This window comes from Loxodonta africana, chromosome 4 (genome assembly GCF_030014295.1).
Source record: "Loxodonta africana isolate mLoxAfr1 chromosome 4, mLoxAfr1.hap2, whole genome shotgun sequence".
Classification (NCBI taxonomy): domain Eukaryota; kingdom Metazoa; phylum Chordata; class Mammalia; order Proboscidea; family Elephantidae; genus Loxodonta; species Loxodonta africana.
Window position 1 is genome coordinate 16351152 of NC_087345.1, and position 72089 is coordinate 16423240.

Sequence of the window (72089 nt, forward strand, 5' to 3'; positions counted from 1 at the left end):
TCCCCTAAATCCCTGAACTTTGGCCCAGCTTCACATCTCTTTAAGGGCCCCTCCTGGACATAGGGTGGCCTCAGTGTAAAACATTCTGATTTACTATTGGATGATGTCACCCTTTGATCCCACTTCCCCACACCTGGGTTTTTTCTAACCTTGTTGATGCTCAGTCTCTGTAGAAGAAAATGCTTTTTCCCTCTTTGAAACGCTTGCATATCTTACGGTCAGAGTGTTCTCCCTATTATAGCAGTGCCCGCCCCCCTCCACTATCATAGTCGTTTCTTTCCTTTTCTCCCTTTTCTTTCTGAATAAAACTTTTCTCTATCACAGTCTGGATTTGTTTTTTATTTGGTGGTTAACGGTGCTGTGACTCGGATGGAGCGCTGAATGCCCCTTGCATCTCATTGCCTTTGCCCAGGTAATCACGCCAGCTTCTCGGACCCTTTGTGTCCTTTCTTGGATGGGGAAACTGGGATCCATAGTGGTGAGTCACAACTCCTAATCCAGTGCTCCAGTCATTGGTCTGTAGAAGCCCAACAGGGGGTTACTTTAAGTCTATTCAGCGGGGCTCTGCCAAGTTCATTTTTGTCTTAGCAGGGCCCTTTTCTGTTTGAGCAGGACTTGCTCTGGGTCTTTTCTTGTGAGGCCACATGGTCTTTCCTGCCTCATTGTCCAGGACTTGCACAGAGTCCTTCACTCCTCAAAGAGAATTGCATGAGGAACTCTTTTGGTTCCCAGGCTGGGATTGTGCATGAGCGGACTTTTTTAAATATCTGCTCCTTTTTCTATTTGATTCTGCTCTTCCCATCTCATGAGTTACTCTCAATCTTCTGGGTGTCCACTTCCTCCTCCTTTTCTCTTATTGACTATATGCCGTATCAATATGGCACTCACTCTGCCCAGTATCTCAAAACATGGAAACATTTTACTAAAGGTAATTTAGAATTTCAATAGCCTCTTTGGGAAACTTGAGATCTCCCCAACTGGCTCATCTAAGACCTCTCTCTGCCATCACTCTCCCCCTACTTCTTCCTTTTTGCCACCATAGACTTTCCTTCAGCTTCCTCAAAACATTTCCTCTGCCCCCTTTTAATCTCCTGACCTCCTTTACTCCTCTACTTTACTCCTCCTTTACTGCCAGATCTTTGCCTTTGTATCCCAAATCCTCAACTCCCTAGAGTCGCCAAAGCTTTAGGACCCTTGCCCCCATTGAGGGGCTTGGAAGAGTGTCAGAAACCCCAAGAAGAACCAAATGAGGCTGAAAAAGCTAATTAGAAACAGGCTAGATGTTTTACCCACTCAGAATGGCTTTGGAGACACCAAGGTGGCCACTTGGTTTCTTCTCAAGGTCTTGCTCAAAATTTAGTCCATAGTCTCCGTAAGATTATACGTGGTGGCAAGGCAATCTTAATGGTCTCCTCCACAAATGCTGATGGGGGACATTTCAGACCTCATATTGAACAGGTAACATCAACTTCAGGGTTGTATCCTGTCTTAGGCTGTATTCTCTAGAGAAACAAAACCAGTAAAGTGTATAAAAAAATATATATAGATATTTATATCAAGGAAATGGCTCACATGATTGTGGAGGCTGGAACATCCCAAGTCCGTGGGCCAGGATAGAGGCTTCTTCTGATGCACGTAGCCACAGGGGCTGGCGAACCCACAATCAGCAGGTTGGAGAGCAGGGCTCTTGCTCACAGACTGTGAAGATCAATGAATCACAAAGATAGGCAGACAAGATTGCAGGTAAACTGGTAGCTCAAGTTTCAAGTACAGGAGGTCAGCTAAATAGGAGTCAGCTTCAAGATCCAGAACAAGCAAAAGCCCACAAGCCTTGCCAGAATATCCATTTATATTCAATGTAAGCCACAAGCCCAAGGAAACCCTTTTCAACTGATGGGCTACTCACAGCTGATCCCATCATGGAGGTGATCGCATAATATCAAATCTCGTCGTGGAAGTGATCACACTATCATATAACTGTCAAACCACTGAGAATCATGTCCCAGCCAAGTTGACACACAACCTTAACCATCCCATATCCTTTCACCATACTTATTCAATTTGTATGGTGAGCAAATAATCAGAGAAACTGGACTATATGGAGAAGAACATGGATCAGGATTGGAGGAAGACTCATTAACAACCCGCAACATGCAGATGACACAACCTTGCTTGCTGAAAGCGAAGAGGACTTGAAGCTCTTATTGAAGAAGATCAAAGGCTACAGCCTTCAGTATGGATTACACCTCAACATAAAGAAAACAAAAAATTCTCACAACTGGACCAATAAGCAACATCATGGTAAACAGAGAAAACTACTGAAGTTGTCAAGGATATCATTTTACTTGGATCCACAATCAATGCCCATGGAAACAGCAGTCAAGAAATCAAACAATGTATTATATTGGGCAAATCTGCTGCAAAAGACTTCTTTAAAGCGTTAAAAAGCAAAGATGTCACTTTAAGGACTAAGGCATACCTGACCCAAGTCATGGTGTTTTGCATAGTCTCATAACATGCAAAATCTGGACAATGAAAAAAGACCATAGAAGAATTGGTGCCTTTGCATTATGGTGTTGGTGTAGAATAGTGAATATACCATGGACTGCCAAAAGAACAAACACATCTGTCTTGGAAGAAGTACAGCCAGAATGCTCTTTAGAAGCAAGGATGGCAAGACTTCGTCTCACATACTTTGGACACGTTATCAGGAGGGATCAGTCCTTGGAGAAGGACATCATGCCTGGTAAAGGGTCAGCAAAAAAGAGGAAGACCTTCAACTAGATGGATTGATACTATGTCAATCTTCTTTTTTTTACTGACCCTCTACTTTACCAAGCATGATGTCTTTCTCCGTGGACTGATCCCTCCTGATAAGGTGTCCATAGCGTGTGAGACAAGTCTCACCATCCTCGTTTCTAAGGCACATTCTGGCTATACTTTTTCCAAGAGAGATTTATTGGTTTGAGAGATAGATAAGTACTTGTATAAGTTGAATAGTCTTAATATTTCCCAAAATTAATGAACATGAATTTGTTCTGACAAAATTTTATTTCAACAGTAATTATGTTTTGTGGTATGTCAGCTTGAAGACAGTTTTCAAGATCTTTTTGGTCATTCAAAATCTTGGACTTAGGCTGGATTGTATATGCAAGGTATGCAGGATGTATGTCTTAAGGAAAAAAGAGAGTAATTTGTCCTAACATAAAATGACTGGTTGTTTCAAAAAGAGAGAGAGGAAAGTGTAGGACAATACCTAAATGAATATGGAAAGGTGTAGAATGTTTGTGGAAAAGTAATTTTATTTGCCCTGGTTAAAACTGGCTAAGATTTGATAAAGAGTTTTAATACCAAATAGTATACTGGTCAAAGACTAAAATTTGGTTTTCCCTCTGTTAAGATGACATTTTTTTTATTTACTGGGTTGCTCTTAGTAAGAGGTTGTAAAAAATTATCTTTGCCTTCTGAGTAATCTGCCTAAAAGGCAAAGATTCTGTATTTTATCAAAATAACTTCCCTGCCCTTTAGACTGACTTTACAGTCATGTCCTTCATCGTTTAAGAGAACCAAGTCTTCTTACTTTTAAAAGAGCTGTTTTTTTTTTTTAAACAATTATGTTACTTCTAGAATATTTTATTGTTTCTTTGGCTAAGCAGATGGTGAAGTATAGTTTCTCAGTGACCTATGATCCTTCTTAACCAAGTACTCAACCCCCCTGACAACTTTTGATTTTTTTGCCTTCCAAAAATCTAATCCTAAATATATTGGTCACACCTAAAACTGTCTTTTGAGATTTCCCAGAAGGCCTCTGGAAGATCACAAAGAGTTTGTACTTTCACCTTGTGAAAAGAAAGATAATTAAGCTTATAATTAGAAATAATTAGGCTTCTTTGATATGTTATGAGTTGCATGGGAAATATTGTCAGATAAGAAGACATGCTTAGCTCTCCTTAAGTTAAGTATAGGTAAGCTGATATAGGGAACTTTGGTGGTGGAGTGGCTAAAGCACTCGGCTGCTAACTGGAAGCCAGTGGTTCAAACCTGTCAGCTGCTCTGTGGGAGAAAAATGTGGCAGTCTGCTTCTGTAAAGATTACAGCCTTGGAAAACCTACGGGGCAGTTCTACTCTGTCCTATAGCGTCGCTATGAGTCAGAATTGACCTGCCAGCAATGGGTTTGGATGAAGGATGCTTTAATGTTCTATTTTCTAGATATAAGCAGCCCCTTTTCCTTGTCTCTTCAGCTGTGTATAACTGGACAATTTAGTAGAGTACGCTTTTGTAAACAGAAGTGAAACGTTTATCTTTTCCTCCCTGCCTGTTCCTCCAGAATTTGAAACTCTGATTGAGTATTTTTGTTTTTATGGTGATATAATCATTTGCATGAGTGATTGTCATGGATTGAACTGTGTCCTCCCTAAATATCTGTCAACTTGGCTAGGTCATGATTCTCAGTATTGTATGATTGTCTACCATTTTGTCATCTGATGTGATTTCCCTATGTGTTGTAAATTCTATCACCACGATGTTAACGAGATGGATTAAAAAAAATAATAATAACCAATTGCCATCAAGTCAGTTCTGACTAATAGTGACCCTATAGGACAGAGTAGAACTGCCCCATTGAGTTTCCAAGGAGCACCTGGTAGATTCCAACTGCCAACCATTTGGTTAGCAGCTGTAGCTCTAAACCACTACACCACCAGGATTTCCAAATTCTATTATTCTGATGATTAGTGGAAACCCTGGTGGTGTAGTGGTTAAGTGCTACAGCTGCTAACCAAAAGGTTGGCAGTTCGAATCCACCAGGCTCTCCTTGGAAACTCTATGGGGCAGTTCTACTCTGTCGTATTGGGTGGCTATGAGTCGGAATCGACTTGATGGCACTGGGTTTGGTTTTTAGTGATTAGTAGCAGCTATATTGGTGAGAGCTACAAGATTAAATAGTGTATCAAGCCAACATCTTTTGAGATATAAAAGAGAGAAGATATCAGAGGAACATGGGGACCTCATACCACCAAGAAAGCAGTGCTGGAAGCAGAGTGCATCCTTTGGACCTGGGGGTCCTGCGTGGAGAAGCTCCTAGTCCAGGAGAAGATTGATGAGAAGGACCTTCCTCCAGAGCCAACAGAGAGAGAAAGACCTCCCCTAGAGCTGACACCCTGAATTTGGACTCGTAGCCTACTAGACTGTGAGAAAATAAAATTCTCTTTGTTAAAGCCATCCGTTTTTGGTATTTCTCTCATAGCAGCTCTAGATGGCCAAGACAGTGACACTGCTGCTATGTGAAATACCAGTTGTATAACTTCTAGCATCACAGCAACACACAAGCTACCACCTTCCAAAGAACTGACAGACCTCCAGACTATGACAGACTAGGAAAAAAGGCCTGGTGACCTAACCCCCAAAATTGACCACTGAAAATCTTGTGGATCACAACACAGCATTGTCTGAATTGCTTGCTTTGGACATGTCATCAGGAGGGATTTATCGCTGGGGGAGGACATCATATTTGGTAGAGTAGAGGGCCAGCAAGGGTGAGGGAGACCCTTGGTGGGATGGATTGGCGTGATTGTTGAAACAATGGACTCAGACACGCTGGTGATTGTGAGGGCGATGTAGGAATGGGCAAGCTTTCATTCTGTTGTACGTTAGGTCACCATGAGTGGGAGTCATCTCGATGGAAGCTATCTATCTGTCTATCTAATTATTCCCATGGGTTAAATAAAAATCTGTCCTCCTTGTTAACAGGACGTGTTTGGAAATATCAGTTATATAACCAAGGCTTTGACTGGAACGTCATGTTTGAAAACGATGCTTATAGGATCATATATGACCAGACATTTAAAAAAAAAAAACAACTCAGGTGGAATTTACGGAGCCAGTGTTTACAAAGCTGTCCCAGGAAGACTGATCTGGTACCTTGCTTACAGTATTCCCAGACTTACAGGTAAGAAAAGTAACTTCCTAGCACGTCCAGGAAAATTATATTTTGAGGACCTCAAAAAGAGAGGAATTTATCCAAATTTATAGGTGCCGGAGGTGAAAGTGCACGGCAAGTTCTTGACTTGGCTTCCTAGACTTGAAGGGTTTTTAAAAGTCCAATCTGAGATACCTTATGAAAACTTCCAGCAAAGCAAACTTAAAAAGGCCTACACCCACTCCTTACTTATCAACATGGTCAGGTTCCAAAGACCAGATCGTTATGTGAAAATCAGCATCATGAGAAAATGGAGGATGGCTACATCATTATAAAACTGCCAAACTACGTCATTATATAATTGCCAAATTACATCATTACGTAACTGCCAAAGCACTGAGAATCATGGCCCAGCCAAGGTGACACATAACCTTAACTATCACAACCAGCATTATTCTCACCTCACACATCGGTATTTGTTACTGCCAGATGTACATTGTTAACGCACAAAATAGTCAGACAGTAGATTTTTCACTATTGTCATAAATGTAAAATGTCAGAAAATGAGATAGTCAATAAGTGAGGAGTGGGCATATATGGTAAATTACCATTCTTTCTGCAGCTGTGGAAATAATAAAGGCCGGTCTTATTTTGTGGTCAAGGATCATCTTGCTTGACCAAAAGGGGGTGACTGTAGAGACAAAATTTTGTTTCAATAGAAAACTATAGCACTTCTGTGGGCTAATGAATTCCTTTACTTCAAGTAATTTGGCCTTTGTCCTTGGTTCCTAAGAGATAACTCTAAACTCTTGGAATTTCCTGAGGATTTAAAGTGTCTTTGTTATCTAGACCTGTAGACCACAGCTGGAGGATTGTGATAATGGATGGAGGCTGGTCTGGCCAGAAAGATCACCGCATAGCCAACATTAGCTAACCCAGGGAAGGGAGGGGGGCCGATCCGATCAGTTATGATTATGTAATGAAACCAGTAAAGGCTCAGAACATCAAAGCTCCATGGGCTTCTTGGTTGGTGAAAGACACAAATGGATGTGGGAGGGTAACATGTCCTTTGAGACATGGAAGCTTCACACTGGGAAGCCCTCCCAGACCTTGTCCTGTACAACTCTTTGTTTACGTCCTTTTTACTATAATAAAGCTGTAATTGTACATATAGCACTTCCAGTGAGTTCTACAAGTTGTTACAACAAACTATTGAACCTGAAACAGTAGCGGAAGCTATAGGTCGAAGCGAGGGAGCCCAGGAAGGACTCCCGAGTTTGTGGCTGACATCCTGAAGGGGTACAGGGAAACTCTAAAATTGTAGCTAGCAAGTCAGAAGTGACAGTATTGTGTTGACTCCCAAACTTGCGACTGGCATCTGCCTATTTGGCAGTCTGATGGATGGTGTCTTTTTAACTTGTGGGATCTGACCTACCTCTGGGTGGCTAGGGTCAGAGAGGTGCTGCATGGGGCAGCTGGTGTCAGAACTGAAGAGAGAAGTAAAAAGTAGGGATTTGATTGATCTTCACATTTTGAGAATTTTCACACTATGACACAGTACCCTTGTGGGTTATCAGATTCTGGTCCTGTTCATTGTCTTTGAGCTATTCTGCCTGTCTTTGTAAACTGCAGGCAACTGGTGATTTTGTTATCCACCTGTAAATGGACTGGATCCTGTCATTTAACACACATTGCCAACCCTTAACCACATTTGCAATTCTTGCAGTTCCCTTCGATAACTGGCTCCAACACTTTACACTAATGTTTTTAATTTTTCTCCCTCCCTTCTGACTTGGCACCCCTGAGAACTAAAACTTCACTGCCCAGATTATTATCAAGACTCTAGATTATCTTGCAGCTGGATTTCGCCTGCAGCCAGGATCTTTAAGTCCAATGACTTGAGATATGCCTCATAGGGGCTCATCACTGCATCAGACCATGCATAGGCTGGATTTCTCCCTGGACAAGCTGCTGTCTGATCACTAAGGGAGTCTAATAAAATACTCAGGTGATGATGCCCTTAGGAGCAGTAACCAGAACAGGACAACCTCACCAAGAACATCTGAGTTTCAAGACACTGGACAAAGAGCGCTGAATCATTGAAAGATTTTTATCTGTTGACCTCTTGGACTTGAATACAACCTTTTATGTTAATATTTTTCTGCTTCATTTTAGATATCCCTCTTCAAGATTCCTGATCCTCAAACAACTGACCCTTGCCACCACGTCTCAACAGATGGTTTAACTGATTTTGTGGACACCATGCCAACAAGAGTCCACAGCTGACACCTTGATTGCAGCCTCTATGACCCTGAAACAGAGAACCCATCTATGTTGTGCCCAGACTCCTGACCCACAGAAACTGTGAGATAATAAATGTGTGTTAAGTTGCTAAGTTTGTGGTACTATTGTTATGCAGCAATTGACACTTAGTAAGTACAGTGAAGAAGGGCAAAAACGAGGAGACCAGGAGAAGGCAACTGTGATAACCCAGGCAAGAGGTGGTGGTAACTTGGACAGAGGGGTAAGGGTAGGGGAGGTGTAGAAGTGGAAGAAGGGATCCGAGTCTGGTACACTTTGAAGGACTTGCTGACGTGTGGCTTATGGGGTTAGCTTAGAGTTATACATGACATTTCTCTCTGTGCCAGACAATGCACTAAAAATTTCACAGAAATGATCTCATTTAACCCTTACCCACTGAGGTGGGTTATATATTTCATGCACAAACTTCCAGCATTATGTATTGCATTGGGCATATCTGCTGCAAAAGACCTCTTCAAAGTGTTAAAAAGTAAAGATGTCACTTTGATGACTAAGGTGAGCCTGATCCAAGCCATGGTGTTTTCAATCACCTCATATGGATGTGAAAGCTGGTCAATGAATAAGGAAGACCGAAGAAGAATTGATACCTTTGAATTATGATGTTAGCAAAGAATATCGAATATACCATGGACTGCCAGAAGAATGAACAAGTCTGTCTTGGAAGCAAGGATAGTGAGACTTCTTGTCACATACTTTGGACATGTTATCAGGAGGGACCACTCCCTGGAGAAGAACATCATGCTTGGTAAAGTAGAGAGTCATTAAGAAGAGGAAGACCTTCAATGAGATGGATTGACACAGTGGCTGCAACAATGAGTTCAACCATAATAATGACTGTGAGGAGGGTGGAGGACCGGGCAGTGTTTCGTTATGTGGTACACAGGGCCGCTACAACTTGAAACGACTCTAAGACATCTAACAACAACCACTACATATATTTCACATACAAGGGAAGTTCAGCTAAAGAACTCGGCCGAAGTCACTCATCTAATAAGTGGCAGGCCCAGACTCTGGAGCCCCCAGGTTTAACCATCATGCTCTCTGCATCCTGCGGAGGCCCTGAAAGGCTGACCAAGCAAGTGACAATCCCTATCAAGACCTGCCCCCATCCCTGGCCAGCTCCTGTTGAGAGCAGCCAGAACAGACAGAGTCAGTGTTGGCGCCAATGTCTTCTGCCTCTTCACTGTGAAGAAAAGAAACCACATAACTGCTAATCTCCTTCTGTAACAGTGGACCTTCACTGTCTCAACTCTGCTCTAAGTTACTCCCTGGTCCCTGATCCCTTTGTCTCCAACTCAAACAGCTCCAAGTGCATCTTTCCTTTCCCTCTTCTATCTGCCATGACTTACATTCATGCTTTTAAACCCATCCATGTCTTTAATATTCTAGTCCCTTCTAAACCGTGAAAGTCCTACGCATCCTTCAAGCTCCAGCTAAAACCGCCCCTTTGTGAGACCTGCCTCCTTTTCCCTGGATAGAGTTTGTCACTGTCTCTACTTATTCCTCTGTACTCCCAAGAACTTCCTTTGTGCTTGGTTGAACCTGAGCCCTCTCCTCATCCTCAGTGCCTGGCACACAACTTGACACCTGGTGGGTGCTCATTTTGAGTGAATGAAATAGTAGACAAGCAGGAATGCTCCTCCTGACCTCTCAGTACTGGTTTACTCCTGACCTCTGTCCCTGGGGGTGGTCCTACCAGCCTTCTGAGGTAACAGAGCCCTGAGAATAGTGGTCGCCAAGGCAACTCCCATAAACAGCTGGGGGAGGGGTGCTGCCTGGCAACCATCCATTGCTCTTAACAGTAGTTCTACAGTGCAGATCTGCACTCCTGGGCTTCAGCACACACCAGAGTGGTTCACACATTTTGTGATGTTATGAAAGAGATTGGGAAGGTGAGTTGGGGACTTGGGAGGTGGGCCAGGGGTCTGCCAGGACACAGGATCCAATCTTTCTTCTCCCCATTCAGAGCTGCTTGTGAGTGAAGTGTGCTCAGACTGCCACTGGACCTACCTTCCCCCTCTCCTTGGTGAACGTCTCTTGGGACCTTTCTCTCCAGGTCAGAAATTGGCAGTGAGTCTACACTCTCACAAACTGATCCAGGTGGCACTGGGCTGGTAGTGCCATTGGGGCAGACAGGGAGCTGCTGTGGGCTCATTGGGTGGCTAGGGACAGGGTAGTATCTGGGCCCACATCTGTGGAACAAAAACAGGAGCAGAAAGCTAGCTTGAAGGAGACGGAGGATGTGGGGCCTGGTTTCAGCTACATTTAGTGAGGTCCTATTTCTTTTCTGAGCCTCAGTTTTTCCATCTGTGAAAGGAGGTGAGTTAATACTTTCCCTCAGCCCCTCACTGGGTACTTGTAAAGACAGACTAATTTCCTAGATGTGAGAGTACTTGACACATGAGGTGTATTTTTTATCTGTTGCTGCATAACAAATCACCCCAAAACATAGTGGCTTAAAACAACATTTATCATCTCATACCAAAGCAACTTAGATAGGTTCTCTGTGTCAGGGTCTTTCCCAAGGCTGTCATTAAGGTGTTGGCTGGGCTGTTGTCTCATCTCAAAACCACTTCCAGCGTTGCTCAAAGTGGCAGGCTTCAGTTTCTCATGGGTTGTTGGACTGTGGGTCTCAGTTCTTTATGAGTTGTTGGCCAGAGGCCACCCTCATTTATTTGCCATGTGGGTCTCTCCATAGGATGACTCACAGCCTGGAAGCTGGCTCCCATAAGAGTGGGTGAGCTTAGAAGTGTCAGAGAGAGTGTGGACAAGACATAAGTCAAGTTCTTTATAATTTAATCTTGGAAGTGACATTCTAGTACTTTTGCAATATTCTAGTAACTAGGTCCATCTCACACTCAGGGTAGGAAATTACACACGTGTGTGAACATTAAGAAGCAGCAGTCATTGGGAACCATGTCAGATTGCCTATCACATCTGCCCCCTGGCCCCCAATGGTACACATCCCTTTCACATGCAAAAGACATTCATTCCCTGCCAAGACCTCCAAAAGTCTCATCCTGTTACAGAATTAGCTTAAAATCTAGAATTTTATTAAATAAATCAGGTCCAAGTATGGATGAGGGTCCTCTGGTGTCATTTCTTGAGTACAGCTTCTCTTGTACAGTTCTTTTCCAAGTTGTTTTTTGTTGTTGTTAGGTGTCTTTGAGTCAGTTCTGACTCACAGTGACCCTATATACAACAGAACAAAACACTGTCTGGTCCTGTGCCATCCTCACTATCCTTGTTATGCTTCAGCCCATTCTTGCAGCCACGGTGTCAATCCATCTCATTGAGGATTTTCCTCTTTTTTCGCTGACTCTCAACTTTACTGAGCATGATATCCTTCTCCAGGGACTGATTTCTCCTGATATCATGTCCAAATTATGTCAGACATAGTCTCGCCATCTTTGCACCTAAAGAGCATTCTGGTTGTACTTCTTCCAAGACAGACTTGTTTGTTCTTTTGGCAGTCCATGGTATATTCAATACTTTTTGCCAACACCACAATTCAAAGGTGTCAATTCTTCTTTGGTCTTCCTTATTCATTGTCCAGCTTTCACATATATGAGGTGGTTGAAAGCACCATGGCTTGGGTCAGGCGCACCTTAGTTTTCAAGGCGAAATCTTTGCTTTTCAACACTTGAAAGAGGACTTTTGCAGCACATTTTCCCAATGCAAAGCGTCATTTGATTTCTTGACTACTTCCCCCTGTGTTGATTGTGGATCCAAGTAAAATGAAATCCTTGACAACTTCAATCTTTTCCCTTTACCATGATGTTGTTTGTTGGTCCAGTTGTGAGGGTTTTTGTTTTCTTTATGTTGAGGTATAATCCATCCTGAAGGTTGTGGTCTTTAATCTTCATCAGTGTTTCAGGCCCTCTTCACTTTCAGCAAGGAAGGTTGTGTCATCTGCATATTGCAGGTTGTTATTGAGTCTTCCTCCAATCCTGATGCTGTCTGTGTTCTTCTTCATGTAATCCAGCTTCTCGGATTATTTGCTCGGCATACAGTTTGAATAGGTACAGTGAAAAGATACAACCCTGACGCACACCTTTCCTGACTTTAAACCATGTAGTATCCCCTTGTTCTTTTCGAACGACTGTCTCTTGATCTATGTACAGCTTCTTCATGAGTACAATTAAGTGTTCTGGAATTCCCATTCTTTGCGATGCTATTCATAATTTGTTATGATCCACGTAGTTGAATGCCTTTGTGTGGTCAATAAATCACAAGTAAACATCTTTCTGGTATTCTCTGCTTTCAGCCAGGATCCATCTGACAGCAGCTATGATATCCCTTGTTCCATGTTCTCTTCTGAATATGGCTTGAATTTCTGGTAGTTCCCTATCTATGAACTTTGCAGCTGCTTTTGAATGATCTTCAGCAAAATTTTACTTCTGTGTGATATTAATGAAATTGCTTGATGATTTTTGTATTTGGTCGGATCACCTTTCTTGGGAATAGGCATAAATATGGATCTCTTCCAGTTGGTCAGCAGGGTAGCTATCTTCCAGATTTCTTGGCAAACATGAGTGAGCACTTCCAGTGCTTCATCCTTTTGATGAAACATCGCAACTGGTATTCCATCAATTCCTGGAATCTTGTTTTTTGCCAATACCTTCAGTGCAGCTTGGGCCTATTCTATCGGTACCATCCGTTCCTGCTCATATGGTACCTCCTGAAATGGTTGAAAGTTGACCAAGTCTTTTTGGTATAGTGTGGCTCTGTGTATTCCTTCCAACCTCTTTTAATGCTTCCTGTGTCATTTACTATTTTCCCTGAAGAATCCTTCAATATTACAAGGCTTGAACTTTTTCTTCATTTCTTTCAGCTGGAGAAATACCGGGTGCGTTCTCTTTTGGTTTTCTATCTCCAGGGCTTTACACCTGTAATTATGATACTTTACTTTGTCTTCTCAAGCATTGAAATCTTCTATTTAACTCTGTTACTCCATTTCTTCCATTTGCTTTAGCTACTTGATATTCAAGAGCAAGTTTCAGAGTCTCTTCGGACATCTCGCTTGTCTTTTTAATGACCTCTTGCTTTCTTCATGAATGATGTCCTTGATGTCATTCCACAACTAGTCTGAAACTAAGTTATATGCTCCTAACACCTAACATACAGTAGTGTGACAACATAGGCTAACACCTACAGACATTTCTATTCATAAACGCGTAGAATGGAGATACAAAGGAATCACTGGTCCATAGTAATTTTGAAATCAAGTCAGGCAAATGTTGGAAGTTCCTTGATTAGGTTTCAAGTCTGGGGAATAACTCTCCATGGCTCTCAGTTCTGCCTTCTGGACTCTTAAGTTCTCTCTGAGTCTTATTTATTTTTATTTTATGAAAGATAACATAAGTTTGCCACTGAGTAGTTTTCTTGGCTTGCTTTCTGCCAGAAGTTTGGAAGTCCAATGGTCTCCTTCATTTTGCACTGTTTTGTCACTTTTATTCCAAACTAGTAGTACTTCTTCTGGTATAGTTTTCTCAAAACTATGAAAACTATGAAACTTGGAGGGGTTCACTCCGCTGAACAAAAACTACCTCTTCTCTACCTGGGTCTTCTGTTGAGGGACAATACCCTGAAGCTTCCCAAAAGTACCGTTGTTCCATAAAGGTATGTGAGGCATACCCTTAATCTCTTTAAAGGTTCCTTTGTGTGACTGAATAATTCTTTAATCTTTGATCTTCCTAAGGTTTTATCAAAAGATTATAGAGTCACACCCTTGGATTTATCTCTGTACCACATTTTCCTGATAGCGTTAAGAATCTATTTCTTAATTTTAACATCTTTTGTCATCTGGGGATGAGAAATTTTCAAAAACCATTAAGTCTTGGCTCCTTATTCTTAACAGTCATTCCCTCAACTTCTCTCTTTCCTCTCAGGTTTTACATAAGCCACAAGATGAAACCAGGTGGCATCCTCAATATTTTGCTTGTAAGTCTCCCTAGCTAGATCACTCAGTTTGTTAATCACATGCTCTTCTTTCCACATAACTGCAGTTGATAGTGTTGTTAAGTTTCTGCTACTAAATAACAAGGACCTTTCTTCCTCCAGGTTCTGAATAACATGTCCCTCATGTCCTTTTGAGCCATCAATGACAATGTTCTTCAAGTCCAGATTTCTACTAATAATTTGTTCAAGGCTATTTAAGCTTTCTGTGACATGTTTCTCAAAATCCTTCAAATCTGTGCCCACTGCTTGGGTCCAAAGCCACTCCAACATTTTTAGGTATTTGTTACAGCAGCACCCCACTGTTGGTAGGAAAATGTATGTATTAGTTATCCACTGCTACATAACAAATTACTACAAAGCTTAGTGGCTTAAAACGATATACATTTATTATCTCACAGTTTCTATGAGTCAGGATCCTGGGTGTGGGTTATATGTGCCCTCTGGCCCAGAGTCTCTCACAAAGAAGTAATCACAGTGTTAACCAGGCTGCATTCTCATATCAAGACTCAAATGGGGAAGGATCCACTTCTAAGCACACTAAGGTGGCAGATTCAGTCAGTTCTTCACAGACTGTTGGACTAAGGGCCTCAGTTCCTCATGAGCAGGAGGCCTCCCTTAGTTCTTTGCAACATGGGTCTCTCTACAGTGTAGGATAAAACATGGCAGGTGGCTTCCATCAGAGAGAACAACCCAAGAAGACCCAGAGAAAGAGTGCAAACAAAACAGAAGTCACTTATCTAATCTTGGAAGTGATATCCCATCACTTTTGTCATATTCTAGAGATAGAGGCAAGTCACTAAGTGCAACCCACACTCAAGGGGAGGGGATTGCACAAGTGTGTGACTATCAGGGGTAGGATCATTGAGGGTCACATCAGAAGCTGCCCACCACAATCATCTAACAATTATTAAGTGCCAAATTGCCTTTGCTTGGCAATATTTCAAGAGGATAAAATTGACGTCATTCTTACCTGCTCTGAGCCTACCAGCACAACGACTTGCTGAGTGACCCTAGACAAGTCACTCCCCTTCTCTGGGCCTCAGCTTCTTCACCTGTAAAACGAAGATCTCAAAGATGTATTTCAGCTTACCATTTAGGTCCAGTTGCTAAACATCTATTATCATAAACCAGTCAAACCAAACCCATTGGCGTCGAGTGGATTCCGACTCATAGTGACCCTATAGGACAGAATAGAACTGCCCCATAGAGCTTCCAAGGAGCTCTTGGTGGTTTTGAACTGCCAACATTTTTTTGGTTAGCAGCCATAACTCTTAACCACTTCGTTACCAGGGTTATCTAATAGTTTATTTGATTTAGATGAAAACACTTGCAAAAACTTAAAAAAAAAAAAAATATGATAAGAGAACATGAATAAGAAGATCACCTGGGAAAGAGTAACACCAACACGCCAACTACAGGGGCTTCAGAAGATGCCAGAACTGCCCCTCAAATCTGAGACAAAGGCCTGTTCATCAGAGGACGGCTGAGATTATACCATACCGACTTCCCGCTCTTGGCTGGTTTCTTTCCTGTGACCTTGACCAACCAGCTGGTAAAATGAACACGATTCTATTTGCAGGAGGGCAAATCATCCAGAATAAGGGGCTGGGGCAAAGTACCCACAGCCAGGGGCTTGCTGGGGACTCCTAGGGGAGCACTGGGTGTGTAGGGAACGGGGTCAAGAGGAGGAAGAGGAGATGAAAGAAAAAGATCACTGTCTTAGTTTCCTAGTGCTGCTGTAACAGAAATGTCACAATTGGGTAGCTTTAACAAACAGAAATTTATTCTCAGAGTTTAGGAGGCTAGAAGTCTGAAGTCAGGGTATCAGCTCCAGGGGAAGGCTCTCTCCCTGTCCACTCTGGGGGAAGACCCTTGTTTCAACATTTCTAACCTTGGTGTTCCCCAGTTTCTTGGGGATCTCTATGTGGCATCTATCTTCTCCCCCTCCCCGTGCTTGCTTGTCTCTGTGTCTATGCAAACCAAAAAATCCAAACCCCCAAAAATCCAAACCTGTTCCTGTGGAGTTTATTCCAACTCACGACCACCCCCTGTGTGACAGAGTAGAACTGTGCTCCGTGGAGTTTTCCTGGCTGGGGTGCCACCGTTGTGGGTTCGAACCACCAACCTTACAGTTGCCAGCTGAGGACAAACCGTTTGCACCACACAGGGACAGTTTTCCTAGTGCAGTGGTTAAGAGCTCAGCTGCTAACCAAAAGGCTGATGATTTGAATCTACTTGGAAACCCTATAGGGAAGTTCTACCCTGTTCTGTATGGTTGCTACACGTCAGAATTGACTCAACGGCAACAGGTTTGGTTTTGGTTTTGGTTTTTATGTTTCTCTTTAAGAAGCCCTGGTGGTGCAATGGTTAAGCACTCGGCTGATAACTATAAGGTCAGTGGTTTGAGCCCTCTAGCCACTCTTTGAGAGACAAGGCTCCCATAGAGATTATAGCCTCGGGAACCCTATGGGGCAGTTCTGCTCAGTCCTATAGGGTCACTATGAGTTGGAATCCACTCAATGGCACACTACAACAACATGCTGCTCTTTACATAACTCAGAAGGGATTAGGTTTAGGACATACCTTATGCTGGTATGGCCTCATTAACATAATAAAGAAAACTTTACTCCCAAACAGGATTATAGCCACAGGTATAGGGGTTAGGATATGAACACATATTTTACGGGGACACAACACAGCACAAACCTAAACAGTTATGAAGGAGGAAGAGGAGCCCAGGGTCCCAAGATTGTTTGGGAAAGGCCGTTGAGGTCCTGGTCGTGGGGGTGACCAGCGCTTTCAAGAGATGACAGGGTCCAGGAGGCAGGGCCCAGAGCTGGGAGCAGATGGGGCAGGAGGCTCTGTGGGTCCAGGCAGGGACAGAAAGCACCAGGAGCAGCATAGAGGGACCTCAGTCAGGGCTGGGCAGACGGCTACAGGCCTCCCTATTCAGTTCTCAGTCCATGCTCAGTCACCGGAACTCTGTCATCTGAGACGATGAGTGGGTTTCTTTGTCTATAGGACTAAGCTTGGAATTACCTGCCCCAGAACCAGAGACCATGGAGCTGAGCCACAGAGCAGGTAGGCCTGAGGAACCAGGGATCAGGGACATGGTGAATCCACATCCAGGCCCTCCGGAGAGGGGACCCCTGGGGGCATCAGGAAGCAGCTCCTCTCTTCTTCCTCACTCTTGCTTTGGTCCCCAGGCTCACCATCTGGCCCTGACTTCCTTGGAGCCTTCTAGAAGAAGAAGAGAGGAGAAGGAATACTTGCAAGCGCCTCCCCTACATCTCCCATCTTACCAGGCCTGGGGATTATGACCCCAGTACAGTCCCCACTCTGAGCCCTGGTGGCACAGTGGTTAAGAGCTTTGGCTGCTAACCAAAAGGTTGGCAGTTCGAATCCACCAGCTGCTCCTTGGAAACACTGTGGGGGCAGTTGTACTCTGTCCTCTAGGGTCACTATGAATCAGAATTGACTCCACGGCAGCAGCCCCCACTTAGGGGGCTCAGAACTATGAGGGGAAACAATGACTCAGTGCACCAGGACAGGGCTGTGGGAGAACATGGCCGCGGGTGAGGGTGGGGTACATGTAAGCCATGAGTGAGACAAGCCTGGGGGTGACTTGGGCCCCAGGAGGGGAGGAGAGAGTGTTCCAGGCAGGGTAACAGTGAGGGCAAGGCCTAGAAATGAGAGGAGCCAGCCGTGGAAAGAGAAAGAATAGAGTTCGCGGGTTTGGGGGAGGTGAGAGAGGAGCACAGGCCAGGTTCTGGGTCTAGTCAGAGGGCAGGGCTCCTCCCTGAGAATGAGCAAAGGGTTTCAATGCAGCGGTGACTGGGAAGAGTTAGCTCTGGGAAGGCTCCCTACAAGCAAGTGAAGGGTGGCTGTGCCAGCAGGTGGGGGCGGGGCTTTGGGACTGGGAGCCCAGTGAGTTTGGGTGGGATTCCCACTGGAATCTTTCTCCAGCGAGCCCTTGTTAAACCCTCAGATTCCTGACCTCTCCCACAGACTCTGGTGTATCTGCTCTGGGAGGGGCTGTATGTTTAAGGAGTGCCCTGGGTAATTCTGATAAACAGCTAAGGTTGCAAAACTCTGATCATTGCTCTTTTGATCCTTGTGATAACCACGTGAAGTAGGATTTGTTGTTAGCTGCCTATGGAGCCCTAGTGGCGCCCTGGTTAAGAGCTCAACTCTAATCGATGAAGGTTTGTTTGAACCTAGCAGCCGCTCCACAGAGGAAGACGGGGCAGTCTGCTTCCATAGAGGTTGTTGTTGTTAGGTGCTGTCAAGTTGGTTCCGACTCATAGCCACCCTACGAAGCACTGCTCGGTCCTGCGCCACCTGCACAATCGTTGTGATGCTTGAGCCCATTGTTGCAATCAGTGTTATCAATCCATCTCACTGAGGGTTTTCCTCTTTTTCACTGACCCTCTACTTTACCAAGCATGATGTCCTTCTCCAGGAATTGGTCCCTTCTGATAATGTGTCCAAAGTATGTGAGATGAAGTCTCTCTATCCTTACGTCTAAGGAGCATTCTGGTTGTACTTGAACAGACATACTTGTTCATTCTTCTGGCAGTCCATGGTATATTCAATATTCTTCTCCAACACCGTAATTCAAAGGCATCATTTCTTATTTGGTCTTCCTTATTCATTGTCCAGCTTTCGCATGCATGAGGTGATTGAAAACACCATGACTTGGGTCAGGCACATCTTTGTCCTCACAGTGACCACTTTGCTTTTTAACAGTTTAAAGAGATCTTTTGCAGCAGATTTGCCCAATGCAATGTTTTGTTTGATTTCTTGACTGCTGCTTCCATGGATGTTGATTGTGAATTCAAGTAAAATGGAATCCTTGACAAATTTAATCTTTTCTCTGTTTATCATGATGTTGCTTATTGATCCAGCTGTGAGGATTTTTGTTTTCTTTATGTTGAGGCGCAATCCATACTGAAGGCTCTGGTCTTTGATCTACATCAGTAAGGGTTTCAAGTCCTCTTCACTTCCAGCAAGTGAAATTCTGTCACCTGCATAACACAGGTTGTTAATGAGTCTTCCTCCAGTCCAGTTGCTGTGTTCTTCTTCATATAGTCCAGCTTCTCGGATTATTTGCTCAGCATACAGATTGAAAAAATATAGTGAAAGGATACAACCCTGGCACACATCTTTCCTGACTTTAAAAAACCACACAGTAACTCCTTGTTCTGTTCGAATGACTGTCTCTTGGTCTATGTACAGGTTCCTCAAGAATACAATTAAGTGTTCTGGAATTTCCATTTTTTACAACGTTATTCATGATTTGTTATGATCCACACAGTTGAATGCCTTTGCATAGTCAATAAAACACAAGTAAACACCTTTCTGAATACTGGCAGCATAGCTTCCAGCATCACAGCAACACACAAGCCCCCACAGTACAACAAACTGACAGACACGTGCGGGACTGACAAGCTGAAACTGAAGAAAATCAGAACAAGCCCACGAGAGCCACAGTATGACCTTGAGTACATCCCATCTGAGTTTAGAGACCATTCCAAGAATAGATTTGACCCATTGAACACTAGCGACCGAAGACCAGATGAGTTGTGGAATGACATCAAGAACATCATACATGAAGAAAGCAAGAGGTTATTGAAAAGACAGGAAAGAGAAAAGACCAAGGTGGATGTCGGAGGAGACTCTGACACTTTCTCATGAACGTCAGTTAGCTACAGCAAAAGGAAGAAATGATGAAGTAAAAGAACTGAACGGAAGATTTCAAAGAGTGGCTTGAGAAGACAAAGTGAAGTATTATAATGACACGTACAAAGAGCTGGAGATAGAAAACCAAAAGGGAAGACCACGCTTGGCATTTCTCAAGTTGAAAGAACTAAAGAAAAAATTCAAGCCTCGAGTTGCAATAGTGAAGGATTCTATGGGGAAAATATTAAATGACCCAGGAAGCATCAAAAGAAGTTGGAGGGAATACACAGAGTCATTATACCAAAAAGAATTAGTCGATGTTCAACCATTTCAAGAGGTGGCATATGATCAGGAACCGATGGTACTGAAGGAAGAAGTCCATGCTGCTCTGAAGACACTGGCAAAAAACAAGGCTCCAGGAATTGATGGAGCCCTGGAGGTGCTCACTCGTCTATGCCAAGAAATAAGGAAGACAGCTTCCTGGGCAACTGACTGGAAGAGATCCATATTTATGCCTATTCTCAAGAAAGGTGATCCAACTGAATGTGGAAATTATAGAACAATATCATTGATACCACACTCAAGCAACATTTTGCTGAAGATCATTCAAAAATGGCTGCAGCAGTATATTGACTGGGAACTGCCAGAAATTCAGGCTGGTTACAGAAGAGGACGTGGAACCAGGGATATAATTGCTGATGTCAGATGGATCCTGGCTGAAAGTAGAGAATACCAGAAGGATGTTTTCCTGTGTTTTATTGACTATGCAAAGGCATTCGACTGTGTGGATCATAACAAATTACAGATAACATTGCGAAGAATGGGAATTCCAGAACACTTAATTGTGCTCATGAGGAATCTTTACATAGATCAAGAGGCAGTTGTTCAGACAGAACAAGGGGATACTATGTGGTTCGAAGTCAGGAAAGGTGTGCGTCAGGGTTGTATCCTTACTCCATACCTATTCAATCTGTATGATAAGCAAATAATCTGAGAAGCTGGACTATATGAAGAATGGGGTATCAGGATTGAAGAACGACTCATTAACAACCTGTATTATGTAGATGACTCAACTTTGCTTGCTGAAAAGTGAAGAGGACTTAAAGCACTTACTGATGAAGATCAAAGATCACAGTATTCACTATGATTATACCTCAAAGAAAACAAAAATCCTCACAACTGGACCAATGAGCAACATCATGATAAACAGAGATAAGATTGAAGTTGTCCAAGGTTTCATTTTACCTGTATCCACAATCAACAGCCATGGAAGCAGCAACCAAGGAATGAAAAGACGCATCACATTGGGTAAATCTGCTGCAAAGGACCTCTTTAACAACGACAACAAACATCTTTCTAGTATTCTCTGCTTTTAGCCAAGATCCATCTGACATCAGTAACGATATCCCTTGCTCCATGTCCTTTTCTGAATATGGCTTGAACTTCTGACAGTTCCCTGTTGATGTACTGCTGCAACTGCTTTTGAACGAACTTCAGCAAAATTTTACTTGCATGTGATAGTAATAATATTATTTGATAATTACCACATGCTTTTGAATCACCTTTCTTTGGAATGGGCACAAATATAGATCTCTTCGCCTGGCCAGGTAACTGTCTTCCAAATTTCTTGATATAGAGGAGTGAACACCTCCAGCGCTGCATCCATTTGTTGAAACATCTCAGTTGGTATATTCAATTCCTGAAACCTTGTTTTTCACCAATGCCTTCAGTGCTGCTTGGACTTCTTCTTTCAGTACCATCGGTTCTTGATCTACATGCTTCTTCCTGAAGTTGTTGAAAGTCAACCAGTTCTTTTTGATATAGTGACTCTGCGTATTCCTTACATTGTCTTTGCTTCCTGCGTTGTTTAATAAAAATCACAGCCTTGGAAAACCCTATGGGGCAGTTCTACTCTGTCTGTAGGATCACTATGAGACAGAATCCACTAGAAGGCAATGGGTTTGGTTTTGGGTTGGTTAGTTGCCTTGGGAAAACCTGGTGGTGTAGTGGTTAAGTGTTACGGCTGCTAACCAAAGCGTCGGCAGTTTGAATCCACCAGGCGCTCCTTGGAAACTGTATGGGGCAGTTTTACTCTGCCCTATAGGGTCGCTATGAGTCGGAATTGACTTGATGGCACTGGATTTGCTTTTGGGTTTTTTTAGTTGCCTAAAAAAAAAAAAAAATTTTTTTTTAAATTTTTGAGTCTGCTGGGACTTCTGGTGACCACATGTATAACAGAAGGAAATGTTGCCTGGTCTCACACCATCTTCATGACCATTGATATGTCTGAGTCCATTCTGGTGGTTATTATTGTGCCAGCCATCTCATCGAGGGTTTTTCTCCTTGGGATTTACCATCCCCATTGTATAGCTGGAAGAACGGAGTGGAGAAAATGTGAAGTTGCAATGAGATTCCAGAAATGACAGATGCAGACCTTCATTCATTCATGCCTTCATTCATTCCACATACATTTAGCTCTAAGAGGATGGGGGTTGACCTCTTTAGATCACTGTTGTAACCCCAGTGTCTGGCACAGCACATGGCACACAGTAGAATGAGTAGATGAATGCATTAGTTCTTTGAGGAAGGGGATTCAAGATGAGGTCCCCACCATTAAAATACTCATAACCTCAAGGGACAGGCAGAAGGCGAGCAGGCAATTACATTACATGATGTGGATGATGTGGTAACAGTGTGATTAGGCTGTGAGAGGAGATAGCCAGGAGCGCAGCCTGGAGAGATGGAGGAGTCTGAGTCCTGAGCTCTGTGGGGCGAGGGAGGACCTCATCCCTGTGCTGAGTCTCAGTCTACCCAAGTGTAGGACAAGGGGCTGTGATTGACTCCCTGGGTGCCGAGTGCCTTTCCTGCTCTCTGCTTGCCTCTTCTGAGAAGGTACCCTCCCCACCATCCCTAACCCTCAGCTTGGCTCCCTGCTTGCTGGGGCAGAGCTCTGGGTAAGGACTGAAGGCAGGGTCACCTGGGGGAACAGGTTTCACCTCTGCCTTTTGTGTAAGGGACTGGAGACCAGAAGTCTGAATTCAGGGTGACAGCTTTAGGGGAAGGCTTTCTATCTCTATCAGCTCTGGGGGAAGGCCCTTCCTTGTCTCCTTGCAACATCTGTGGGCCTGAGTTTCCTTGAAAATCTCCATGTGTCTTGGTATCAATCTTCTCCTGGGTCTAGGAGGTTCTCAGCACAGGGATCCTAGGTCCAAAGGATATGCTCCAATCCTGGCTTTTCTTTATTGGTGGTAGTGAGGGTTCTCTTCTCTCTGCTCACTTTTCTTTCCTTTTTATCTCTTGTAAAAGCAAGGATGTGACTTGAGTCACATCCCCTTGTAAGGCTGTGACTCAAGATTCACCCCACACTGATCTTGCCTCATTAACGTCTACATGTCTTAACATGCCTTATAACATTAACAACACATCACAAAATGGAGGATAATTAGATCAGACCACAAAATGGAGGACAACCATACAATACAGGGAATCATGGCCTAGACAAGTTGACACATATTTTGGGGGCACAATTCAATCCATGACAGGGACAAAGGGTCGAGAACAGAATAAGGCTATCTGATTTCAGCTCACAGGCAGGCCTGGGCCTCAGCTTTCTCTGTCTCCCACTGCCCTGGGGAGGAGTCTGCAGCCTCCCATGTGGTGGACTAGGGGCTCTGTCCCAGAGCACCAGCACTTGGCCACAGCAAAGCAAGATCCAGTGGGAGTTAAATGAAAACCCTAAAGCCTGATGCTTAAGGCAGCTGAATGTGGGGCAGGGGGTAAATCCTGAGCTGTTTGAAAGGGAATCTCAGTCTGTAGTCACAGCCCCAAATAGACCTCCAACGAATAATGATAAGTGCTTAGTAGCAAGTTACAAAACAATGCATAGAATCTAATCTCATTGATAAACAAAAGCAAAACAAAACTATGTATCTTTGGAGAGTGATAGAGGATCCTTCCAGAAAGCTTTGGAGGGAAGCTACCAAACATCTTCACAGCAGTAACCCAGGTTTGAGGATGAGGCAGGCAGTGGAGGTGATTCGAACTCTGTCCTGGGCTTTTCCCAGTAAGAAAAAAAGTTCCTACTCCTCTGTGTTTTAATGGTGTACTCCAAGTCTCTAAGGGCTGTGTGATACATCATTACGTATGTTCGCTAAGAAAAAACACTGCCAGATGAGCCACGAATCAGGGCTTTCTTAGCCTGTAGATGGTCAGAGGGGGCTGTTGTGGGTTTATTTGTGTCCCCCCAAAATGTATGTCAGTTTGGCTAGGCTGCGATTCCCAATATTATGTGATTTTCCACCATTTTGTCATAAGATGTGATTTTCCTGTGCGTTGTAAATCCTACCTCTACGATGTTAATAAGGCAGGGTTACAGGCAGTTATGTTAATGAGCTAGGACTCAAGCTACAAGATTAGGTTGTGTCTTAAGTCTGTCTCTTTTGAGATATAAAAGAGACAAGCAAGCAGAAAGACAAGGGGACCTCATACCACCAAGAAATCAGTGCCAGGAGCAGAACACATCCTTTGGACTTGGGGTTCCTGCATGGAGAAGCTCCTAGACCAGGGGAAGATTGATGAAAAGGACCTTCCACCAGGGTCAACACAGAGAGAAAACCTTCCCCTGGAGTTGATGCCCTGAATTCAGACTTCAAGCCTACTGGAATGTGAGAGAATAAACTGTTGAAGCCATCCCCTTGTGGTATTTCTCTTACAGTGGCACTAGATTACCAAGACACAGGCTGATGTCAGAGATGTTAGAATGAGAAGAAATGAGTGTCTTGAATCTACGAGGTGGTGTTCCTAAGGGCCTGACACCCTGCAGGCACCCCTTACTCCCTCCCTCACCGAGTCACTCCACCATCATCTCATGCACGCAGAGTCTCCAGTGGGTGCTGTGATGGCCCAGAGCTGACTCATTCCACACGGACCCCACCTCAACACCCCTCCCTTCTCCACCTAGGAGGGGAAATGAGGTGGTCTGTAGCTCACAAACTGAGGGTCTTGAGAGATGTAGTTAATGTTTGGGAGTTGAGAGGAGGAAGCTGACCCTGCTGGGGGCGGTGTCAGGGGACGTCTTGGTGGGGCTGCATTTGAAGGCAAATGTACTAGCTTCCTAGATCTGCTGTAACAAACTACCACAAACCTGATGACTTAAAACAACAGAAATTTATTCTCTCACAGTTGTGGAGGCCAAAAGTCCGAAATCAAGGTGTCTGCAGGGCTAGGTTGTAGTTAATTGCTGTCAATTCTGACTCATGGTAACCCTGTTGTGCAGAGTAGAAAAGCTTCTTGGGTTTTAAAGTCTCAAGGCTGGACAGGCTTGGGTTGCAGCCCCTATTGTCAAAGCGACATGGGTTAAGAAAGTGACTGTGACTCTGTGAGTGGAGGGCTTGGTGGCTGAGACATCTTCTTTCTTTGTCTCTCTCCTTCCTTCTCACCATGCTGCTGACTCTGTGACTTCTCTCTGTCCCTGTCTCTCTTTCTGTCTCTGGGTCTCTGTGTCTGTCTGTTCCCCCCACCCCATCTCTGTGTCTCCTTCCTTCACTGAGTTTGTCTGTCTGTCTGTCTCTCTCCCCCCATTCAGGTACAACCACTTTGACCAGGGCCCACCTGAATAGCAAGGAGCCCCAGCAGAACACGGACTCGTGGAGAACTACCTGCAGCCCCTTGGACACCTCACAGTTCAAGGACCAGACCCTGCTCTCCCCTCATTCACCCCCAAACCGGGCAGGCAGCACTGGAAGCAGCCAGCTAAGGCTGGCCCACCTGGAGAGGGTGCCACCTCCACCTTCAGCGACCATCCACAGGGACTCTCTGGGGATGGACCCACAGCCCAAGCCCCTGCAGAAGGGGAGCTCTGGATCTACTTCAAAGGAGAGCAGCGGCACCTTCCGAGAGGTGGCTCCTCTGGGCCAGGGGCCTGAAGGAGGTACCGGCTTGGAGACCCAGGACAGAAGGGGCTCAGCTGTGTGCCAGGAGAAGAGCATCATTCCTGACAACATTCGCCACAAGTTTGGGAGCAACGTGGTAGACCAGCTGGTCACCGAGGAGCAGGTGTCAGACCAGGCGGAGAGGAGGCTAAGGGGGGCAGCAAGAGGGTTTCCCAGAGAGACTTACGCCGAGGACCCAAAAGAAACCTGCTCTTATTAGGGTCCCTGTAATAATATCATCTCAAAAAAACGAACCCGTTGTCATTGAGTAGAACTGCCCCATAGGGTTTCCAAGGGGGCAGCTGGTGGATTTGAACTGCCAGCTTTTTGGTTAGCAGGTGAGCTGTTAACCACTGCGCCACCAGGGCTCCAGTGTCATTAGAAAGCTAATGCTTACTGAGCACCTGCTGTGCAGGCTCTGTACTCTGTTTAAACCCTTCACATATAACAATCCATTTAACCTTCCCAAAAACCCTATGAGGAAAGTACTCTCATTATCCCCATTTTATGGATAAGAAACATGAGACACACAGGGGTTCGATAACTTCACCAAATCACCCAGTTGTGGATGGGGTCTGAAGATTCTGGAGCCCTGGTCCTTAGTGTCTTTGCAGTTATAAGCCCTGTGTTTGAATTGGATGTTTTCAATTTGAACAAATCTCCTAAGGAGACAGCATTGAGTGAGCGGACAGCATTGGTTAGAAATCAGATGACCTGGGTTTAAATCCCGGCTCTGCCCCTGAAAGCTGAGTGACTTTGCATAAATTACTTCCCCTCTCTGAGCTTTAGTAACTACATTTGTAAAGCACGGCAGTTGGACTAGACCCTGCTGGCAAATACACGGCACACATATCATAGCTCTCCTCATCTGTATTCATGACAGACATGACTAATCAATGCTAGCACTCTTTCCCACCTGATATACACCATTCTAGGCAATCACTACTAATCAACTGAAACTTGACATAAAATTCAATTACCTTTCATAATCAAATGTTAAGGCTTTCTCAGACATATTTTCAAGGCCGCCATGTCAATCCTCCTTGGTAACTACATTGTGCAATAGGCCAAGGAGATGGGAAAACTGAAGCTCAGAGAGGCGATATGTCTGCCCAGGTTCACACTGTGCACAAGTGGGAGATCCAGGGTCATAAAGGCTGCCCCCAGGGTCCCCTTCCACTTTGTCATCTTAAGGTGTGGTGACCCCACCTGCCAGCAAGTCTAGGAGGCTGCAATCCCTAAACGCCCTTCACCACCAAAGGCTCTTGTTCCAATTTGAGGTTTCTTTGTACCGTCATGACCTCTCACTGCCTCTCTTTGTCTTGGGGAGATGACATTTCTCTCCTGATCACTGTCCTATTCTTGAATCAAGAGATCTGGCTTTTCTGCCCAGCTGTCAGTCACAGCTGTCATCAAGCCAGCAAAGGTCAGAGCTGGAAGCTATTTCAAAGACCATTCAGTTCTCTCCTCCCCGCATTCTACAAGTAGGAAAACTGAGGCCTAGAGAAGTACAGACTTACCCAAAGTCAGCAGCTGGTATATAGCAGAGTAGGGACTCAAACTCAGATTTCCTGGCTGATAGGCCTGGGCTCAACCTCTCTGGGCCTCAGTTTCCCCATTGGTACAAGAAATGAGTAGGCCTCTGTGAAGTCTAAGGGCCCACCTTGAGCTGACATTGCGTGATGCTTTCGTTCTAAGAGGCTAGCCAGGGCTCTGTACTTTACCCACTGGGTGAGCTGGGTGAGGCTCTATCCTCTCTGAGGCTCAGCTTCCTCATTTATAACAGGCAGGAATAATGTCCCCTACAAGGACCTCTCCTAATTCTGCCCAGGGCAGCTGGTCAATGTGTGGAGGAGGTTTTATGATTGTTCCTATCCTTGTTGCCCCCAGCCCATGGTCTGTGTGTCTGTGCATGTGTGTGTATGTGTGTCTGTGTGTGGCTTCCCAGCTCCCTAAGCCCCAGGGATTTGTGGAGCACTACAGGCTAAGGGGGGGTTAGGGGGTGGTGAGGAAAGGGTCAGAGGGAGGAGGAGCTAGAGAGGAGATGTGGGGGTTGGCCCTGTTTTCCCATCCCTTGTCTCTTCTCCTTCCCTCCTTGCTCAGGCTCGAAGGGCCATTGATGAAGTCGTAGAGTGCCAGAAGAGGTCAAACTCATGGCCCAGCAGGATCCAGAGCCCCATGGAAATCTCCTCCATCTTCTCAGACTACTATGATCTGGGCTACAATATGCGGTCAAACTTGTTTCAAGGTCAGGCTTGAGGGCAAGGGTAGAGGTTGTGAAGGCCCATGGTCCTGACAACATTGGCCAAGGAAGACCTTTGGGGTGTCCACTCTTCCTGAACCTCATATGGGGTCTAGTGACCCTGGGGTATACCACCAGAGCCACTCATTTCACCATCACCAAGGGCCTTCTCTATGCTGGGCCCTGGGCTCAGTATTGGGAATGGCCAGTCCCCTTGGCAAGTGGGTCACACTGTGCACAAAGCCCAGCTGACAGTCAGCTCCTCACTCCCTGGACACCTCTGGCTTCTTAATCTGCCAGTAGGAGGCCTAGGCACTGCTGGCCTGGGCACCTTTGGTCACATTGACAATATCAGGTTTCCTGGGTTCCAAGTGCAGGTCTGCCACTCACTAGCTGGTGAACTTGGGCCAGATCCTTCACCTCTCTGAGCCTCAGTGCCCCCTCAGCACGATGGGGCTAATGCTAGCATGGCCCTTCTTGGGTTGCTGGCAGGATTCTATGGAACCCTGAGCATGAAAGCTCTTGGCCCACAGAATATAAAGTATGCCCAGTAGCTGTCAGGTGGTTCTTTTTGTTTCAGAGTCCAGCGGTGGTGCCTCCTGGGAAAAAGAAGGGTGGGCTGGAGACTCCAACATTTCCAGTGTTTGCTGTGGGTCAGCGTGGTCCTGTTTGATTGGGGGGAGTACTGTTAGCTCCATTCACAGGCAAATTGAGACACCTTGTCAAGACCATTCAGTCAAATGAAGGGGACCTGAGATTCTAATTCAGGTTTTTCTTCTGCTTTCAAACTCTACAGTCTTTCTCTGGCAATAGGTCACCTCCCTGGTGATGACCTTATTCCCAAAGGTTTTCTGAAATGTTCCGATGGGGGTCTATGGTCAGCATGCAGGGACTTCTCTCTGCCCCCACATTCCAGTTCAGCCTCATTGCAGTGGGTCAGCTCCTTCTGGCCCTCTTCCTTGCTCCCTCCCCGGCAAACCTCCTCCACCTGGCACAGATCCCTGTCACCCGAGGAACCAGACACCCAGTGGAAGCCTTTCTGGGTTTTCTTTTAAACTTGTAGCAGGGGTGGTGTGGGGTGGTGGAGGGGAAGGGAAATACAGCTCAGATTCTCCTCTGGCCTGGGTCTCAGGAACCCTGCTTTCCACTTCTCTCTTTAACAGTTCTCACAAAATTGTTCTCACCTACAACCTTATGTGACAATGCACACATACATACGTGTAAAGAATAATATGAAAACATCTGTGGGTCCACCATCCAGCCTAAGAAACAGAACTGTGCCAAGGAGGTTCCGGAGCCAGCTTGCACCAGCTCACAAGGGTCCATTGTTAAGTTTTCTGAGGTGATTGGCACCGTCATACTACCTTTCTCAAATCTCTCTTTTTAAAAAATAATTTATCAATTTTTGTTGTTGGTGGTGTTGAGAATATACATACACCAATTCAACTGTTTCAACGTGTATAATTCAGTGACATTGGTTATATTCTTCAAGCTGTGCATCCATTCTCACCCTCCTTTTCCTAGTTGTTCCTCCCCCATGAACATAAACTCACTGCCCCCTAAGGTTTCTATCTAATCATCGGAGTTGCTGTTGTCAGTTTGGTCCCATATAGACAGATCTTATAAGAGCATAATGCTCAAGGCAGACATTCTTTACTAGTTGAGCTAATCTATTGTTTGGTTTTAAGAAGAGTTCAGGGGATATTTTTGGTTTAAGGTTTAAAGGTGATCTCAGGGCAATAGTTTCAGAGGGCATCATCACAGTATCTTAACATCAGCCCTGGTAGTAGTATTTACACTCCAGAAATTGGCAAGGCTACAAAATAGGGCTTTACCACCCCTAGAACACCACTGTCAGTGTGCCCCTCCTGTGCGCCCCTGTCTGCCTCCACCCACCCAGGTAAGCCTGTGTGCTTGCTGTTGGAGGTTGGTGAGGTTCACGTGGCTGAACAGCAGTGAGGGAGAACATGTCAGTAGATGAAATCAGAGAGAAAATGGGCTAGGTCATGAAGGAGTTGTAGGCCACTGTGAGGTCTTTTCTGGGAGTGACAGGGGAAGCTGATGGAGGGTTTTAACCAGGAGAGTTGCATTGTCTGACCTAGGTTCAAGGCCCACTCCAGCTGCTGTGTGGAGAACAGAGTGTAGGGCAGCTGGGGCAGAAACAGAAGATAGTGAGGAGGCAACTGCAAAAACCCAGGTGGGACAGATGATGGTGGCTTGGACTAGGGAGCCAGGCTAGTGAATGGCACAACTCCAGAGGGCACCGTTGTGCGCTATGGCCACCCAGAGTGGCTGTGGTGAAGGCGTCCTGATGTAATAGGATTCTGACTATTTGCGTAAGGTGGAGGAGTCCCTGGGAAGTACAAGTGGTTAAGGTACTTGGGTGCTAATTCAAAGGTTGGAGGTTTGAGTTCACTCAGTGGCCCCTCGGAAGAAAGGCCTGAAGATCTACTTCCGAAGAATCAGCCACCGAAAACCCTATGAAATTGGTGTATGTTCTGCTGTGTATATTCTTGACAACAACAACCAAAATAAAATAAATTATTTTTTTAAAAAACCAACTGTATGGGAGCACAGTTCTACTCTGACACACATGGGGTCAACACACATCAATCAACTTGGCTTGATGGCAACTGGTTTACTAGCATGAGGAAGAGTGAACAATACGCCAATGAATGGATTTGGGGTGTGAAAGGAGCTGAGGTTGATTTCAGGGTTTTTGGCATGAAGAAATGGAAGGATGGGGTTGCTGTTTACTGAGGTAGAGAAGGTTTCAGGAGGAGCAATTTGAAGAAATCTTATCCCATGCTGAGTCATAGGGATAATCTTTTACAGTCTTTTAAAACATTTAGTTTTGCTTTTCAAATTTAAGTCTTTAATCCACATGGAGTTGATTTCAGCTTTTGGTGTGAAGTAGGGATTCATTTTTAATCCCTTCTTTAGGTGGATTACCAATGGTCTCAGCACCATTTATTGAATAATTCCATCCTTTCCCCAGTGACCTACAGTGGCACCTCTGCCACCCTTTAAGTTTCCACATGTGCATAATATTTATGACGCACATCTGGAAACTTAACATATTTTAAAATGAAATTAAAGAACTATTTGTTGGGTTAAGGAAGTTCTCCTTTATTCCTAATTTGCATTTTAATTTAAAAAAAGTTATGAATAGGTGTTGAGTTTTGACTATTTATACCACAATTATTGAGATCATCATATATTTTTTCATTTCATCCGTTATGTGGTGAGTCATATGAGTTGATTTTCTAATATCAAACCAAACTTGCATTCCTGTGTTTAAACCAACGTAGTCACAACGCATTTTTTTAATTGCAAAAACTACCATCCATACAGAAGAGTGTATAAAATCTGTATGTGCTCTTTAAAGAATGATAATAAATCTGAGGAGGTGGAGCCAACATGGCACTATAGACAGAAACATCATGGTGTCTCTCTGGAGGAAAACTAGGTAAAATAGATACAAATGTCAGTCCTGGAACCCTAAGATAACAGGAAACCAGAGACTTCAATCTGTAAAAGACAACAATGTCAGAACAATAAAAGAAGGAATAAATGGTATAGGCATAAAACTTTCAAACAGAGAGGAAGGCAAGGCAATATCAAGTAATAAAAGACTGGTTCAAACTTAGGAAGACAGAGGTAAATTTCAAGGCAACCACAAAGAAAGTTAACAAACCTACCCATCAAAATAAAGAAGAAAAACATAAAGGCTCAGTAAACACAAAATGTACAAAAATGAAAGAAACTAAAAGAAAATCCACAAACAAAAGGAATTCAGCACAGGAGAGTAAGAGGAATAATGAAAACATCAGCACGACCAAAAAAAAAAAAAAAAAGGGCACTACAAAATGACAGCAATAAACTCACACTTATCCATGGAAACCCTGGTGATGTACTGGTTAAGTGCTGTGGCTGCTAACCAAAAGGTCAGCAGTTCAAATTCACCAGGGGCTCCTGGGAAACCCTGTGGCACAGTTCTACTCTGGGCTATAGGGTTGCTATGAGTTGGAATCAACTTGACAGCAGTGGTATTAGTGGGTATGGATGATCGCATTGAAGGTAAATGGCTTAAATGAACCCATAAAGAGACAGAGAGTGACAGACAGATTAAAAAAAACAAGACCCACCAATATGCTGTCTATAAGAGACACACCTTAGAAACAAAGACATAAATATATTAAAAATCAAAAGATGGAAAAAAATATTTCAAGCAAATAAAAAAATAGCAACCAAAAAAGAGCAGGAGTGGCAATACTAATCTCAGATAAAACAGACTTTAAAACGAAAGCCACCGTAAATAATAACAATAAATCCAATAGCCTGTGCCACCTCCAAGGTTAAGGGAGGGCTTTACCAGAACCTCGAAGCCCTTGTGTACTTCTCCCGGCTGTATCACCCTTTCTTCCACCAAGGAACCAGCATCCTGACTTTTGTTTGACTTTTGCTGGTAATCCCTTTCCTTTTCTTTATTGTATTAGCCCCTATGTAAAACCTCTTAAAGAAAAAGAATCAAATCTGAGCCATGATGACCCCACATGTATCAGAGTAGAACTACGCTCCATAGGGTTATCAGTGACTGATTTTTCAGAAGTAGATCACAAGCCTTTCTTCCAGAGGCACCTAGGATTTTCAAGGGCTGATTTTTTCAGAAGTAGATCATTGGACCTTTATTCCAAGGTGTCTCAGGGTGGACTCAGACCTTCAACTTTTTTAGTTAGCAGCCCAGCATGTTAACCATTTTGCACCATCCAGTGACTCCAATGAAACCCTGAGCAATATCAAAGATACGGGTCAGGTGGACTTCCCTGAGGAGGTGAGGCTTGAGCACAGACTCGAAGGAAGGGAGCAGGTTAGGCCTATGGATGGCTAGGTGAAGGGCAGTCAGGCAGGAGGACCCCGGTGAGGACCTTGGCTTTTACTTGTATTTTTTTTTTTTTTTGGTGCCATTGTAAGGTTTTGGAGACGTAACTTATGTTTAATAAGGTCCCTTTGGCTGTTGAGACTGGACAGAATACGATAGGGCAAGAGTAGAAGCAGAGAGACCCATGAGGAGGCTACTGCACTTGTCCAGGCGAGAGATGATCATGGCTCAGACCAGGGAGGTGGCTGTGGAGTTGGGGAGAAGTGGTTGGATTCAGCATGTATTTAGAATGGTAGAGCCCATTGGATTTCTTGACAGATTGGGTATGGGTGTGAGAAGAAAAAGAGAAGTTAAAGATGCCTTCAAAGCCTGAAAACCAGAGGGATGGAATTGTGATGAGGTGCCACAGGTGGAGCAGGCGTGGAGCAGATAGATGTGGTAGAAGGCTCAGGAGCTCAGAGCTCAGGGTGGGCCACCTTGAGTTAGAGAGGCAGCATTGCAGTGACTAGGAACACAGGCTCGGAGTCATTCAGTTGGAGTTTGAATCTAGGCTCTGCCCCTAATAGCAAGGCACTCTACACCTTTGAGGAGCCCTGATGGTGCAATGGTTAAGCACTAGGCTGCTAACCAAAAGGTCAGTTGTTTGAACCCACCAGCTGCTCTGAGGGAGAAAGATGTGGCAATCTGCTTCTGTAAAGATTATAGCCTTGGAAACCCTATGGGGCAGTTCTACATTGTCCTACAGAGTCACTATGAGTCAGAATTAACTCAATGGCAACAGGCTTATGGGTGGTGCAATGGTTAAGCACTCAACTGCTAACCAAAAGGTAGGTGGTTTGAACTCACCAGCTGCTTTGCAGAAGAAAAGATCTTGCGATCTTCTTGCACAAAGATTACAGCCTAGGAAACCCCATGGGGCAGTTCTACTCTGTCCTATCAGGTCTCTATGAGTTGAAATCAACTTGAGAGCAAACAACAACAACCCCTTTGAACCTTAGTTCCCATCTCTGTAAAATATGAATAATAATAGCACCTGCCTCATAGGTTTTTAATTTTTTTATTCTGGTGAAAATATACACAACATACACCAATTCAACAATTTCTACATGTATAATTCAGTGGCATTGATTACATTCTTCAAGTTGTGCAACTATTCCCATTATTCTTTTCCAAATTATTCCACCACCATTAACATAACCTCATAGGGCTGGAAAACCAAAATGGAAGATCACGCTCGCCATTTTGCAAGCTGAAAGAACTGAAGAAAAAATTCAAGCCTCGAGTTGCAATAGTGAAGGATATCATGGGGAAAATATTAAACGATGCAGGAAGCATCAAAAGAAGATGGGAGGAATACATAGAGTCGTTATACCAGAAAGAATTAGTCGATCTTCAAAGATTTCAAGAGGTGGCATATGACCAGGAACCGACGGTACTGAAGGAAGAAGTCCAAGCTGCTCTGAAGGCACTGGCAAAAAACAAGGCTCCAGGAATTGACGGAATATCAGTTGAGATGTTTCAACAAACAGATGCAGTGCTGGAGGTGCTCACTTGTCTATGCCAAGAAATAAGGAAGACAGCTTCCTGGCCAACTGACTGGAAGATATCCATATTTATGCCTATTCCCAAGAAAGGTGATCCAACCGAATGTGGAAATTATAGAACAATATCATTAATATCACATTCAAGCAAAATTTTGCTGAAGATCATTCAAAAGCGGCTGCAGCAGTGTATCGACAGGGAGCTGCCAGAAATTCAGGCTGGTTTCAGAAGAGGATGTGGAACCAGGAATATAATTGCTGATGTCAGATGGATCCTGGCTGAAAGCAGAGAATACCAGAAGGATGTTTACCTGTGTTTTGTTAACTGTACAAAGGCATTCGACTGTGTGGATCATAACAAATTATGGATAACATTGTGAAGAATGGGAATTCCAGAACACTTAATTGTGCTCGTGAAAAACCTTTACATAGATCAAGAGGTGGTTGTTCATACAGAACAAGGGCATATTGATTGGTTTAAAGTCAGGAACGGTGTGTATTAGGGTTGTATTCTTTCATCATACCTATTTAATCTGTGCGCTGAGCAAATAATCCGAGAAGCTGGACTATATGAAGAAGAATGGGGCATCAGGATTGGAGAAGACTCGCCAGTAACCTGCGTTATGCAGATGACACAACCTTGCTTGCTGAAAGTGAAGAGGACTTGAAGCACTTACTGATGAAAATCAAAGACCACAGCCTTCAGTATGGATTGTACCTCAACATAAAGAAAACAAAAATCCTCACAACTGGACCAATGAGCAACATCATGATAAATGGAGAAAAGATTGAAGTTGTCAAGGATTTCATTTTACTTGGATCCACAATCAACTGCCATGGAAGCAGCAGTCAAGAAATCAAAAGATGCATTGCATTGGGTAAATCTGCTGCAAAGGACCTCTTCAAAGTGTTGAAGAGCAAAGATGTCACCCTGAAGACTAAGGTGTGCCTGACCCAAGCCATGGTATTTTCAATTGCATCATATGCATGTGAAAGCTGGACAATGAGTAATGAAGGCCGAAGAAGAATTGATGCCTTTGAATTGTGATGTTGGCAAAGAATGTTGAATATACCATGGACTGCCAAAAGAATGAACAAATCTGTCCTGGAAGAAGTGCAATCAGAATGCTCCTTAGAGGCAAGGATGGCGAGACTGCGTCTTACATACTTTGGACATGTTGTCAGGAGGGATCAGTCTCTGGAGAAGGACATCATGCTTGGCAGAGTACAGGGTCAGCAGAAAAGAGGAAGACCCTCAACGAGGTGGATTGATACAGTGGCTGCAACAATGAGCTCAGGCATAACAACAATTGTAAGAATGGAGGAGGACCGGGCAGTGTTTCGGTCTGTAGTGCATAGGGTCGCTATGAGTCGGAACCGACTGGACGGCACCTAACAACAACATAGGGTTTTTAGCAGAATGTTGTTAGTTGTTGTCTTGTTGGCTCCAACTCATTCAAACTTATGTATCACAGAACAAAAAGTTGCCCAGCCCTGCGTCATCTTCACGATCTTTGATATGTTCGAGCCCATTGCTGAGGCTACTTTTTTTTTTTTTTATTGTATGATTCCATTTATGTGAAATACCTAGAGTAGGAAACGCACGGAGAATACATATTTGTTGGTGGTCACCAGGGCCTAGAGCAAAGGGGAATGGGGAGTTTTTTTTTTTTTAATTAATTTTTATTAAGCTTCAAGTGAACATTTACCATTCCAATCAGTCTGTCACATGTAGGTTTACATACATCTTACTCCCTTCTCTCACTTGCTCTCCCCCTATTGAGTCAGCCCTTTCAGTCTCTCGTTTCGTGCCAATTTTGCCATCTTCCCTCTCTCTATATCTTCTCATCCCCTCTTCAGTCAAGAGTTGCCTACACATTCTCCAGTGTCCACCTGATTTGATTAGCTCACTCTTCATCAGCATTTCTCTCCCCGCCACTGACCAGTCCTTTTCATGCCTGATGAGTTGTCTTCGGGGATGGTTCCTGTCCTGTGCCATCAGAAGTTCTGGGGAGCATTGTCTCTGGGATTTGAGGCTACTTTTTAAAGAGGATAAAATGTTTTAATATTTGTATAGTGCTTAGAACCTTGCACCAGCAAACACTATATGATTATTTGTCAAACACAAATAAAACGAACACCCAGTGTCGGCAATGTGTATAAGGAAACTGTCACAGTTGGGTGCTGGGTCCAGAAGCTGATCAATAGAACAGACTCTGGGTCCTACTCTGACTTTGGTTTCCTGAGAGTTTAGTGAGAGTGGGGAAGGTGGTGGCCTGGCCATGAGTCCTGGATATATGTGCTCTCTGCAGTTGGAGCACCTGATAAGGCTGTGAGTGGGCCAGTATGGGCTGTCCTGCAGGAATATGGTCCAGGCAAGTGGTCCACCATCTGTTTTCTGCTTCCAAACTCACCATGGCTCCTGCTCTCAGGAGGTCAAAACATTCTCACCTGCTCTAGGCAGCAGAGTATGGAAGGAAGAGGGGAATGTCAGCATGTGGTCAGACAAACCAAGTACAATTCTAGATCTGGGCTGGACTTACCTGGGCGTTCTGCTTTTTGGGTCACAGAGCAGGTAGCAGGGATCTTGGAGAGGACAGCCCTCAACACGCCCAGCCCTTGAGTCACTGCTGCTTCCATATGATTTCCTCTGTGTCATTGCTATCCAGGAATCTCTCCGAACCAGTTTTCCTAGGATGTTCTTTACCTCTCTGGTGTTGGCTTTCTGCTTTCTGTATCCTGTGTCTTCCTCCTTCTTGGTTTACTCTCTTGTCCATGGTTTGGCCCACATTTCCCACTAGCTACTTGAGAAAGGGTGAGAGAGAAATGTAAGACAACTTGCATATCTGAAAATATCTTTATTCTGCCCTCATACTTGACATTTAGTTTGTTTGCGTGAAGAATTCTGGGTTGGAAACCACTTTTCTTCAGAATATTGGAGGTGTTGCTCCACATCTTCAAGCTTCCAGTATTGCTGTTAAGAAGTCTGAAGGGATTCTGGATTCTTGTTCTTCTGTAGGAGACCTGGTTCTTTCTCTTTCTGTCCTTCTTCTGATTCATCCTGTTGGGTGTTCAGAAGGCTGATTTTCAACTTTTATTCTCTTCTAAAAGAGGTATAATCAGGACAGGTAGCACTCATGAGATGCCATGCACGCTAATTTTTGTCCCTCATTGGGCTTTCCAACCTATTCACCGGTGGTGGCGCTTGCTGTGTCCCTGGATGAAAATGCATGCTGGCCCCAAGATTTTCGGCTCTCACTTAGTTGAAAGAAGAAGGAGGGAGGCGGGAAGAGTGAGAAGGGAGAGGGGGAGTTTCTGTTATTACTTTAAGTGGATTAAGTCTTAAGTCAGCAATTGACTGTTGCCAGTCCACTATGTCAATCATCACCGCCTCCTCCCCAGGCCAAGCCAGCTTCTCTCTTTTGCACTCACTCCCTCCCCCTTCCACTTCTGCTGTTTTACACGTCCCAGGTCCCAAGATGGGGGAAAGGGACCCACTAAGAGGGTCAAGAGAGCATTCACTTGACTGGTTTTGCCTTGAGATGGTTTTGCACTATCTTGCTTGGCCGTGTTTGAGGCTGAGTATTTCTCTCATGGGCACTTTTGTGGGTTCTGCAGAGGACCCCAGTGGAACATGCTATTGCACTTTCTATGAAGCAGGTGATACATTTTTTCCTTCTAGCCAATCCCTCCTCACTCTCTGACTTTTGATGGTGTGCTCTTCATAGGCTCTCTCTGTTCACATCCTGTCAGTTTTCTAGCCTTGGCGTCCTCCAAAGTCTTCAGACTACACATCAAGCTCCTAAGCAACCCCATTAAAGCCCTTCTAATTACATCTAAGGAGGCTTGGTAGCAAAGTGGTTAAGCACTAGGCTGCTAACTGAAATGTTGGTGGTTCAAACCCACCAGCTGCTCCATGGGAGGAAGATGCGGCAGTCTGCTTCTGTAGATTACAGCCTTGGAAATCCTATGGGGCAGTTTTACTCTGTCCTATAGCATTGCTAGGAGTCAAGATTGACTCGGTGGCAATGCAGCCGGTAACTATATTTAACTTGAGAGATGGCACCATCTCCACTTTGGGGAAGGGGTGTTCACAGTACCTAAAAAGCTAAAGAAATCCTTTTAAGATATCCTCGCCAGTTTCCCCAGATCTGATCGTTGTTATACCCACGATGTGGGAAGTTTTCTAACTGGTTTTTAGGCGCCTACTTTTAATTTTTACTTTTAATTTCCATGGGAGGAGTTGGCTTCACAGTTCACTTTGATATCTGATCTCTATCTTACCTTAGGGCTTCAGCCAACACTTCTAACTTACAACATTCTGTTATGTAAGCCTTGAAAGCTATAAATACCAAACACAATAAGATTGCTTTAAAAAATTGATTTCCATTTGGATGGCATCATTGTTTGAGAACACAGCCTGGAATGATCTCAAGTCTTTGAAATTGTTGAGGCTTGCCTTGTAGCCCAGAAGGTGGTCCATTTTCTGAAGATGATTTTCGTGTGCTTGAAAACAATCTCTTGGGTGCCGGGTTCTGTGTTTGTCCAATAGAACAGGCTTGTTAATTGCTTCTATCCGAATCTCCTAATTCCCTATTAACATTCTTTGTGTGATCTATTCATTACTGAAAGATGTACTTAACCTCTTCCCTGTGATAGCTGATTTGTCAATTTCTCCTTGTATCTCTGCCAATTCTTACTTCATCTATTTTGAGATTATTCCAATGCAGCAAGTTTAGAAATATTACATCACTCTAATGATTTTTTTTTGATTATGCAACCACTTTTATTTCTCATAGTGCCTTTGCCTTAAAGTGTACTTTTTAATGATATCAATATAGATAGACCAGATGGCTTTTGCTTTGTAGTTGTATGATATATCTTTTTCTATCCTTCCACTTCCATTGTCTCTGTATCCTTTTAAGTGTGCTTACTTAAATATATATATCTGGAAAATATTTTATATAATCTGATAATCTTTTAATCAATGGGCTAGTCCATTTATATTTATTTTAATTATTGATATATTTGGACTTTTTTGGGTTTTGTTTTGTATTTGTGCTGCTTTTTCCATGCTTCTTCTCCTGCCCTTTTTTTTTTTTTTTAGAGTGAGCTTTCTTTTTTTCTCAATGCAATTTTTGCCCTTCTCTAGTCTTCCTATTCTTTTAGTGGCTACCTTTGCATTTTAACATGCCTTGGTAACAAACTCTAGAGCCCTGGGGGTGCAGTAGTTAAGAGCTCGGCTGCTAACCAAAAGGGTCAGCAGTTTGAATCCACTGGCTGCCCCTTGGAAACCCTATGGGCCAGTTCTGCTCTGTTCTATAGGGTTGCTATGAGTCAAGATTGACTCAACAGCACCTAACAACAAAGACAACAAGGCAACAAACTCTAATGTTAGTAAAGGTTTTTAGGCTTTCTTGAATAACATAAAGACCTTAGAAGGCTTCAACTTTAATGACCTCTCCCCCTCCCCAGTTTATGTGTTATTATTTACAGGATTTTAATTCTGTATATGCAAAGTCGTTGAACTCTGGAGCCACATGACCTGGGTTTGAGTCTCAGATGTTTCACTTTACAGCTGTGTGACTTTAAACAAGTTATTTAATCTCTCTGTGTTTCAGTGTCTTCAACAGTAAAGTGGAAATAATAATAGTCCCTATTTCTTTGGGCTGTTGAGAAGATTCAATGAGTAAATTTATGTAAACCTTTACTAACTGTGCTCAAACAAAAAAACCCATTGCCGACAAGTTGATTCTGACTCATACCAACCCTATAACTGTGCTCAGCACACGGTAAATGTTAAAAAATGGTTAGCTATCATCATCATCAGTTTTCCCCATAAATTAGACACTGCTTTGTTATTATTATCAATGTATGCTTATATTTACTCATGATTTCTATTTTCTTTACATACTGTTCCTTTTTGTGGCTCAGACCTTCCTCTTGGGATCTTTTTTTTTTTTTTTTTTCTCTCTCTGGGTTATGTTGTTTAGAAGGTTTTTTTGTTTGTTTTGTTTTTATAAACGAGATTCTATTGTTGGTAAAATTTAGGGTCTGTTTGTCAGAAAATTCTTTATTTTGTCCTTATTCTTGGAAGAGGATTACATTGTAAATAGTTCTGGGCAGTCTACTGTTTTTCTATCAGTACTTTGACGATATTAATCTACTTTCTTCTGGCTTCCACAGTTAAATTCAAACTAATTGTTATTCTTTGTAAGGAATTTGTCTTTTCTCTATGGCTACTTTTAAGATTTCCAATCAACATTTTACTCGAATGTGCCTAGATAAGGACTTCTTTTTATTTATTCTAATTGGAGTTAATTATGAGTCTCGAATCTAAGGATTCACACTTTCATCAATTTTGGAAAATTTCAGCCATTATCTCTGGCAATATTGCCTCTCTCCCATTTTCTTCTGTCCATCGTTTAGGGTCTCCAATTAGGCATATGTGCCGGTTGCCTTCGACTCGGCTCTGACCCATGGCTACCGTGTGTGTGTCCGAGTAGAACTATACTCCATAGGATTTTCCAATGGCTGTGACCTTTCAGAAGTAGATTGCCAGACCTTTCTTCCCACTCACCTCTGGATGAACTCAAACTGCCAACCTTTCAGTTAGTAGCTGAGTGCTTAACTGTTTGTACCACCCAGGGACCCTTAGATATATGTCAGGTCTTCTCATTTAACCTGCATCTTAACATTTCTTTCATATTTTCCACATCATTTTTTTTCTGTGCTGTATTCTAGTTGATGACTTTAGATATATCTTCCAGTTTACCGTTTTCTCGCAGCTGTATCTAACCTGCTATTTTACCTGTTCACTGAATTGGTTTTTAAGCTTTTGTGATGGTAATTTTCAAATTTATGAAAAGTAGAGTTCATAGTTTAATGCATACATGTTGTACACAGTACCCAGCTTTGATAGTTATCAGTACCTAGCCAATCTTGTTTCATCTACCTCCCACCCAGCCTTCCATCCTCACTCCAGATTATTTTGAAGTAAATCCTGGGCATCTCATCATCCATTGACCTTAACTCTTTATTATATGCTTGACTGAAGATTTTTACCAACGTCTGCAGTTTGAAATTAATCAAACATGCAATCAAGATGCATTGATAATTACTGGTGATTGGAATATGAAAGTTGGAAACCAAGAAGAGGGATCAATAGTTAGAAAATATGTGCTTGGTGACAGAAATGACTCCGGAGATTGAGTGATGGAATTTTGCTTACCAAAGACTTCATTGCAAATACCATTTTTTACCAAAGTAAATGATGACTATACACATGGACTTCACCAGATGGGCTACATATGAATCAAAACAACTATATCTGTGGAAAGAGATGATGGAGAAGCTCGATATCATCAGTCAGAACAAGGCCAGGGGTTGACTTTGAAACAGACCATCAATTGCTTATATGCAAGTTCAACTTGAAGCTGAAGAAAATTAAAACAAGCCCACAAGAGCCAAAATACAAAACTTGAGTATATCCCACCTGAATTTAGAGACCATCTCAAGAATAGATTTGATGCATTGAACACTAATGACCAAAGACCAGGTGAGTTGTGGGATGACATCTAGGACATCATATATGAAGAAAGCAAAAGGTCATTAAAAAAACAGCAAAGAAAGAAAGACTAAAATGGATTTCAAAAGACACCCTGAAAGTTGCTCTTGACTGTAGATTAGCTGAAGAGAATGGAAGAAATGAAGTAGAAGAGCTGAACAGAAAATTTCAAAGAGTAGCTGGAGAAGACAAAATATTATAATGACATGTGCAAAGACCTGGAGTTAAAAAACCAAAATAGAAGAACACGTTCGGTATTTCTCAAGCTGAAAGAACCGAAGAGAAAATCCAAGTCTCGAGTTGCAATATTGAAGGATTCTATGGGCAAAGTATTGAATGACACAGGAAGCATCAAAAGAAGATGGAAAGAATACAGAGTCACTATACAAAAAGCTTTGGTGGGTATTCAACCATTTCAGTAAGTAGCATATGATCAAGAACTGATGACATTGAAGGAAGGAGTCCAAGCTGCACTGAAGGCATTCGTGAAAAGCAAGCCTTCAGCAATTGATGGAATGCCAATTGAGATGTTTCAACAAATAAATGCAATGCTGGAAGTGCTCACTGGTCTATGACAAGAAATTTGGAAGACAGCTACCTGGACAACTGACTGGAAGAGATTCCTATTTGTGCCCATTTCAAAGAATGGTGATCCAACAGAATGTGGAAATTATTGACCAATATCACTAATATCACATTCAAGTAAAATTTTCCTGAAGATAATTCAAAAACAATTGCAGCAGTACATTGACAGGGAACTGCCATAAATTCAAGCCAGACTCAGTAGAGGATGTGGATCCCGGGATATCATTGCTGATGTCAGGTGAATCTTGGCTAAAAGCAGAGAATGCCAGAAAGATGTTTACCTGTGTTTTATTGACTACATAAAGGCATTCAACTGTGTAGATCATAACAAATTACAGATAACATTTTGAAGAATGGGAATTCCAGAACACTTAATTGTACTCATGAGGAACCTGTACCTAGATCAAGAGACAGTAGTTCCAACAGAACAAGGAGATACTATGGCGTTTAAAGATCAGGAAAGGCATGCATCAGGGTTGTATCCTTTCACGGTACTTATTCAATGTGTATGCTGAGCAAATAATCTGAGAAGCTGGACTATATGAAGAAGAACAAGGTATTAGAATTGGAGGAAGACTAATTAACAACCTGTGTTATGCAAATGACACAACCTTGCTTGCTGAAAGTGAGGAGAACCTGAAGCACTTACTGATGTTGATCAAAGGCTATATACACTTCAACAGAAAGAGAACAGAAATCCTCACAACTAGGCCAATAAGTAAACTCACAATAAATGGATAAAACATTGAAGTTGTCAAGGATTTTGTTTTACTTGGATCCACAATCGATGCCCATGAAAGTGGAAATCAAGAACTTAAACAATATATTGCATGGGGCAAATCTTCCGCAAAAGACCTCTTATAAAGTGTTGAAAAGATGTCATTTTAAGGACTAAGGTGGGCCTGATTCAAGCCATGGTGTTCTCAATCGCCTCATATGCATGCGAAAGCTGGACAATGAATAAGGAAGACTGAAAAGCTGATCCATTTGAATTGGCGTTGGCGAAGAATACTGAATACATCACGAACTGCCAGAAGAACTAACAAGGCTGTCTTGGAAGAAGTACAGCCAGAGTGCTCTTTGGAAGCGAGGATGGCGAGACTTCGTCTCACACACTTTGGACATGTCATCAAGAGGGATCAGTCAGGAGGAATCAGTCCCGGGAGAAGGACATTATGCTTGGTAGAGTATCAACAAAAAAGAGGAAGACCCTCAGCGAGATGAATTTACACAGTGGTTGCAACAATGGGCTCAAATATGGCAACGATTGTGAGGGTCGTGCAGGACTGGGCACTGTTTTGTTCTGTTGTACATAGGGTCACTATGAGTTGAAACTGACTCAACCGCACCTCACATCAGACAACAATATGCTTCTTTTCTAAAAGTTCCACTTACTTCTTTTACCAATCTGTGTTCTCTTTCTAGATACTTTCTTATTCTTTGCTCATATTTTATTCTCTTTTATAACTTCAAGCATTATACTTATTTTATATTCTGTATATGATCATTCAAATCCTGGTGTTTCTGCTGGGTCTTGGTCTGGTAACTTATTTCCTCCTGTGTGTTTTAATTTTACGTATAGAGATAAACTTTCTGAAAAGATATGCATTAATTAATTGCGACATACCAGATGCTCCAATGAATGTCCAATAATTTAATTTTCCCAACCTTGCAGGAGAACTTTGTTCCTTTGTATAGATAAAGGAACTGAAGGTCAGAGAAGCTAACAACTTATCTGGAACCACTGCCCGTAAATGACAGAGCTGAGGTTTGCATCTAGGCCTGCCTTACTCTGAAACTCTCCGCAAACTCCCTACCTTTCCGCAGTCTGCCATCTACAGGGGAAACTGACATACAAGTATAAACTCTGTTGAGTTGGGGAACCTGAGGTTTCTTTGTGGGTTTCTCCAGGTGCCCCCGAGGAGACGAAGAGCCTCATGAAGGCCTCTTACACCCCAGAGGTGATTGAGAAATCAGTGCGGGACACAGAACACTGGCACGGCAGGAAGACAGATGATCTGGGTAGGTGGGGAGCTGGGGGTAATGGGAGGTGGGCACTCCCCTCCTTGGGCAGGCTGTGTAGGCCTCAAGGCCCAAGAAAGAATCCAGGGCAGGAGATAGAGCCTTGGGGAGGGCCTGGAAGAGTTATGGATCACCTCTGAGGCCTGGGCATCCCAGAGGCCCTCTGGGTGATTTGTGATAACTCCTTCCTTATTGTTTGCAGGACGGTGGCACCAGAAAAATGCTATGAACATGAACTTGCAGAAAGCACTGGGTGAGAAATTTGGAGAAAAGAGCAAAGCCAGGGGCTCAAAGTACTAAATACAACACAAAAGTGGTGTCCTCTGCTCAGAGAAAGTGCTAACAATAAAGAAAGGCACAAATCTGAACCCTTCTCTGCTTGGGGCCGTCTGTCTGTACACATTGGGGTGGGGGGGCAATGTGTGGTGCTGGGAAGATCAACTGTGGGTTCTCCTCCAGAACACCCCCCAAAAAATCACACCTTTTTTTCTAAGCTCAGGAAAGGTGGGACAGCTGAATGGGACTCTGTCTCAAGCCAGTGTGCCTGACTTCTCCCTCATGCCCAGTGTAGAGAGGCCCTATAGTGGATGCTTGAGGTGCAGTGAATTAGTTAATATGGCCCTTCTAGCCATAGTCTTTGTGACTACCACACAATGATTGGGTGGGGCTATGCAAATAAGGTGCTTGTGGCCCACCAAGGAGATTGGACAGCTTGTTGCTAATGCAAATGAGGTGCATGGAACCCCTGTGGAGGTGGAACCATGCAAATAAGGTGCATGGAACCCTAATGACGGCATTGGTCAGTTTTGCCATCCAAGGGAGACAGGGAGAGAGAAGGAGGAGCTGTAACACAGAAGACAGAGAGAGACGGTGGCGTAGCAGTAGCAAGAGCGATATTTGTGCAAGACAGCTCCTGTGGGGCTTACTGACCCATGAAGCTTAGAGTTGTAATACTTGCCTGAGAAGGCTCCAGGCAGGATCCAGCAGCAGAGGGCGAAAGAAGCTGTCCTGATCAAGAACTGTATCCTGAGTTGTTCCTGTTACTTCTGAGTTGTTCATGATCCCAAGCTGTACCTTGTTACTTCCCTAATAAGCCACTTAACTGTAGGTTCATGAGTTCTGTGAGAAGTTGCAGCAAATTATGGAACCCAAAGGAGGCAGCGTACTGAGGCGAGGGGGAGTAGTTGATGTTAGAGATGATGGAGTGGGACAGCAGTTTGGAAAAGCTGGACATTTGGGACATCTTTAACCTCCACCTCATAGGAGCCAGCTTTCTGCTGATCCTTACAAAAGAAATTATTCATTTAACACTGCTGACTCCTACTCTATGTGTCCTCCCTGGCAGAACCACAATTCCTTCCAGACATCCATTTTCTTCCCCATGAAGTCATGGGCTTCAGAGGAATTGACTGCATCCCCCACTATAATCCAGGAGGGAATCTGGTCTCATGGTAATCCCCTCTCCCTGCCAGTGACTGGTTCAGGAATGGGCATGTGACTCAGTTGGGGCCAATGAGATGGAAGGAAAGGTGTTGTGTGTGGGGCCTTATGGGAAATTCTTTTCTCTGCCCGGGGAGCTGGAGGAGTATCCCTCTTTTCTTTATGTGAATGAGGAACCATGGAGCCTGGACTGCTCCTAGCAGACATCCTATGACCACAGGAGCTGGCCGTAGAAGTAGTTGACTCTGTGGATAGCAGCACAATATGAGTGCTCCATCATCTCACACAGCTGCTCCGTCTGCCCAGCTGAAGCCTCCAGCCTCTGGGCCTTCTGGAATACAAGCCTGCTTGTTTAAGCAGCCAAACATCCTAACTGACAAAGATACCAGTAACAAGGGAGGAGGGACCTGAGAGTTGGGGCCCCAGGGAACAGGGTCTGCCAGAGAAGAGGTTCCAGATCAGACAAGCATGTCTTCCAATTGATGCTGAAGCTTTTTACCTGGTGAGTCTCCAAGGCAGCAGCATACACCACCCCTAGGTCTCTGACTTCCGCTCTCAGAAGACGCTCTACTCACGGGTGATGGCTTTGGTTATTTATTCCTGTTCCAAATCTTCCCAAAACCTAGTGGCTTTAGAATAATGATCATTTCTTTGCTCACAATTTTGCAATTTGGGCAGGGCTCAGCAAGTACAAAGGACCTGTTTAAAATGTTGAAAAGCAAAGATGTCACCCTGAAGACTAAGGCGAGCCTGACTCAAGCCATGGTATTTTCAATCGCATCATATGCATGTGAAAGCTGGGCAATGAATAAGGAAGACTGAAGAAGAATTGATTCCTTTGAATTGTGGTGTCGGCGAAGAATATCGAATATGCCATGGACTGCCAAAAGAACGAACAAATCTGTCTTAGAAGAAGTACATCCAGAATGCTCCTTAGAAGCAAGGATGGCGAGACTGCGTCTTACATACTTTGGACATGTTGTCAGAAGGGATCAGTCCCTGGAGAAGGACATCATGCTTGGTAAAGTATAGGGTCAGGGGAAAAAGGGAAGATCCTTAACGAGATGGATTGATATACGGTGGCAACAATGAGCTCAAGCATAACAACAATTGTAAGGGTGGCACAGGACCGGGCAGTGTTTCATTGTGTTGTGCATAGGGTCGCTATGAGTCAGAACCAACTCGATGGCCCCTAACAACAAGCAACAGCAGGTATGGCTCATGTAACATTTGAAGATGGCTCCTTCTCCCACATGTCTTGTCTGGATTGAGTGCCACAGCTGGGGGCTGGTATCACTTTGTTTTTGTGTGGCCTCTTTGTGGCTAACTTGGGCTTCTTCATGGCATGAAGACTGGGTTCCATGAAGGAGCCTTGAAGGGGACAAGAGAGAACCAATGTGTCCAAGTTCTTATCAAGTCTTCTCTTGCATCCTGCTTGCAAATGTCTCTCTGGCCAATCTAGCCACATGGTTCAGCCCAGGCTTATTTGGAAGGGGACTACATGAGGGTGTTAATACAGGAGGAGTGCTTCATTGGGGACCACTCAAGTCCGTCTACCAAAGTGATCACCATGCTTTGGAAAAATAAAAAACAGATTACTGCCAGAAGAAGGGAGCCCAGTCTCCCCACTTCTTCCCCAACTCCCCCTCCTCCCACTGTGAAATAAAATCAGTTCTACTTTATGAAGATAGAAGGTTCTTTTGCCCATGATGCTACAGATCATCTTATCAAATGTTAAAAACCTATGTGCTGTATAATCATATATGTATATACTTTTTAATGCTTATTGTTATGCCTTAAACTGTAACTAGCCTCTGGAAGCAGTTTGTCCTGTTTGCACAGTTGTATTTAGGTGGCCAGGCTCACTGAAACACTTGAAACTTATTCTTTCAGGAAACAATAGAAGGTTAATGAACATGGCCTGTTTCTAAGATTTCAGAAGTCTTATAACCATGGCTGGCTGATCTTGTGATTATCTCAGCAAGGCTTCTCTTTTCCATTCTTTTTAATGTTTGAGAACATACTGCTGTCTTATAAGATTTAGGTATTCTGACATAATTGTCAACCAATCAAATTTTTTTTGTTCGAAGTTCCTGATAAAATTTATATATATGTATATACATACGTACGTATATACCAAATCCATTGCTGTCAACTCGATTCTGACTCACAGCGACCCTATAGGACAGGATAGAACTGCCCCATAGGTTTTCCAAGGCTGTAATCTTTATGGAAGCAGGCTGCCACATATTTCCCCTCCGAAGTTGCTGGTGGGTTTGAACTGCTGACCTTTTGGTTAGTAGCCAAGTACTTAGCCACTGCACCACCAGGGCACCTGGAAATTATGTAGAAGTACCCTGAAAATTATATTTAATTGGAGCACTGGTTTACTCAGTACGGACATGCTGCCCAACTCTAAAGTTGCTATTAAGGCTGTACAGCAATCTGCCAATGGCATTCTGAGCAGTTTATTTTTTGACACCACAAAAGGGAGTGACTTATTCAGGGTAAGACTGGATCAGGGAGGTGAATTTACATTGGATCAGGGATGTGACCTGAGAAAGGGTGTTAATCTCACCCTAATCCTCTTTAACATAATCTAATCTTGCCTCATTAACTATAGACAGAGATTAGAATTTATAACACATAGGAAAATTACATTAATCACGAAACGGAGGACAACCACACAATACTGGGAATCATGGCCTAACTAAGTCGGCACATACTTTAAAACCCACCCAGTGCTGTGGAGTCAATTCTGACTCATAGTGACCCAGGGGACACAATTCAATCCATGACATACATCAATTTGGTTAGCTGCCGTTGCTTCCTAACTCACGGCGACCCTGTGTGCAGTGGGATTGGACTGTGGTGATCCACAGGGTTTTCATTGGCTGATTTTTTTAAAGTAGATAGCCAGGTTTTGTTTCCTTTTTGATTAAATCAATTGGCCTCAAAGTAAAGCAGATTCCCATTCAAACTAAACCCATTGCTTTGACTCATAGCGACCCTATAGGAAACAGTAGAGCTGCCCCAGAGGGTTTCCAAGGCTGTAATCTTTATGGAAGCAGACTGCCACTTTCTTCCATGGAGGGGCTGGTGGATTCCAACAGCCGACCTTTCGGTTAATAGCCTAGTGCTTAACTGCTGCGCCACCAGGGCTCCTCTCATTGCACATTACCTTCTGTTATGTGGGCAATTCAAGGCCTTAAGAACAAAATGGGAGTTTCTCTAGGGTATGTTCTGCCTCCAGACTGTAAATAGACATTTTGCCAGAACACTCTTTGCTCTTCTTGTTGGCTGACCTATGGATTTTGGGACTTGCTAGCTTTCCACAGTTGCGAGACCCAATTTCTTGAAGTAAATCTCTCTCTCTGTGCGTCTCTGTATATAGCACTGGTTCTGTTTTTCTAGAGAATCCTGACTAAGGCATATGGGGTAGGGGAGTGGTTGTCGTGGAAGGCCTCATAGAAGAAACAGCTCTTGAGCTGAGTCTTAGAACATGAGTAGGTACTTTCAGGCGGACAGGAAGAGGCAACCATCCCAAATAGAGGGCACAGTAGGAATAAGACCACAGCACAGCGTCTTTGGGGAGCTGCAGGTGGCTTGGTAGCTGGGAGGGTAGAGCTCCAAAAAGGGGCACAGAGGTGAGGTGGAAAAGGCAGACAGTCTACACCTGGGTGAGGCTGTACCCTGTGAGAGCCTTAGATGTGAGACCCAGCCCTTCCCTCCAGGAGCGTACAGTCTGGTTGGAACGTAAAAGGTTAATAATGATCGAAGGAGCTGCATGGAACAGTTAAAAAAAAAAAAAAAAGCTCAATATTCCTAATGGTCAGAGAGATGCAAATTAAAACAATAAATTCATCAGGTTGACAAAAATTGAAGTGCAAGTGTAGGTGAGAACGGGGGAAGTGGGAACTCACATACACTTGTTGACTTAGGAGCGCAGAACAGCCATTTGGGAAAGTAGCGAGAAAGTATTTAGCAAAATTGAAATGACACACTACAACCTAGAAATTCCCATTTCTACATAGCTTGGAGAAACTCTTAAACATCCACACATGGAGTCCCATACTAAGATATTTATTGCAGCTTTGTCGTAACAGCAAAACAACTGAAATGTCAGCAGGATAACGGACCAGTGAGATAATACACAGCAGTTGGAAGGAATGAGCCCCTTCTCATATACCAGCGTGGACATATCTCACCACATATCGCAGTGGGTGGACGTGACAATCTGCAGAATGAACGTACAGCGTGATCCAAAAACCCCCAAACCCGTCGCTGTCAAGTTGATTCTGACTCATAGTGACCCTATAGGACAGAGGACTGCCCCATAAAGTTTCCAAGGCTGTAAATCTTTACGAAGCAGACTGCCACATCTTTCTCCTGTGCAGACGCTGGCGGGTTCGAGCCACCAACCTTTCAGTTAGCAGCCAAGTGCTTATCCCTTGTGCCACTAGCCTCCCAAAGGCACGCACAAAACAGTACCCTCCGTTACTCATGAATAAATTCATCAGAGTCCAGAGGGTGGGTTGTGAGGGTGCTGCAGAGCTCCAACTTCACATCATGTCTAGTCCCGTTGGTCAGACACAGCTTTCCTTTCTGTACCTGCAGGAGAGAGCTGCCAAAACGCCCTCCAACAAGAGAACTCCCAAACTGGAAGAGACGGTTCAACACAGGCTGTTGAGCTGATTTAAAGTTAAGCGAGCAATTTCAATGTTGCGACATAAGTGAACAAATGGAACAGGTTTCATAACTTTGCCTCACAGACTCCATCTCAGAACATTAAGAGGGACCCTTTTTAATTAACCATTGGATACTCCAGACAGCCTCCTGCACCTTCTGAAAATGCATAAGAGGCTGTAATCCTGGCAAAATAAATACAACATGCATAGATTTTTTAGACACTAAGGCCTTTATCCCACAGATGGTGTTTCCAACAGCATTCCTTGTTCTTCCTTCTCCTGAGGGCCCAAGAAGGTGGAATTCACAGTGATTTTAATGTCTCAAGGAGGTACAGGGGCCAGGTCTTCAGTAGCATTCATTCATACAGCGCAAAAGCTACTCTTCCTTCAATTCATGCAGGGCTGCATGTGTGTATACTGATTCGGAACCATTTCCATTATTTCTTTCATATCCAAACATCACCTGTGGGGAATCATATAAAGGCAACTTTGAAATGCTCTCACCTAGGACAGCAGTGGAGTGGGGTTTTAGGACACAGTTGACCAGCCCACATGGCTGTAATTTTTGCCCAGCTCGCCACCTGGTGGCAATGTTTCCAAATTGCAGGCAGAGTATTTAAAAAAAAAAAATTATTTTTATTTTTATTTTTTTAGATGTCATAAATCTGGGATGTCCATGCTACGGCATGGACCTAGAAACCGTTTTGTTTAACACCTTTTAACCACGCCTTTCCTCCTCCCCATCCATAGCCCCATTTCAGAAATGAGAAAACTGAGTCCCAGTTAAATGAATGTATGTTTAATTAGGAAGTAAACAGTTGATGTGGTCAGTTTTGCAAATGCAAATTGTCAGTGATGATGCAGGGCAGCGGGCAGAAGATTTTCTTGTTCTTCTTCCTAGAATCCTGGTCTCTAGTAAGCAGGAACAAGTAGGAGCTGCAGTAAACTCGGAGAAAAATTCAAAGGCAGATTTGCAGTCAAGAGGGCACAAGAGACTTTCCAGCCCTAGCTGATGGTCTAGCGAGGCTCATTCATATCCTTGGGAAGACTATCTCATTGTCAGAACCTGGTTCTCATTTCTAGAGGAGAGGTAGTAGCACCTCTCTCACAGGTTGTGGTCAGGATTAACTGAGAAAATGTACAAGTACCTGGCACAGTGCACAATCTTCTAATAGACATGTAATAAATGTTTATCCTTTTCATTCCTCCAGACCCAGACCAAACCAAACCTGTTGCTGTAGAGTTGATTCCGTCAGGTTTCCCAAAAATGTTTCAAGGAACACACTGATGTGTTAGTAGTTGTCTTAGTTATCTAGTGTTGCTATAACAGAAATACCACAAATGGATAGCTTTTACAAATAGAAATTTATTCTCTCACAGTTTAGGACGCTAGAAGTTCAAATTCAGGGCACCAGCTCTAGGGGAAGGCTTTCTCTCTCTGTCAACTCTGGAGGAAGGTCCTTGTCATCAACCCTCCCCTGGTCTAGGAGCTTCTCAGTGTAGGGACCCTGGGTCCAAAGGATGTGCTATGCTCCCGGCTCTTCTTTCTTGGTGGTAGAATTTCCCACTCATCTCTGCTCACTTCTCTCTTTTATATCTCAAGAGAGATTGATTCAAGGTACAACGAAATCTTGTAAATAGAGTCCGGCCTCATTAACGTAACTGCTTCTAATCCTGCCGCATTTACATCATAGCAGTTATGATTTACAACACACAGGATGATTACATCGAATAATCATAAAATGGAGGACAACTACACAACGCTGGGAATCATGGCCTAGCCAAATTGACACACATTTTGGGGGACACGATTCAATATACGACAATAGTGTTATGTGAAAAGTTGTCTTATTGTCAAATGAATTTGGATTTTGCTGGTTTAAATAAAACCAGATTTCCTTAGTGCGAGATTTCTCTGAACCTTGAAGATGGTAAAATTTGTTGTGCCACTCCAAATCACTGCATATAGTTTTCACCGTCCCCCACTGTGCCTGGCACAGAGGAAGCCATTAACAGCTGTGGCAATGGCTGTGATTATAATAATCATCTTATTAAAACTACAGGTTTGGAAGCTTGGGAGGGCAGCCCATGAAGAGTAGCCCTCATTTTTGGGGATGGTTAGACGGATGGATGTGATGGAGAAGGAGGCCTGCCAAAGGGCTTGGCCACTCCCTCCCTCTGGGATGCTGACTAAAAATCAGGGAATATGTGAACCTGGCCTCAGGGCAAGAGTGTTGAGTTTCTTGGCTGGAACTGCATGACTCAGCCTGAGAGAGGGCTATCCAGCCTCCCACTTACATCCCAGTGCTGCAGGCTTCCCTAGTATACCAGCACGAGGGGTTAGGTGACCTGCCCAAGGCACGGGCCAGGAGGCAAGCCTGGGCCTTTCCTATCCCAAACCCCTTTCCAGTGACCAGTATTTACTGAGCCACTGTGCTGGGTGTTTGGCACCATGAGGGAGACAGGGGCGAGTAGTTCTCGTGCTCAGAGGGCTCCAAGTCTAGCACTGATAATGGTGGACACAGATGAGCTTAATGCAAGGAAGTGAAAGGTCAGGAGAGGAGGGGAAAAGAGGAGGGAGGAGAGTATGCCTGAGGGGACTGGGGTGCAATTCAGCAGCCTCGGGCTCCAGAGCAGGAATTTAGGAGCTGTGAAGCCCTGACCCCAGCCCTAGGTGATTTAGGGTGCAAGTTGCCGGGAGCCCTGGAACAGATCAGAGTCATGGTGTAGGCTCTGCGGGGAAGAAAATTCCGGATCTCCAGGAGGAGGAAATTTGTGACTACTTGCCCTTTGGCAATCAAAAGTGAAAGTTCCGCAGTTGTTTACTTGCCCCCCGCTGGTTCCTCAAAGCTAAACTTCTGGGACTCCCAAGCTGCCCTCCCCTGCCATCTGTTCACGTGGTTCTTTCCAGGTTTGTGACCTACTGGGTTCACTTCTCTTAACCTGTGACCTTTATTTTCTGAGGTTTTTTAAAACATGTTGGGCTAAGTCTGTTAACCCACAGAGGTACGTCCCAACTCCCCAGCCTTCTCGTAAATGTCTACCGTAGAGAAGTTGAGTCACCATGGGAACAGAAGAATATATTTTCTCACAGATGAAGAGATTTAAAGACACAGGAGACGGCATTAAGAATAATATCTATTACTTCAATAGTATTTACATGCATTAACCTACTGTGAGGGAGGTAGCTTTATTGGCTCCATCTCACCCATCTGGAAACTGATACACAGAGAGGTTCAGTGATTTGCCCAAGGTCACATGGCTAGTAAATTCTGGAGCTGGGATTTCAATCCAGGCTGTCTAACTCTGAAATCCATGCCCTTAACCACTAGGTGGAGCCCTGGTGGTGCAGTGGGTAAGAGTGCCACCGCTAACCCAAAGGCTGACAGTTCAAATCCACCAGCCTCTCTTTGGAAACCCTATGGGGCATTTCTACTCTGTCCCACAGGGTCACTATGAGTTGAAATCGACTCGAAGGCATGGAGTTTTTTTTTTTTTTTTTTTTTTTGGTTTAACCACTAGGTAAGGTCCCTGGGTGGCCTAAATGGTTTGCACGTATCTACTAACCTAAAGGTGGGCGGTTTGAACCCACACAGCGGCATTGCAGGTGAAACGCCTAGCAGTCAGCTTCCTTAAAGATTACAGCTGAGAAAACCTCATGGAGCTGTTTACTCTGCAACACGTGGAGTCGCCATGAGTCAGCACCTACTGAAAGCAACGGGGTTTTTTTGTTTTTTTTTTTTAAACCACTAGGTTACATTGGTCTCAGAAATGCAAACAACGGCTTTCTCAGGAATTAGGGTGGGCAGGGTGAGGCTTCTAGAATGCCTGTATAAAGAGTTTAGAGAAGGAAGTTCAGACAAAGCTTTCCACCTTTGCTGATGGTCCTTAACATTCTTCCTGCAAACCAAAAGGCAGGGATCTCTTAGAGCCAGTGAAGGAGGAAGAAAAGCTGCAGATGTGTTTGATTTGGGTGAGGGCCAGGCAATGCCTGCGAGGAAAGTTAGCTTGAGTAACATTTATTTATAGGCCATCCTGCGTGCAGGTCACTTTGGACTGTGGGACCTGAAGGCATTAGACCACTGACTTCCCTCACTGAAAAGGCTCCCTTTACCCCCATCCGCCCTCTTACTTAACAAATGGGGGAACTGAGGCCCAGAATGGAGAATGAATTGTCAAGATCAAAGAGCGGGTCAAGCGCAGATCAGAGGCAGGCCTGGGGTTAGAATCTGGGTCTTTCACTTCCCATGGGGTGCCCTCTCAGTGACCTCATCGCCCTTGCTAACTTAGCTCACAGCAAAGTCAGGACTGGGGTCTTAGGATACTCTCCCCAACCCCCCATGCTGGCTCAGCTGCCAAACAGCCATGAGACCCTGGGCAAGTTCCTTCACCCTTCTCTGACCTGATAGTCAGGGAACCCACCTTTTAGGACGGTCATGAGGGCTTAAGGAGTCGCTAAAGGTAGGAGTCCCTGGGTGGCACAAATGGTTAAGGGCTCAGCTACTAACAAAAGGTTAGCAGTTCGAATCCTCCCAGTGGCATCTCGGAAGAAAGGCAGATCTATTTCCGAAAGATCGCAAGCCACTGAAAACCCTGTGGAGCCAAGTTCTACTCTTACACACATGGGGCCACTGTGAGCTGGAATCTACTCGTAGACAACTGGTTTGGTTTTCGGTTAAAGGTAGCCCGCAAGTGTAATAGTACCCGGTACAGAGTAGGTGTTTGATAAATGCCATTTAGTCTTGTTATTTTTCACATACCCTTGCTCCCCGGAATGCATTAAAAAAGAAACAAGGCAAGAAACCCTTTCAGAGAATGAAGAAAACCAAAGACACAAGGGAAAGATTAGTCCAAAGGACTAATGGACCACAACTACCACAGCCACCAGGAGACTGAGGCCAGGAGAACTGGATGGTGCCCCGCTCCCACCACTGACTGCTCTGACAGAGCTCACAATAGAGGGTCCCAGACAGAGCTGGAGAAAAATGTAGAACAAAATTCAAACTCACAAAAAAAGACCAGACTTACTGGTCTGACAGAGATTAGAGAAACCCTGACAGTATGGCCCCTGGACACCCTTTTAACTCAGTACTGAAGTCACTCCTGAAGTTCACCCTTCAGCCGAAGATTAGACAGGCCCATAAAACAAACAATAACACACGTGAGGAACATGCTTTGTAGTTCAACCATGTATACGAGATTGAATGGGCACACCAGCCCAAGGGCAAGGATGAGAAGTCTGGAGGGGACAGGAAAACTGGGTGAATGGAAATGGGGAGCCCAGGGTTGAGAAAGGGAGACTGTTGACACATTGCGGGTTGGCAACCAACGGCACAAGACAATTTGTGTATTAATTGTTTAATGAGAAACTAATTTACTCTGTAAACTTTCACCTAAAGCACAAGAATAGCAACAACAAAATGAAGCCCTTTCAGTTCAGAAGCAGAAAACTGAGAACAGAGATGAAGAACATCCATAAGGTCAGAAATTAGACCCCGGGGCTGCCCCCTCTTTGGAGTCTGAGCAAAGCTTTTGCCTGAAGGAGACAAACACATTACCTATGACCCAGCTCTCTTGTCCTTCATCAGCTGATTGAGCAGACAGACAGAAAGAGAGAGAGAGAGAGAGAGACAGCCCCCTGGAAGGCCCCTGGTGACAGAGCTCTGGTGCCTGGGTATGAGCCTTGGAGGGTCGCAGCAGAATTTGGGTTCCCTGAAGCTGACCCCGAGACAAGAAGTCTCTTTCAAGGAGGAAATGAGAGGAAAGAAGGAAGTGAATAAGACTGAGTTATTTGGCAAGTTAACCACTTGGTTAACTGGAACTTAATTCCCCCCAAGGAACTATGGGAAACAGCGTGGAACATGTGCCTCGGAGTTATCCCACTTGAGGAGTCACTGGACAGGAGCTGCTCTGAGAGGCACCAAGGCTCTAGCACTTCCAGCCTTTGGCAACCCAACGGCAATCTCAGGTGAAGGGGGTCAGTGCACGCATGGGCTGTTGGAAGTCAGGCAAGTGCCCTGAAGTGATGGTGGAAGGGGAATGGGCGGCCTGGAGGCACCTGCCACAGTTAGTGTCGGGAGGCCAACCCACTTGCCATTGCTCAGCTACCTCAGTCAGAGGCAGCTTTTCTCTGTCTTCACACACATGCACGCACACACACACACACACACACGAGAATTTACATAGAACCTAAGCAACTGCATAGACATACAGGCATGCATACTTGTACAAACACGTGTACATAAACGTGATGCATATATACAAATATACACACTTGTACACATACATACATGCACATGACATACAAAAGGATTGCTAACATACAGCGTCCAAATACAAGTATGCAAGCAGGGCTGGCTTCATGGTGTGTGACCCGAGCAGTCGCAAAGGGCCCCATGTGTAGAAATGTCCCACACTTGGTTGAATGCCTTCCTGTTGTCATACTGAAATTCTTAATACTGTTTGAACAAGGGGCCCCCATTTTCATTTTGCAGATGCACGCCCAGGCGTTCTCTATCTCACACTGTCTTGCTGTTTTCCCTCTGCTGTGCTCTCACCCTGGAAATTCCCACGAAACTCCATCGTCAACTCAGAAACCATAAAAGCTTAAACAGAAATGAAAATTGAAACCGGCAGCTGGACGGGCTGCTCCTGCAGGTTGGGGTTGAAGTTATTTCTGTCGCTCTCCTGTAGGTGGCAGCACCAAGCCGACCCAAGTCCCAGCAAAGGAAGGAAAGGAGCCAGAGGAGCAGTTACTCTCTGAACCTACCCTCCTCCAGAAAGCCAGAAAACATGGGGATTTCCCAAAGCACAGTCTCTAAGGGATTATGGAATCCATTCTTCTGTGCCTATGTTTTCATTCAATTCAATTCATTTTAAATTGTTTTCGTTCTTTACATTTCTTTTTTTTTCTGGTTGCAAGTGCAACACGTTTGTCATAGAAAATAACACACCCCCAAAAGTACAAATCATTCATAATTTGACACTTTTATTTTTGCTTGTTTAAGGATGTAAAAGGAAGTGACAGTACCCATCCTCCTCCAGCTACTTAAAGAACGCTGGTGCACAGTAGTTGAAGAGTGTCAGCTGCCAACTCAAAGGTCGGCAGCTTGAACTCACCTGCTGCTCCACGGGAGAAAGCTGTGGCAGCCTGCTTCCATAAGGATTACAGCCTTGGAAACCCTATGGGGCAGCTCTTCTCTGTCCTATAGGGTCAGTATGAGTCGGAATCAACTCGATGGCACTGGGCTTGGTTTTTTTTGTTTCCAGGTACTTGGCGTTTAAGACACCCTGCCAGACATATTACTTTACTCAATCACCCCCATGCATTTCTTGCGTACACATATAAGCAAACACACAAGTGTTTTACTTCCCCCAAATAGTCTCCTATTCACGTTTTACAATTTACTTTTTTACTTAATATGTCCTCATGTTTTCAAGTTGGTATGCGTGGCTCTGTCTCAGTTTTTAAACATTTAGCGTGTAACGTTTCATGCCTGACTTTAGCAAGACTTAGGTAACGGGTTTACTGAAGGGTCTGCACTCAATGGGGTGCCGACATGAAGCAGTTCCATTTTCTCCGTGTCCTGCACCCCTTGCCGGGCCATGTGAACTTGCCCTTCACATCCCTTCCTGACATCTCCGGCAAGCTCCACAATTTTCTGATCACTCTCAAGAATTTAAAAAGTTCACTTCCATTTGATTGTTTTTTTCTGAATTGTGATAAATCTAGATGCAACGAATCATTTGCCCTTTCAACCTTCATATGTACAATTCAGTGGCAGTAGTTATGTTTATCGTGTTGTTCAACCATTACCCTTATCCGTGTCCAAATTTTCCCATCGCCTTTAACAGAAGCTCAGTGTCCCCTAAACAGTGAGTCCCCCATTTCCCCTCTGTCCCACCCATCCCTGGTAACCACTACTGAACTCTTGTTGGATTTTAAACTTCAGTCTCATGCCTCCTCCCCCTAAGGCGTGACCCCTGGCTGGGAGAGCGGAAGGGGAAAGTCTTAGTCACTTGGTCCCCCTCATCTCTGCTCTGTCATGGTTGCAGCTCCTTGGATGTGTTAGCGGGGAGGGCTGGAGAAAGGTGTTCCCCTTCTCTGGGACCTCTGCGGTCAGCCTCTGTCATTGCTGCTGCTTCTCTGGCTAGCTCTGGCCAGCTGTGGGTGTGCCTTCTCTTGGAAGAGGGGTGTACACTCTGTGGGGACATCTCTACTGCAGTGTCCTGATGAGGGAGATGCACTTGGCTCAGCTGCTCCCCATCTCTCCCACAGATCCTGCCCTCCCCCGTGGGACACCCCATGGTCTCTGGTGGCTAGGGTGTCCTCACCCAGTGGCCTGCTCTTTCGGGTGGGCTCTGAGTGGCCATTCAAGCCTAGTTACCTTTCTCAGGGTCCCCTAGAACTTTAGGAAGCTCCCACATCCTTACTACATCAGGGGATGGGGGTATAGGCAGCACTACTTCCACCCCACCGTCCCATCATCTCTCTCCACTTCTTTCTCCTTTCTGATCAAAGAGGTTCAGAAGGCAGAGCAGCGAGCCCTCTGGAGGCACAGCCATCTGACTGGGGATGAAATGTCAGCCTTTCTGCAGGCGCCTCCCACATTTCCTACTTATGCTCTTGGAATCATCCTCACGTAGCGTGGGGAAGTGGGGAGCACCCACTGCCTTCCTCACGGCAGTGGAGGGGGAAAGCCACAGCTTTTCCACCTGGTCAAGCTTTTATCACCTGACAATTTTTTTCCGTCTCCACCCCAGGCTTTTGGGAGGGAGGGAGGAGAAGGGCCAGAGTGTGCTACTGATGATTTAGGGTTGCTGGACTGGAAACTCTATGGGGCAGTTCTACTCTGTCCTATAGGGCTGCTGTGAGTCGGAATCGACTTGATGGCACTGGGTTTGGGGTTTTTGGGGCCCCAGAGAGAGGATCTGAGCCCCATTGTTTGTGATTCTCTCCAGATGTGGGGTCCTCGATGCCTTTTTTGTTTAATTTTGGGGTCTTGGGTGCCAGTAGTGGAGCAATGGCTAATGTTCCCACTCAACACATTGTTAAATTAACCAGATCCCCACTGGTGGACATTCCAGAGATTTCCAGCTTGGGACTATCACAACCAATGCTCAGGGAACATCCTTGTGCACATCTCCACATTCTCACCCTAGTATTTCTGTGGGCTGGGTTTACGAGAGCGGGATTGTTGGGTAATGGAGTATATTTATTTAAATTTTTAATTTGTAAGTTGGCAGATTGCCTCCCGGAAATATGCTTCTTTGCTCTGCTATCATTAGTATGAGAGTGAGGGTGACCATTTCTTTGTATCTTCATGGTATTGTATGCTACCAGTTGTTTTATTTTCGCTAATCAGATAAGCCAAAACTTATCTCAGTTTGCATTTCTTTTTAGTGTAATTAAGCACCCCTTCTTTGTAACACCGGTTACACCTACAACTTTGGGAAGGAGACTCAAGTACCAGAGAGGACACAACAACTATTTGACAATTATGAAAGTGCAGAGTCCACAGCAAAAACTTGCCTTGACTCTTCCCATTGAACCATCCTTCAGTCCTTACAGTATTATCTCAGATGGGCATATAAGTTTTCCTTGCTTTTTATCCTTCTCTCTACTCCTGTTGCCATCGAGTCAATTCCAGCTCATAGTGACCCTATGGACAGAGTAGAACTGCCCCATAGGGTTTCCAAGACTGTAATCTTTATGGAAGTAGACTGCCACATCTTTCCCCCATGGAGCGACTGGTGGGTTTGGACTGCCAACTTTTTAGTTAGCAGCCAAGTTCCTAACCACTGCTCCAACTGGGCTCCTCTCCATTACTCCCTTGTTTTTTGTTGCCCCTCTTCCCTAGTCTAGGATCTCAGCTCCATCCTAGTAGGAAGGGGAAGAGTCCAAAGTCCTTGAAGTTCTGCATGACACTTTCAGGACTACTTAACGTTGGGAGGATTTAGGTCTGTCACAGTCTTCAAAGTGAAGTAGTTACAGGATAAACCTTTATCTTGCTGTACGGGATTGTCTGTGTCAACTCAGTATCATGCCCATTCCCTTCTAAGGTTTCCTGCGGATGGCAGAGATCTCCCAGAATTTCCTCCCCTGTGTGGTTCTGACTTAGTTCACCAATGAGAGGCGCTTCAGTGAGATTTGGAAGGCAGAAAAGAAGGAGAAGGTATTGTTTTCTGAAGCCACTTGCAGCCAGGTGTGTGGGCACAAGTGAGAGCTCCTGTAGTTTCCTGGTGGGCTCTTGAGAACTATTCCTACCCTTTAGTGGCAAATTCTCTGAACCCTGGTGGTGGTTTCTCTAGGTTTTGCTTTCCTTGCCCTTCCAGCAGTTGTTTTTGCTTCTGGAAGTAGTTCTACGGGAACACACATTTGTATGTGGAGATCTAGAATTGTTTCTTTGATCTTTTTAGATTTTAAGGTCACAATGACCTCATCGTCAGTAAAAAATGGGACAGTAGTAGATTATGGCATTTATTACCAAATCAGCCACTCAAATTAGCATCTGTAAGTGCTTAGAGTCAAGTGGCTATGGAAGGCAAGACCTTAAAACACTGAGGGGGTGAATGTGTTTTACACAAGGCAAAGAGGTGAATTGGGGGGGGGAGGCAAAAGGGTGGAATGTTATGGATTGAATTGTTTCCCCCCAAAATGCATGTCAACTTGGCTAGGCCATGATTCTCAGTATTGTGTGGTTGCCCACCATTTTGTGATCTGATGTGATTATCCTACGTGTTGTAAATACCACCTTCTATGGTGTTAGTAAGGCAAGATTAGAGGCAGTTACGTCAACGAGGCAGGATACGATCTACAGGATTAAGTTTATCTTGAGTCAATCTCTTTTGAGATATAAAAGAGAGAAGCAAGCAGAGAGGAGAGGTGCTTCATTACCATCAAGCAAGAAAAGCCAGGAGTGGAGCTTGTCCTTTGGACCTGGGGGTCCCTGGGCCGAGAAGCTTGTAGATCAGGGAAAGATGGATGATAAGGACCTTCATCCGGAGCCAACAGAGAGAGAAAGCCTTCTCCTGGAGCTCATGGCCTCAGTTGGAACTTCCAGCCCCTAAACTGTGAGAAAATAAATTTCTAATTTGTTAAAACCATCCACTTGTGGTATTTTTGTTATAGCAGCACTAGATAAGTAAAACAGACATCCAGTAGCTATTGTACTAGGACACTGAGGTGCAATGAGCTGGATTCTCTTGAATAGACTGGGGAACTTAGAGAAACAAAAAGACAAGCTCAGGGCTTTAGATTACCAGATCAAGGCATGAGTAGAAAACCAGAGAACTTCTGGACCACTCTGAAGGAACCCCTTATTTCTTGTGAGTCACAGGGCCAAGGTTTCTGAAAACCAAACTCAAAGACTAATTTTGTGAGCATGTAAAATACAATGCCTTGCTAGATATCTTATGTCAAAGTTAGGGGATTAACTGAGAAGAAGTGAGACTGTGAGAATGGAAATGGGGACATTTGGGCAAATTCTAATGAATCTGAGTACCTTGAGCCTCCAGGTTCTGCTGAGCCTCTCTTGCCATGAAAAGCAGCCCTTCCTCCCCTGCCTGGGGAGTCATCCTTCCTTTACCTGAAGACTTTGTAATTACCTCACCTCAAGCAATTGTCTTGAGGGGAATGCTGTTTCTCCTCAAGACCTCTTTCCCACCTCTCACCATTTTTTGGTCAATAATTAAACTTAATTCCTACCGGACCCTAAAGTGATGAGCACGAACGAAGCTTGATCTGAGAGGAGGTACCAAAAGAATTGCAAAATCTTGCTGATTTCTATTGGCAAAATCCTGGGAAATATGTGTGGGAATGAACTTTCAGGATGTTAGACCAGGGAAGAAAGAACCTAATGTTGGAGGGGACTGAATTTATGAATCTAGAACCAGATATTCCGGATTAAATTTGTCAGATTGAACAGCTGGGAGTGGCTTTCGCAGTTTTCTTAGTGCTGCAATCTGAACTCAATGGTCCATTAAATGAAATCAAGATGCTAGAACTTTCCTTGTGTGTGAGTTCCAAAATTGAGGCGACTGACTCGTATCAGAATGACTGACCCAAGTCTCAGCTCCGACTCCATCTTAGCTTTTGCTTATTTCTCCTCCAACCTTCAAAACCTTGTTGTTGTTTTTAGGTGCCATCGAGTTGTCTCTGACTCCTAAGGACTCTGTGTACAACAGAACAAAATACTGCCCAGAGCTGCACCGTCCTCACAATCATTGCTATGTTTGAGCCCATAGTTGCAGTTGCTGTGTCAATCCATCTTGTCAAGGGTCTTCCTCTTTTCTGCTGACCCGCTACTTTACCAACCGTGATGTTCTCTCCAGGGACTGGCCCCTCCTGATAACATCCCCAAAGTAGGTGAGAGGAAGTCTCTCCCCTTCTGTCATGGATTGAATTATGTCCCTCCCAAAAATGTGTGTATCAATTTGGCTGGGCCATGATTCCCAGTATTGTGTGATTTTTCCTATATGTTGTAAATCCTGCCTCTATGATTTTAAAGAGGGAGGATGGGCTGCAGTTGTGTTAGTGAGTCAGGACTCAATCTACAAGATTGGATTGTGTCTTGAGGCAATCCCTTGAGATATAAAAGAAAGAAGTGAGCAGAAAGACGGGTGACCTCATACCACCAAGAAAGAAGCACCAGGAGAAGAGTGCATCCTTTGGAACCAGAGTCCCTGCTCTGAGAAGCTCCAAGTCCTGGGGAAGATTGATGAGAAGGCCAACAGAGAGAGAAAGCCTTCCCCTGGAGCTGACGCCATGAATTTGGACTTTTAGCTTACTTTACTGTGAGAAAATAATTCTTTGTTAAAGCCATCCACTTGTGTTATTTCTGTTATAGCAGCACGAGATGACTAAGACACCATCCTTGCTTCTAAAGAGCATTCTGGCTGTACTTCTTCCAAGACAGATTTGTTTGTTTTTCTGGCAGTTCATGGAATATTTAGTATTCTTTGCCAACACTGTAATCCAAAGGCATTAATTCTCCTTCGGTTTTCCTCATTCATTGTCCTGCTTTCACATACACATGAGATGATTGAAAATTCCATGGCTTGGGTCAGGTGCGCCTTAGTCCTTAAAGTGACATTGTTCTTTCTTTCTTTCTTTTTTTTTTAAACACTTTAAAGAGGTCTTTTGCAGCAGATTTGCCCAATGCAGTACATCGTTTAATTTCTTGACTGTTGCTTCCATGAGCATTCATTGTGGATCCAAGTAAAATGAAATCCTTGACAACTTCAGTAATTTCTTCGTTTGTCATGATGTTGCTTATTGGTCTAGTTGTGAGGATTTTTGTTTTCTTTCTGTTGAGGTGTAACCCTTAGTCGGTCTTAAGTAGGTAACAAAGGAAACGTTTTCTCTATGGTTAAACTAAAGATATGGAAAGAATGTTCCTAAAGGAGAGTCTTGACGCAAGACCCTTCTCATAAATTCCCTCAGCAGCCCTCAGAAAATGTTTTAAGATAATTATCTTGTGAACACCCTGTAAAACCACCCTTAGGCTAGGTATTTAAACGAACCAATCCTAATAGCCCACATTTGTGTTTCTAAGCAATCACTGTAAAGCTCCACTTTGAGTTGTCCTGCCTCCCGCTTACCTAATTTTGCAACTTCCAATTAGAACGTTGTATCTTACCTCATAAATATGCCTTTGTAACTCCACTATTTTGGAGCCTTTGGTTTCACTTTGTGAAATCAGCTGTGTCTCCAGTTAGAACTGTCTTGAATCTTCAGTATATCTCTTTGCTTTTATTTTTAACAGAGTACACGGTCTTACTCATTGGAACTTGGTACATGTAGTCCCCAACTTATGATGTATTTGAGTTATGATCAACCACGCTTACTACCTACCTTCCTTTTTTTTTTTTTTGTAATATTGAATATACCATGGACTGCTAAAAGAATGAACAAATCTATCTTTCTTGGAAGAAGTAAAACCAGAATACTTCTTAGAAACTAGGGTGGTGAGGCTACATCTCACATACTTTGGACATGTTATCAGGAGGGAGTTCCTGGAGAAGGACATCATGTGTGGTAAAGTAGAGGGTCAGTGACAGGGAACACAACAGAGAATCCCTGATGGAGCAGGAGAACAGTGGGCTGCAGATCTCAGATTCTCATGAAAAGACCAGACTTAATGGTCTGACTGAGACTAGAGGGACCCTGGAGGTCATGATCCCTGGACCTTTTGTTAGTCCAAGACTGGAACCATTCCCAAAGCCAACTCTTCGGACAGATATCGGACCGGACTATAAGACAGAAAATGATACTGGTGAGGAGTGAGTTTCTTGGCTCAAATAGACACATGAGACAATATGGACAACTGTTTGGAGGCGAGATGAGAAGGCAGAGGGGACAGGAGCTGGTTGAATGGGTGCAGGGAATACAGGGTGGAGAGGAAGAATGTGCTCTCTCATTAGGGGGAGAGCCGCGAGAAGTACATAGCAAGGCGTGTATAACTTTTTGTATGACAGACTGACTTGATTTGTAAACTTTCACTTAAAGCGCACACACACACACACACACATACAAAAGTAGAGGGTCAGGGAGGAAGAGGAAGACCCTCAATGAGGTGGATTGACATAGTGGCTGCAACAATGGGCTCAAGCATAGCAACAATTGAGGAAGGCACAGGAACAGGCAGTGTTTCATTCTGTTGTACATGGGGTCGCTACGAGTTGCAACCATCTTGAAGCACCTAACAACAACAACATTGTTAGTAATGTGTACTAGATACAATGTTGCAGTGCATAATTTGCTAATGTTATTATTCCCAAATGTAATGTTTCCAACCCCCAAAGACAAAGATACTGATAATAAAAGGCAATAATATTATAAAGAAAATGTTCTAGATCCTACTTTGGTGAGTAGAGATTGGGGTTCTAAAAGCTTGTGAATGTCTAAGATACGTCTACTGGTCTCACCCTGTCTGGAGCAAGGGAGAATGAAGAAAACTAAAGACACAAGGGAAAGATTAGTCCAAAGGACTAATTACCACAGCCTCCATCAGACTGAGTCCAGTATAACGAGATGGTGCCTGGCTACCACCACTGACTGCTCTGACAGGGATCACAATAGAGGGTCCTGAACAGAGCTGGAGAAAAATGTAGAACAAAACTCTAACTCACAAAAAAACACCAGACTTACTGGCCTGACAGAGGCTGGGGAAACTCTAAGAGCAGCGTCCCTGGACACCCTTTAAACTCAGTACTGAAGTCACTCTTGAAGTTCACCCTTCACCCAAAGATTAGACAGGCCCATAAATCAAAACAAGACTAAGTGCGCACACCAGCCCAGAAGCAAGGATGAGAGGACAAGGAGGGAACAGAAAAGCAGGACAAATGGAAATGGGAAACCCAAGGTCAAGAAGAAGAGAGTGTTGACACATCACAGGGTTGGCAATCAATGTCACAAAACAGTACGTGTATTGTTTAATGAGAAACTGATTTGCCCTGTAAGCTTTGATCTAAAGTACACACACCCAAAATAAATAAAATAAAGGCAGTAATAATGAAACTCCCCCCCAAAAAAGATCGAAATATTTGACTTATGTCAGAACCAACTTATGACGGATTCATTGGAACTGAACCCTGTCATAAGTCAGGGACTACCTGTACATTATAGAGGAGGAAGTTCAAAGGTTTAGAGGGCTAAGAATGCCGTAGTGTATTTATTATGTGTGGTCTGCTCACCCATCCTCTAGGATGATACAGAGGACGCTCCCATAACCAAAGCTTTTAATAATACATTGGGGGGGTAAGACATAATGAGGCCTATTAAGGATAGAAAAGTTAGTTCCAATAGGTCATCCAAGGACACAGAGCTATACTACAGTGCAGATATGCAGCTGCACAGAGGAAAAAAAATTATGTAATGAGCATGCAGAGTGCCTGCTCAGAGGGAATCTTTGGTAGAAAAAGTTCATGACAATAAGACATAACCTGTAATTATGTGCAAATGCTTGCTAACTGATAACACTAGCTACATCTTTCAGGTGTGATCTTTCCACCCCCTGGAACATCTGTTGAGACACAACGGGAAGGTGTAATTCATTGTTGGAAGGTAGGAGGAACAAAACACTTCACTGAAAGACCATTAGCATTGCCATAACTCCTTATTCTCTTTAATCTGTTTGTCATTTTCCATCAGTTAAAACGCATATAAAGAGGCTTGGTGGCACAATGGCTGCTAACTAAAAGTTCAGCAGTTCGAACCCACCAGCCATTCTTTGGGAGAAAAGACCTGGCAATCTGCTCCCGTAAAGATTACAGCCTAGGAAACTCTATGGGGCAGTTCTGCTCTGTTATATAGGGTCGCTATGGATCAGAATTGATTTGACAGCACACAAAAACAATAGACCACACGTTGTAGAGATTTTTGAAAGTGTGTTAATTCCCTCTTCAGTCAATAAAAGGAACATCAGGCTCTTTGAAAGGCTCTGTAGTGGTTGCTTTTTGTAGTCCAAGGGTGATATTGGGAGATACCATCTTTGAAATAGGCTCCCTGAATTCATTGGAGATGACGGGATCTTGGAGCAGAGGAGGCCCAGGTAAAGAATATGATGTATGTGGTTACCATCCTGGGAACAGGAATGAAGCAGTAAAAGTATAGTATGTCCTGAGAGATCTTTGCAAGAAGTTAATTGGTCATGGTGTACCTAGGACTGGAATAGTTGGGCATCCTATTAAAGTCTTGATCTGAACAAGTGAAAAATTCTAAATCAAAGAACAGAGACTTGACTTGAATCACCATCATAGGGAGTTATGCCTCCTAATCCAATTCCTAGAACTGATCCAGTTCACAGTCCCAGAACTCCTTGACTGAAGGGAAGGGTGCGTCCAATTGAGAAAGGACCCTGCTACTCTGCCAAAAATTTATATGGAAAATGTTTTTCTAGCCTACTCCAAAGGGACTGTGGCACTGAGGGAAGGTGACTGGACATTGGTTCTGAACTGACACTGAATCCAGGGGATTCAAAATTTCTCTGTGCTTGACAAGGGAGAGTGGGGGTAATGAAGGTCAGGAGATGAATGGAGTTTTGACTGAGTTCCATCTCACAGTGGACCCAATGTGTCCCCAAACCTACCTTGTGGCCCTCCTCCTCTGGTAAAAAATGTGTATTTGGAATAAACTCAGAAACTAAAAAGATCGTCGTATTAGATCCTTGACTGTTGCAATGAGGACTGTTTTGATAGGAGGGGCCAATCCTAGAACTACTTCTCCCTATTGTAATAGTTAAATCAAGGCAATAACACATTCCTTGAAAAATGCGGGGTGCTGATTTCAATCACATCCCTCTTCATCTAGCCTATTTAGCCTGTGCGGAATACAGAGATGGATCTTGTAGAACGACAGGGTATTACTGTAAACTTAATCAGTTGTAATGCCAGCTGCAGCTGCTGTTCCAGATGCAGTCTCTTTACTGGGGGCAAATCAATACAGTTTGTGGTACTTGTTTTGTAGCTATTGATTATTAAATAACTTTTTCTCCAATCTAGTTAGCATAGACCACGAGAGGCAGCTTGCTTTCACTTGGCAGGAGCATCAGTACACCATCACAGTTTTAATTGTAGAGCTAAGTCCACTCTCAAGGTCTTTGCTGAAGTATAGAACAAAGGGACATTTGACATTTGGTCTACTACAATGTTGACAATATATTGATTGACCTAGAGATCAGTAGGTAGCAAATATTCTGAAAGCTTTGATGAGACACAAGCAAGTCTGTGGAAATAAGTTCCACAAAATGTCAGGTCATGACAAGTTGGTGAAGTTTCTAGAGGTCTAGTGGTTTGGGCATATGGCAAGTTGTATTTTCCTAAAGACTACAACAATATTTCTCATCCCATATGTTCTTGCACACTTGTTCCACTAAGAGGTGGGGTCCTTGTTCCTTCCCCTTGAATCTGAACGGGAGATTCTTCATAAGCAGACATAGCTGCTGTCTGGCTCACTCTCTTTGAGAATTCTCACTCTGGGGAAGACAACCATAATGTCGGGAGGAAGCCCAAATATCATGCTTGGAGAGGCCCACACGGAGACTACCTGAGGCCCCTGGCCTTCTAGCTAGTATCAACTACCAGACATATGAGTGAATAAACCTTCAGAGAATTCAAGTTCCCAGCTTTCAAGTCTTAAACCTGAGTCCCTAGATATTGTGGAGCAGAGCGGAACCAACCCTGCTATGCTCTGTCCTAATTCCTGGCTACAGGATCTATGAGTATAATAAAGGGCTGCTTTTTTTTTATGCTACTAAGCTTTGGGGTGATTTGTTATGCAGCCATGATAAATAGAACAGGCATGCCAAGACATCTCCTACAAAATAAAGGACAAGTTCCTGCGTCTTGCACCTTCTACCCCTAGTAAAAAACCAGAGCACCTGGTGAGCCTCTTTGGATTCCGGCAATGGCATATACCACCTTTGGGTATGCTGCTCTGGTCCATTTACCAAGTAACCCAGCAGGATAACAGTTCTGAGCTCGGTTCAGAGCAAGAGAAGGCTCTGCAGCAGGTCCGGGCTTCTGTGCAATTTGGACCACATCAGCCAGCATATCCAATGGGGCTCAAAGTATCTGTGGCAGATATGGATGCTGTATGGAGCCCCTTGTGTGCTCTGATAGGAGAATCACAGCACAGCACCTTAGAATTTTGGAAAAAAGTCATGTTCTTTTCTGCAGACAACTATTCTTCTTTTGAAAACCAGCTCCTGGCTTGATAATGACCCTGAGAGAGACTGAATATTTGACCACGGGATACCTAGTTGTCATGTCATCTGAACTGTCCATCATCAATTAGATGTTATCTAATCCACCAAGCCCTAAATTTTGATGAGTACAGCAGTACTTTATTACCAAATTAAAATGGCAGATAGAAGGTTTGGCTTAATAAATTCCTGAAGGCACAGGCTGTATCAGATTCCTATGGAGCCTATACCTGTTGCATTGACAACTGTCCCAACCCACACTTATGACCTCATGGGAGTTCCCTATGACAAGTTAACTGAGGAAGGAAAAACCTTGGCCTGGTTTGCAAATGGTTCTGTTAACTATCTGGCAGTACTTAAAGTAGATGGCTGACATTACAATCCTGCCCCAGTGGTGGGCAGGATAGAAAGGAAGGAAAGTCTTCCTAGTGAACAGAACTTTGGACATTGAACCTGGTTGTATACTTTGTCTGGAAGAAAAGATGGCCAGAAGTATGGACCTAGTTTAACCCACAGGCAATGGTTAATGGTCAGGGATTTGAAAGGAATAAGTTGGAAGACTGGTTGGTGATAAGGCGATCTGGAAAACAGATATATGGCCGGACCTTTCAGAATGGGTATAAAATAAGAAGATATTTGTGTTCTCCATGAATACACACTGGAAGGCAACCATTTCAGAGGTGGCTTTCAACAATCAGGTAGACAAGATGACCATTCTGTAGATGCCAGTTACAACAGTCCTTTTCAATAGACTCATGAGCAAAATGACCATAGTGGTGATATGAATATTATGATGGGCTCAAAACATAATTTCCCTCACATAAGGTTGATTCACTGTGAAAGTCATTACTGAATGTCCAACCTTCCATGGCAGAAATCAACACCCCCAATGTGGTACCATTTCAACCACTTTCTGGCAGGTCAATTACATTTGGTCCCTTCCACCATGAAAGTGGTGGAGACTTGCAATAGATACTTATCTGAGTTTGCCTTTCTTGTCCACAATGCTTTTGTCAAAATCATGCTCTATGGATGTACAGAATGCCTTATTAACTGTTGTGGTATTCTACACAATATTGCTTCTGATTAAAGAACTCATTTATAGTGAACGAAGTGCAATTGCGGGTTCACTAGTCCTACCATTTTCTTCATTACCCTGAACCTGTAGAACCTGTAGGAAGAGGGCTTGTTGAAAGTTCACATATGGTGCCAGTTGCAAGACATCATCTTTCAGGGCTGGGATGACTTCTTATAGGAAACGGTCTATACTCTTGACTCAATATGTAGTGCTATGTCTTACATAGTCAAAATACACAGGCCAGGGACAAGGAGTAGAACTGGGACTGGCTTTTCTTTCTTTCTTTTTTAATTGTACTTTAGATGAAAGTATACAGAACAAACTAGTTTCTCATTAAACAGTACACATACTGTTTTATGTCATTGGTTAACAACCCTACGACATGTCGACACTCCCTTCTCAATCTTGGGCTCCCTATTACCAAATTTCCTGCTCCCTTGTGTCTTCCAATCCTTCCCCTGGGCTGTTGTGCCCCTTTGATCTTGTTTTGTTTTAAGGGTCTGTCTAATCTTTGGCTGAGGGCTGAACCTTGGGAATGACTTCATTACTGAGCTAAAAGAGTGTCTGGGGGTCATACTCTTAGGGTTCCTCCAGTCTCTTTCAGGCCAGTAAGTCTGGTCTTTTTTTTATGAGTTAGAATTTTGTTCTACATTTTTCTCCAGCTCTGTATGGGACCCTCTATTGTGATCTCTGTCAGAGCAGTCACTGGTGGTAGCTGGGCACCATCTGGCTGTACTGGCCTCAATCTGCTGGAGACCATGGTAGATGTGGCCCATTAGTCCTTTGGACTAATCTTTCCCTTGTATCTTTTGTTTTCTTCATTTTTCCTTGCTTCTGAAGAGGTGAGGGACTGGCTTTTCTTAGTGAACCACCAGCAAAATTTTTGTTTCCTATCTCTGTAACTTTGGGTTTTGCTGGTTTAGTTCCAAAAAGAGGAATACTTCTAGCAGGGGGAATTCAAACAACTGCTCCATTGTCCTGGAAGCTGAGACTGCCACCTGGCCACTCTGGTCTTCTCATGCCACTGAGCCAAAAGGAAAGAAGAGAGCTACTGTACTGTCTGGGTGATTAATTTGGGAAGATTCCAACTATCAAGGGAAAATAATGTTGCTACTACACAATTGGAGAGGGAGGAGTATGTCTGGGACCTGGGGATTTTCTGGGATTTCCCTTAATACTCCCATGTTCAACAGTAAAAGTTCCTAAAAAATGACAGCGGTTGCCGGTAGAACCACCTTCAAAAATGGTTTGGGTCACTTGACAGGTAGAGAGCCATCACTACCAAAGTGATGGCTGAGGGCAAGGAAGACATGGAATGGGTGGTAGAAGAAAGCAGTTATTAATACAAATTCTGTCCACATGACCAATTGCAAAAACGAGGGTTATAGTTGCTATCGAGTTTCTCTCTCTCTCTTCATATTTCCCTTTTCCTACTCCTCTCTTTCTAATGCAAGTCATGTTTGATTCAGCATTTAAGTTCTAGGATATTAAAGGGCATTTGTGATTCAGCTAGGAAAGGATGAAAGA

The 72089-nt window shown here is 43.9% G+C and overlaps 1 protein-coding gene across 1 annotated transcript; it reads left to right on the forward strand.

Annotated features, from left to right (window-relative positions):
* The first annotated feature begins 17260 nt into the window (after positions 1 to 17260).
* On the forward strand, positions 17261 to 45183 carry CIMIP4 (ciliary microtubule inner protein 4). Its single transcript, XM_003419784.3, has 5 exons — positions 17261 to 17282; positions 25468 to 25937; positions 27917 to 28061; positions 44542 to 44652; positions 44855 to 45183. The coding sequence occupies exons 1-5, from the start codon at positions 17261 to 17263 to the stop codon at positions 44950 to 44952; spliced, it is 846 nt and encodes a 281-aa protein (XP_003419832.1). The 3' UTR covers positions 44953 to 45183.
* Positions 45184 to 72089: the final 26906 nt, after the last annotated feature.

Excerpts from the sequence above, each read along its gene's own strand:
- CIMIP4 (XM_003419784.3), top strand. The coding sequence starts at position 17,261 with ATGGAGCTGAGCCACAGAGCAG. Across the intron at positions 17,283-25,467 it reads GGAGCTGAGCCACAGAGCAG|GTACAACCACTTTGACCAGG; the intron begins GTAGGCCTGAGG and ends CCCCCCATTCAG. Across the intron at positions 25,938-27,916 it reads AGCTGGTCACCGAGGAGCAG|GCTCGAAGGGCCATTGATGA; the intron begins GTGTCAGACCAG and ends CTCCTTGCTCAG.